The 72,089-nt window shown below is 42.0% G+C and overlaps 1 protein-coding gene and 1 non-coding gene across 2 annotated transcripts; both read left to right on the top strand.

Moving 5' to 3' along the window:
* Positions 1 to 41,424: 41,424 nt before the first annotated feature.
* Positions 41,425 to 47,633, top strand: LOC121273502 (probable G-protein coupled receptor 139). The gene is made up of 2 exons (XM_041180672.1): positions 41,425 to 41,494; positions 46,702 to 47,633. Exons 1-2 carry the CDS (start codon positions 41,425 to 41,427, stop codon positions 47,631 to 47,633), a joined length of 1,002 nt encoding a protein of 333 aa, XP_041036606.1.
* Positions 47,634 to 66,478: 18,845 nt separating this feature from the next.
* On the top strand, positions 66,479 to 66,550 carry trnag-ccc. The gene has a single exon. It is a non-coding gene; the product is annotated as a tRNA-Gly (tRNA).
* Positions 66,551 to 72,089: the final 5,539 nt, after the last annotated feature.

Raw genomic sequence — 72,089 nt, 5'->3', positions numbered from 1 at the left:
TGGGGTGGGCAGCGGGTGTGTGGGGTGGTGGTGTGTGTGGGGGGGGGTGGGGTCGTGCTGACACTCGGCGGTTCAGGAATCAGAAGCATTGATTCATCACACTGATAGTTGTTATCTCTAGACATGTGTTATTTTCAGATTGTTGCTTGGCGATAGGGATTGATGAGGGTGTGGGCGGCAGAATACATACCAAGGCGGCAGAATACATCTCCGAGAAGCCTCGCTTCCGTTATGAAACAGATCAGAAGACGGAGGGAATGGCCAACTGCTTCAGAATGGGGTTTTCGTGGCTATTGTTGGGATAGCGAACATTCACCAACATGTACTGTGCATGGGCACACAGGAATTGTACGTTAATGGGGTAAGGGATTTTGCTGTTCCTGTATGTCTCCACGTTGGCAAGGGGACTCTGCAGAGCAATATTCAGCATCGGGATCCCGCCAAGATGGGAAAACCATGGAAATTATAATCCTGCTTCTCCCTGCTGAGGGGAAAAAAAACAACGTATTCATCTCACCTGGCATGGATGGTCTCCGTCACCTGCTGGACAGAGCGATTGAGATCATCCTTTCAGGAAAGTTCCCAATCCATCGAAGTTCAATGAAGCTGTCACATTAACGATATTTGACAGCACCTTCCTCACCCTGGTGTGAGGTTCGCAGTTATATTTAAGTGGATGGAAAAGTTCCTTCACCACTTCCTTGTTGAGTCAGGTTTCCCTCACGCTCTTCTCCTGGGTTAGGTGGAGGTTGGTAAAGTCTTCTTGAAAAACTGGGGCTCGAAAGGCACAACCGCCCCCTCCTCCATTTTTTACAGAGCTTCCCCTCTCCATTTGTTGGTCATGTTGCAGACTCAGGTGCACTTTAACTAGTATCCCCTTAGCTCTTCCAAAGTTTGGTTAGCAAACACACTGTCCTTCCTGGAAGTAAGCAGCAGCTCACTACAGAGTGAGCTAGAGAAAACCATCAATAACACTTCCACGATCTTTTCAAAAAAGAATTCGGTCAAACTCCCCACAGCTGTAGGTTTTGTGCCTAGTCCTTTAAGATAGCACTAGTGATGGTTCGCTGTGTTGCGGGAAAAATGTTCAGCTGAGAGTGAGTAACGCAGACGTTCAATGGCCAGGAACAATCCGAGTTTCATGTATCAAAGCTGCTGAAACCATCTGTCTAACATGGAGTACCAGTTGGGAGACGCTGGGAAGTCAATGATAAGGCCTCCCACAACATTTAATTGTTTCAGCTTCAGAAATCCGGCACCAGTGACTGTGACAATCTACAAAGACCAGAATCATGGCCATGGGAAGATATAGCATGAATTATATTCATGTTGTAATTATATTGACTCAAATTTCAGCAGAGCAATTTGCAGGAATATGCGAAACTAACAGAGGGATTTGATTTAGTCACAGGAGTTTGGCATGGAGGGGTAATATCATAAGAATGAGAATATTATAAGTGAGGTGATACGAGACCAGGAAGCAAAGTAGGTCAGTGAGAACAGAGGTGCTGGGTGAAACGGATTTGGTGTGAGTTAGTATATGCAAAACGTAGTTTGGGATTTGTTGGGTCTTATGAAGGGTTGTAAGTGGGGGAACAACCAGGATAACACTGGCATAGTCGATTCTGGCTTCAGACACAGGTGGGGGTTTATTCAGTAGCTGGGCTGAGGCGGAGACGGTGATGGATGATATTATGGAGAAGGTAGTGGGAAGGATTGGGAGTGGTGAGAATATGGGGCCACTAATCACCTCAGGGTCAAAGGGATCACACATGTTCTGGACAAGCTGGTTCAGTCTCAGATTCAGTGTATAGGGAGCGAAATTTCTGACTGAAATTGAAGACAATCTTTCCAAAATTCACAAATCCAGTACAGCAATCAAGTTAAATGTGGTTTTTAGAATAAATAACTGGGCAGAAACACTTACTAGGTACACCAACAAGAGCCAGGATGGGATAATAACCTCCTTGTACAACCCGTAAAAAGTAATAGGTGCGATCAGCTAATGGCAAACTATCATAATATGTAGAAAACGAGTAAAGCGCCAAGGATAAACTTCTGTACATTCTTGTAACATTCCAATCTGTTGCTGTAAGATTCTGATCCATTGTTCGAACATTCAAACCTGTTCTTCTCAGATTCGGATCGCCCCTCTCCCTCTCACTGATGACGCTGATCACTGTTGGTGTCGGAGGTGATTCTCCCGCTGACGCTATGGGATAATGCATTGAAATATATCCCTTATTAATAGAAGGGGGAAATACCCCAGTGACACAATTAAGACCCATGAAGACTGATATTACTCACAATCACTGAACAAACAGGTTGCGTTAACTCGTTTCAATCCAGCACTTTTTTATACCACAATAAAGTAGAATAGTTACCCGGTGGGGTGTATGAGGGCGACTGAGGGAAGGAATGATGGAAGTAGCGGAGGCACCGACCATAAACTTTCAATCCTGGGATTGGTGCCAGAGGCCTTGATGTTTGAAAATGTCCCGTGCTATATATTAAAGGAAATAGGGATTAACCCTGGAACAACAGGGCAGTCATAATAATGGCGGCAGTGGGGTAATTTCAACAGACCATAATCCTGGCTGAAATATTTGTTTCTTTTTCAGATAAATAGGTTCATAAATGACCAGAAACATGAGCATGTTAATGATAAGTCGTATCTGATAAACATAATGGAATTATTTCCCTCAGTAACGAGCGGGTTGATCAGGAAGTTAACATAATGATATCTATATGAACAAAATGTGACCAAGTGCCATTTAAGGGAGTTGCTATGAAAACTGAATTTCTTGGGTTGAAAGGACAGTGACAGGTTGGATACACAATTGGCGAAGAGAGAATTATCAGCAGGAAAAGTTATTCATACTGGAGAGGAATGTACAGTAGTGTGTTAGGGGTCAGTAAGATGATAACTGCTCTTTATGGTAGACATAAATATCATCGGATTCTTTATGAAAGACGTCATTTCAAGAGCCAGGGGGCACTGTTCTAAAATTAGATGGCTACCTTTTCTGACATTAATAAGGAGGACTTGGTTTCTCTCAGTGTTCGGCGACTTTGGATTTTTACCTCAGAAGGCCGACAGCAATGGAGACGGGGATGTTGAATCACTTTCAGGCAGATTTGGTTAGGCAAGTGATTCGGATTTTATCGGAGTTGGATGAGAATGTAGAATTCGAAAAACAAACAGACGAGCCATGTTCTTATTGAATTGTGGAGCAGGCTCACGGAGCCAAATGGGCTAGTATTTTGTATGTCCATAATTGCAGATTACAGGGATCCAGAAATGTAAACAGTGAGGAGCATAGTCATAAACTTCAGGAGATATACAGAGATTGGCGAAATGGAGAGACAAAGGGAATGGAAATTTAATTCAGGAGCGTGTGAAGGATAAATTTGGGAGGAGGAATGAGGAGGGATATTTTAAACTAAAATGTACAATTTTAAACATTGTGCAGGAACAGAAAGGACACGTGTTTGCATTTCTTTATCACTGTGAGAACAAGTTGATAAGATTGTTATGAATGCACTGAGGGTGTATTAGTTTGTACATAATGGCAGAGAACACAAAAGCAAGAAGCTATGTTGAAGTTTCATACATCACTAGATATTCATAAGCTCAGGATTTGTGCCTAAATCTACTCACTACATATTAGAAAGGATTTCAGGGTATTTGAGAATTTCAGAGGAGATTCACTGGAATGGTGACAGAGCTAAAAATAATTCAGTTCCATGGGGAAACTGGAAAAGCTGGACTTGTCCTACTTAGACCAGTGGAATTGCATAGAGGTATGAAATTAATGTGCAGCTTAGAGAGAGTAAGGAGAATCTGTTTTCACTGCAACAGGGAGCAGTAACAATGTTTACAACAATTGGTAAAAGAATTCGAGGCGACAGAAAAAGATGATATTTTTATATAGTTATTAGAATCTGGAATACACTGCCTGAAGACATGGTGGAAGCTGATTCAATAGTACGTTTCAAAACAAAACTGGAGGATTACTGGCGGGTGTGGAGGTGGGATTTATGAGACCTACAGGTTAAGTGCAGACAAAGGGACGACATGTCTTTCAAAGACACCACAGGAAACATGGACCAAAGGGATTCCATTCATTCTGGATATTTCTCCGATTCTGTGATTTCAGAACGCATTAAGTCCGAATCTCATGTGAACTAAAAATGTCCAGCAGCTTTTGAGTCAGAGACTAAGCGTTAATTGTTCTCTGATAAAGGTGAAGCAGATCAACAAAACAAGGGGCTGGCGAGCCGAGTGGTTTTAGCAATGTGTTTCGTGGAGAATGATGTTCCCTAAGGTCAAAGACCTCAACTGGTGTCCACTGACAGGGAAGTATTTGGCTTTGAGGGTAAATGAGGTCTCAGCTGCCTGCTTGGGTTGTTCTAAAATACACCATGGCCCAATCCAAAAGACGAGCATGGGAGCTATCCTCAGAATTCTGGTCCTTATTTGTCCCCATCCCCCTTCAACTCCCCGCAATCAACAGTAGAGAAAAACCGATTATCTGTTCGTTGGATCTTGTGTGTAAAATAGCTGTCTCTCCTCCAACCTTACAACACTGACTACAACTCAAAACACTTTACTAGATCTCCAAGTCTCCGGGAAAATTTCCAACGTTCTCCCCACTTTATTGGTTCAAAGGCTTTTGACTGATCATAAAAGGCCGTGTGTTGCTCTGAACACTTCTCTTGGATTTGCTGAGAGACAAATATCATGTCTGTGTTTCCCACTGATGGCCAGAATCCAAATTTGATCTCCAGAAAGATGAATTCACTGATGGGCAGAAGTTGATTGAGAAGGATTCACGTGAGGATCTTCCTCAGAGTGGACTGAAGGGACATGTCCCGATCGTTCACAGTGATTGATTTATCACTCATCTTAACAGTGGAATAATGATGACATTGCTGAAGTTTGCCATTAGGATCTCTGCTTCCCAGATTTTTGTAGGAAGTTCTGAGATATTGAGCAAGACTAACAATGCTGTTGTTGCCAGCAACATTCAAGATGGCTGTGAGACTTGAGTCACCTGCCAAATATAACTTCTGATGCTGTGGAAATTCCACCAGCTGTGTCTCCACAGGATGTTTAATGCCAATTGGTGAGAAATGTGAAAATATGCGGCGTTCCCCACGACAACAATTGCTCCAATATCAAAACTCTGGCCATGTGATATCAGCTCTACTAGTCTGGAGAATGAATTCACATGTCAATTTAACAGCCTCTGAAGCAGAATCTCCTTTCAAAGCTTGACGAAGTCACCAAGACTCAAGGAGGGCACATAAAATACTTTAAGGGCACCATGTCGGCCACATTCAAAAGAGGGAAAAACAGACATCGAATTGTATGGGAGGAGGCTGCCGATAATCATGCCATATGGCAGTGCCTCATCCAATAATCTGCAGTTCAGTCAGAGACTAACCACATGAACTCTGCTGTGGAGAATCGACAAACATGGAAGGAGATAGAACAGAACAATATCCCCTTCCTCAGAGAAATTGTTAACCTCTCTATATTAAGAACTTTGGCCGGGGGGTTGGGCTGCTTAGACACCAGTGCACGCAGAAATCATGAAGCCTGTCCGACAGCATCCTCGTTTCGAGGAACTGAAGATGACAAAGAGGATGATGGTGACAATCATATGGTCATAATAATTAATTCCGTGAATAGGTTTAAGATTGAGCAAATGTTGACTTAAATGTCAAACTTCACAAACCAACTTAATGATTGAACAAATATTGACATCAGTGTCATCCTTCACAAACCAACTTTCTTCACTTCAACCTGAGGATACCACCCATGGTGCTGTGTGACACTAACATCTTGCTAAATGTGATAGATTTCTAACACATCTAACAGTTCAAATCAAGAGTATTTATACAGCACTGTGGGTGATCAACAACAGCAGATTTGCTTTCAACCACAATCTGTAAGTTCATGGCCCGGCATATCCCCTACTCCGCCATTATCATTATGTATTAGGTAGGACCACAGCTTCCCAGATTTTTGCAGGGAGGGCTGAGAGTTTGAGCAAGATCAACAACGCTGTTGTTGCAATCGTACTTCGAAATTGCTGTGGGACTTGTATCATCTGCCAAATGCATCTGTTTGTTCTGGAGAAAATGTACCAGCAGAATAGTGGAAATAGAAGGCAATAAGAATGTAAGAGCATAAGGACATAAGAACTAGGAGTAGAAGTAAGAAATTCAACCACTCGAGCGTGTCCCGCCATTCAATACGATCGTAGCAGATCAAATTTTGGCCTCAACTCCAGTTTCCCACCCACCCCAAAACCTTTGACCCCGTTACTAAATAAATGTCTATCTAAAACCTCCTTTAATGTATTAAGCGCAATGCACCCACTGCACTCTGAGGTAGTGACTTCCACAGCTTCACTATCCTTTCAGAAAAGTAATTCCTCCTCATATCTAATTTAAATCTACCATCCCTTATCCTGAAAATATGGCCTCACGATTTGGAATGCCCCACAAGGGGAAACATCTGCTCCACGTCTACTTTGTATATCCCTTTTTATATCTCAATTAGATCTTCTATCACCCTTCTAACCCCTAGCGGGTATCAGCCTAGACTTCTCAATCTATTCCCAGTAGAAAGGCAACTCTGAAATCCAGCTAGTGAATCTCCTCTGAACCGCCTCCAATGCAATTAAATAATTCCTCAAAAAAGGGGATCAAAACTGTGCACAGTACTCCAGGTGTGGTCTCACCAATGTCTTGTATAGTTGCAACCACACTTCCATATTTTTATTCTCTACTCCTTTAGCAATAAATGCCAAAATTCCCTTTGGCTCCCTTATGACCTGCTGTACCTGTGGAGTACCTTTCAGCGTTTCATGCATTTGGACACCCAGATCCCTCTGAACTCTTGATAATCTTTTAAATGAAAACCAAATCAACAAAATTGGGATAAAACAGGCACAGCCCCTATTTCAGGTCAGCTGTAAAACCAAGAAAAAAGTTTAAACGAAACTTACAAACTTTAAATCAAAATGTGATTAAAGGGGTCAACAAAACACCCCAGTCCCCGCGGTGCCCACTGAGCACGGAAGGCCTCGGGAGTGCCAGCAGACACCGCGTGCTCCTTCTCCAGGGACATCCGGCAGCGAACGTAGCCGCGGAAGAGGGACAAACAATCGGGCGGGACTCCCCCGTCAATCGCCCGCTGCCTGGACCTGTTACGAAATCTTTATCTGCATTCTCTCCAGCATATCCAATCTCGTGTGTTTTCTCTTGTGAAGTTAATGGAGATACACATACTCACCGTTGGGGAATTGAACCCCGGTTGCCCACGTGACAAGCAGGGATACTAACCACTATACTAACGAAGAATTAGGCAAAGATGAGGTTACATTGTTTTTTTATAGTTTGCCATTGTGAGATTTGAACTCTTGATACTCTTTTGAGTAAACCTGTTTCCATCTGTTTCAGATGAAGTTACATTGTTTCATAGTTTGCCATTGTGAGATTTGAACTCTTGATGAAGTTACATTGTTTCATAGTTTGCCATTGTGAGATTTGAACTCTTGATCTTAGGGTTACAAACCCAGTACCGTAACCACTTGGCTATTTAGGCCAAGCCAGATCCCTCTGAACTGGCACATTCTAAAGTTTCTCTACAATTAAATACTTAGTCACCTTGTCATTCTTCCGGCCAAAATGGACAGCCTCACAGTTATCAACGTTAAACTCCAACTGCCAAATTTTGGCCAGTTCACTTAACCTGTCCATATTTTTTTGTAAATTTCTTATTTATTCATTGCAACTTCCTTTCGCACCTATTTTGGCGTAATCTTCAAATTTGGCTATAGTACTTTCTATTTCTGTATCCGAGTCATTAACATATGCTCTGGTCATGACACTGGATTAGTAACCCAGGGAGGTGAAGCTCAACTCTAGCGTCTGATCGAATTTAAAATTGGTTGAGAAATTCTGTGATGTAAATATGATCTAAGTAAGGCTGACCCACATTAGGCTATCATCGATTGTTGTAAAAAAATATCAGGTTCGCAACTGCTCTTTCAGGATTGGAATCTGTTCTCCTTTCCCAGTCTGGCCTGCAGAAATGTGGTTGACTCTTAACCATTCTCAAGGGATGGGGATGCCGACCTCGTCAGGGATGACATATTTGAGATAAGGTAAAAAATACTTTGTTCCACCACTCTGTGAGGCATATAGTGGCCCGCTTAGCTCAACCTAGAAACTTTGATGTTCAGGGATGCCAATGAGTGATTCTTGTCACGAGATTAGAAATTTAAATGACAAATCTCAACGATCAAGCTTGGACTCGCTGTTTATGATGGTTTAATCCCCATCATTGAAACATTTTTTTTAAACTTTTGCAAAAAGGCCAGCAGTCATTCCCAGCATTATGGCAGACCTCAAGGGGCAACTGCCAATCAACCACTCACGCATGCCGAAATTGCATAGCTCCAGGGACCACAAGAAACCATTTTCACACAAAGGATACCTCCTGGAGGCAGGAGTCAACAACGGGAATGGGAGCGGAGATATGACACAAGGACTATTCACTCAGAAAATGAAAGCACGATGTCCAGTTTTGACATCCCATTAGTAGCAACACACATTTGCAGTCATCGGACTATCAGGGGCTCAAATTAATTGCCTAACTTTCAGAACCGTGGCCAAGAGAAGGTGGAACTGCAACATCGTCACTTGTTTTTGGTAGCATCTGAACAATTGAAGACCCTGAAAAATTTGGAACAGAGAAATCTGGTTGTAAGCCGCCTGGTACATACATTCTTCACTAGCGATGCGCTCCCGAACTCAAACTGCTGGGATCAAACTTCTACAGCAGCTGGGAGGAGGCCTTTACCTTTGAAGGCGATTGAGGCTGACAAGAGTGACTGCATATATCAACCAGTAGCCAGGCATTTATAAAGCAAGTAAATGTGTTACATGTAATTCTCAGGGGCGGCTGGCTGGTGAACTAAACACCCGGTCTGGGACCAAATGTTTCACTTAAACAGTCTTTGTCTTGTGATTTTAATAAGCGTTACCTTCTCGGAGTTCATGAGACAGCACAATCGACAGGATGGAGAGCCAGTGACGGGAGAGACATAGCTGAACCGAATAATAAACAGCTGCTGCACAAATGCAACACGGCGGCCCAACAGGATGCTGGACACAATAATGAGCTTGTGGGGATCTCCCCGCTACTGCAGGGTGAACATAAATATATTCACATTTCACTTTTTATTTGGGCTTTTTTTTTCCCGTCCTCGGGTTCCTGGTCGGGAAATGATTCAAGAGGAAAAATAAATCCCTATCATTATTAAAAGTCCCAAATTGGGGTCAGAAGAAGTGTTATTTTGACAGGATGTGCCACAAAACAGATAACCTGAATTGAAGACATTTTCATTGTCTCCGAATTCTGCTAGACTTTCACTGCAGGTGCAGGATTTACATTTTTTCGTCAGTCGTGCGCATGATTGTGAATAGGCCTTTGACGCGTATTCACTGACAATTCCCCATATTGGCAACTTCCTTGGAAGTTTGGTGTGAATATGACATCCGCAGATCTCACTGGCGGTCAGATTGTTCCATTGATAAACCGAGATACTACACAAAAGAGGAATGCTTCACGATATGAATGTGCTGATTGGAGGACAATTCAATTTCTTTCATTTAGCAAATCTATCAATTTGTGGGTTATTACACAACATAATTTCCTGCTTGCAATTGAGGAACAGCGAGTTCAATCAGATCAGGTACCCGGTCATCCTTCCAGTCTCTGAGAAAACTGATTGAAACCCTCAACCCTCCATTGTGCCACTTCAGCATTTTCACTTGTTACTGAGTGTCTCTACTGTGTGGCCACAATTCAGCAATTCCTCGATAGTATAGTGGTTAGTATCCCCGCCTGTTACCCGGGAGACCGGGGTTCAATTCCCCGACGAGGAGTAGGCGTAGTTCTATTCTCTACACAAGAGGTAACGCACGAAATTGGGTGTGTCTTTGACATGAGTTGGTACACCGGAGAAAGTGCAGATGAAGATTTAGGAACAGCCCCTGCTTTTAGAGATCCCGGAATATTAGTATTGCTTCAGGCGAAAGGCCCTTCACACCAACAGTCAGCCGACCGTTCCCTTACACCTGACGCTGGCTCTTTCAGTAAAACTGGGCTGAATCGGAATTTCATTGAAAGCAATGAATTGGCAACTTGCTGAAAGGAGGTATTTCAAAACCGAGAGGAACCGGCCTAATGACTAACGAAGCAGTATTCATTAGTAATCCGTCAGTAAACGCGCATCTTGTAAACAGTGACTGTATCATGCCAGAGTGCCTTACATTATAACCTCTGCCACCATTTTGTTAATTTATTAAACGTATTTTCCCTTTACTTCCATTGCTTTTTGAGGGCAGCATTTTAGGTTCCTGCCTTTCATCCCCGCCCCCTCGCAACTTTTATTTTCTAATCCCATTGCATCTTCCTCAGTGAACACGATGATTCTCCTAATTCCTGCTCTATTTTCTGCTCTCTGCACTATCAGCAGCTCCTTGGCACAGAGGTTATTTTCTATTTTGATCTTTCATTGAATAAAATTTGAAAGATGGTGAAGGCCATTCATATTCCTCTCTCTTCCTCCTCGCCAATCATTCAGTTTTCTTCCTCTATAAATCTGTTTGTCTCTTGAACTCCCTCGTAACCCTCTTCAATTCCCGAGACCAAACCACAACTCAGTCCCTACATTTAACGCAATGACTGTCCCTTTACCGAGGTCCTTCCTCGTGATTGCAGGGGGGATTCGATACAATTCTTTGTAACATTGAACAAGTTCAGATCAGCTCAAAACTATTTCCGCTCACTGGGAATCTAGGACCCAGTGCCACCGTCAAAGAGTTAAAGCGAGTTTTTACCGAGAGAATTAGAAGAAATATTCTACACACAAAGTGTGCGAGAACTTCTGAACACGGCAAATTATCTGTGTGAAATGATCATAGGGCAAATTGCAGGAATCCCACCGACAATCGTCTGATAACCTTTAACGACAGAGGGAAGTAAAATGCCTTACCTAGTAGGCCATACAACCATAACAGCAACAATGCAACAAATATCATTTCTTTTTCCGTAACGTTCAGGAACCAGAATAGCGCACATTGCCCACGTGTCCGGATCCACTTCTGAACCTGAGTTATGATATTTTCTATGAACCTTGTTTGTTATTGTGTTGTCTAAACACTGAACCACAATGAACTCACCAGGATCCCGATACTGGAGTTACTGACAGCTGTCAGTTCACTCAGTGTTAAAAGACGGGAATCGGCCGGAATTGGGGACAACACATTCCCTGGGAGACCGAGTCCTCACTAAACTACCGGGAGGGGGAGAGTCAGGAACACTCCGCTCCGTTCACCGACTCTTCATCGCTCTCAGTGAACCCAGTGCCAGGAATTATTGGTATTAATGGTTCATAGACAGCAAATATCCTGCAGGGAATGATCAAAATTGGGCGACTTAAAGGGGCAAATTTCAGCTTTAAAGTGTCTCAGTCCTTGGCCACAGTCTGGGACATGTTGTTCAGCTTCTGATTCCAGTGAAATGCGAAAAGTCCCGCAGTGACATAATGTTTCAGAGATCGATACAGTAACAATAATAGTATTGAACAATAATGGCTAACGCTGTATCAATTTCCCCCTAATGCCTCTGATAAAACTGCATGATATTAGACAGACTGACAGGCTGTTATCAGATTAACACTCAGTACTTCAACATCCTAAACATCGGCCAAATGCGACGCTGCCTCAGCTCATCTGCTGCTGAAACCCTCATCCTTGCCTTTGTTCACTCTCGGCATGACCACTCCAGTGTTCACCAGGCCGGCCTCCCATCCTCCACCCTATATATATCTATGTCATCCAAAATTCTGCTGCCTGGAACTACACCTAAACCAAGTCCAGTTCACCAATCACCCCCGCGTTTGTTGAATGAAACTGGCTCCTGCCCGGGAAATGCCTCAATTTTAAAAACCTCATCCTTACTTTAAAATCTCTCCATGACTTCGCCCCTTCATTTCTCCGTAAACTCCTCCAGCCCAACAAATCTTCCAGATTCCTGCTCTTCTGCCATCTTGGGCATTCCGGGTTTTAATCTCTGTAGCATTGACAACCGTGCATTCACCTGGTCTGGTCGAAAATTTTGGACTTCCTCCTTAAACCCGTCCACTTCTCCAGCTCCGTCTCATCTCTTGGACGCTCCTTAAAGTCTACCTCTCTGAGAAAACGTTTGTCACCAGACCTAATTTCTCCTTCCGCGGCTGAGCATCAGCTTTATTTTTAACGATAACGATCTTCTGAAGTGCCTTGGGAAACTTTGTAGCTGTGAAAGTACCGAGTTCAGCGATGGTGGTATAGTGGTGAGTGGCTTTGCTTTTCCAAGCAGTTGACTGTGGTTCAATTCCTTAACATCGCAGTTTGTTGGTTTTTTAAACCCTCTCAAATCAGAAACCCCACACTCGGAGCTGTATTTGATCCGTTTCTGTGAGATCTTGCACGGACATCACGCGCAGGTTTTAATCAGATAAAAAGGTTAAAAAGGTCCACTTATCTTCCTTCTAAAACATAACTCAGGGGTGTTCCTCATTGCAGATAATCAATGTTTTCCCTGAACTTTAGCGTGGAGCCGGGTTAGGATTAATCGGATTCAGTAAAATACACTAATTCTCTGAACGTTTTCCCTCTGCTGCTTCCTACTCCTTTATTTGAACGTCGATTCCCGCACAGAGATTGTTTTATTGTTCAGAAAGGGGCAGACTGCTCACTCTGGGAATCTGAAATAAGAACAGGTGCTGCAATCAGCTCCCACAGAGGAAGTTTAGTAAATATTTCAGGTCTATCGAAAGTTTCAATAATTGACCCGCGAACCGAAACTATCAAAGCAGCCGATTTTTCCCCGCGTTTTCCCATTTTTTGAGATGAGTTCTTTCAATATTTCACCTCTTTCACAACAACGTTTCCTGTGAAAACTTTAAAGCTGTGCTCAGTTCCTTGCGTATTTATGGTTTATCTGAAGTGATGTCGGGCATATCCTGAGAAATCAGGCTGAAATCCTGCTGATTCTAGGGTAAAATGTACATGGGTTTTGAAATCTGCCTTTGAGGGATAGCAGCATGAATTACTAGCAGTGAAGTGGGCCGTGCAATCCAGTCTTAGTTTCACTGTTGCCTGTGACAAGAAAAAGGCAAACCTGTGATGCCTTCAAACTTTCTACCTATGGAAAAATATTTATGTGTCCCTCATCTAAATATATGAAACCGTACCGTACAATCACTGCCGCGTTTGCTAATCTAGCAAACTAGCTTCTGACCCTCCAATGCCTCAGTTATAAAATCCTCATTCTCAATTTCAAATCCCTCCATGACTAGGTTCCTCCCTTATAAAAGTGCACCTTGGAAATCACTTCGCTTCAATTAGAGCCGCGTGTGTTTTCGGAACAAAATTTCAGCTCATCAGAATCAACTCCTGCTTGGGGCTCCTGAACTCAGAAATCTAAAATGAACAAACCGCGATTGTTGGGACTAGAACCCAGATCAACTGCTTGAAAAAGCAGCTATGCTCACCACCAGGCCACCATAGTTAACGATATGTACTAGACTGCGACAAAGTATCTCAAAGCATTTACCCTATATTTGAATGTTGGCTGGCGCCTCCATCATTATAACAACAGGAAATGGTGTTATGCGGTGGTCAGACAGCCTGGCATTAAGATTAACTACAGATACGATAGGTGAACAGTGTCAGGTTGTGCTACATGGCATGACGCGACTCTTGACGTTTTGACCTGACCTAGAGAGAGTCGAAGGTCGCAGATTATTGAGAAGGCAGCCCGCTGACTGTCTAGGAAAGCTGGTAATACAGAGTCAGATGGTGTTCAAATGAAGCGCTTCCTTATGGATAGATTGCAATGCATGGTCTGTCAGTTCACTGAGCGGGAGAGGGCATGAAGACAACCAGCACCACATTAGGTCAGTCAAGAAAGGCGACTGACCAGGGCGCGGACCGGATTGACATAGAACGAGGGAGAGTCAAAAAAGAAACAAAATAAAGAAAACTGCATAAAGATCAGGCCAGAGAAGGCGGCGATTAGATTGGCACAACTTGAGAAAAGACGCGGAAAGCAGCCACAGTGACAGTCATTCCAGGTACCACAGTAAAAGGAAGGTCAAAAGGGCCTTTGTCAAAACGTCCACAAAATTCCCCAGGTTGAATTCGGATGTAGCTGAACGACCACCCGAATTCAAAATGTTTAAACAGAGCTATGGTTTCTTGATTCGTTTGTGTCCGAGACAGACAAGCAAGACATTAAATTTCTCCTACATTTGTGAATGAAGGTCTACGCAGGCTGAACTTGTCAGGATTAACAGCAGAAGAGCTAAAGTATGCACAAAGATATGGGTTATATTGGAAGACCGGTTCAGAATCACGTTCAACTTCAGTAATAATCATCGACATATCGTGTCATTTCCACAACAGACCGAACCCATGGACAACTTCATCAGCCGATGCAGAGAAAGTGGTCCATCATATGGTTTTTCAAGTGCAGAAATATTCGGCAGAATTGTGCAGTTGTTAATCACATAGACAGATTCCATCAAAACCTGCTAGACATGCCCAAAATAAATAGCATCAAAGTGATACTCAATGATCTTCGCTGGTCAACGAAGCTTAAAGGTTCTAAGTGCAACACCGACTGTTGATGCACTCAAACCAATCAAGGCATATGCGAGTCAGGAGGACGCATTTAGAATGATGTGTGAACAGGCTAACATTTATCCACGCAGCTTCCCCTTCCAGTTAGATGTTAAATTGTCCACCACCATAAATGACTTGATGTGGATTTTATGGGGAGAGATATTGTGGGGAGGGGGAAGGTAATTTGTGGGGGAAGAAATTGCAGGTGATTTTGCAAGGGAGTAATTTGTGGGGGTAGAAATTGTAGGGGGCGAAATTTGCATGTGAAGATATTGTGGGTGGGAGAATTTGCAGGGAGGTTAATTTGGGGGGGGAAATTGCGGGGGGGGGAAATTTGCAGGGGGGAAAATGGCGGGAGGGGGAATTTGCGAGGGGGGAAATTGCGGACGGGGAGGGAAATTGCCGGGGGGGGGTGGAATTGCAGGGGGAAAAATTGTGGGGGGAAAATATTTGCAGGGGTAAAATAAGTCCAGGTGGAAAATTTGCGGGAGGGAAACTTTGCGAGGGGGGTAAAACTATTTGCAGGGGGGAAATAAGTGTGGGGGGGAAATTTGCGGGGTGGCAAAATTGCAGGGGGTGGGGAAAATGGAAGGGGGATATTTGCGGGGGGGGAATTGCGGGGGGGAAGGAAATTGTGGGGGGTGAAATTGCGAGGGGAAAATTTGCGAGGGTGGGAAATTGTGGGGGAGGAAATTCCAGGGGGGTAAATTGCGCGGGGTGGGGGATGATTGCGGGGGTAAAATTTGCTGCGGGGAACTAGCGAGGTGTGGTGAAATTGCAGGTGGGGGGAAATTGCGGGGGGGGGCAGGGTGTGGGGCAATTTGTGGGTGGAAAATTTGCAGGGGTAAAATTTGCGGGTGGAAAAATTTGCCAGGGTAAAATTTGCGGTTGGGAACAAAAGGTGCGAAAATTTGTGGGGTGGAATTTGCGGGGGGGAATTGTGGGGGGGAATCGCAGGGGATATATGCGAGGTAAGAGAGAGGGGGAAAGAGGGGTGAGAGAGAGGTGGTGGAAAGAGAGAAGGTGGAAGAGAGAAGGGGGAAGAGAAAAGGGGGAAAGATAGAGAGAGAGAGAGAGAGAGAAGGAGTGGAGAGGGAGCAGGAGCAGAGAGAGAGCAGGAGCAGAGAGAGAGAAGGAGCAGAGAGACAGGAGCAGAGAGAGAGAAGTAACAGAGAGAGAGAAGGAACAGAGAGAGAATGAGCAGAGAGAAAGCGAGAAGGAGCAGAGAGAGAGAGAGAAGGAGCAGAGAGAGAGAGAGAGAAGGAGCAGAGAGAAGGAACAAAGAGAGAAAGACGGAGCAGAGAGAGAGAGAAGGAGCAGAGAGAGAAGGAACAGAGAGAGAGAGAAGGAACAGAGAGAGAGAAAGAGCAGAGAGAGAGAGAAGGAGCAGAGAGAGAGTGAAGGAACAGAGAGAGAGAGAGAGAGAAGGAACAGAGAGAGAAGGAACAGAGAGAGAGTGAGAAGGAACAGGGAGAGAGAGAAGGAGCAGAGAGAGAAGGAACAGAGAGAGAAGGAACAGAGAGAGAGAGAGAGAAGGAACAGGGAGAGAGAGAAGGAGCAGAGAGAGAGAAGGAACAGCGAGAGAAGGAACAGAGAGAGAGAGAGAGAAGGAACAGAGAGGGAGAGAGTGATGGAGAAGAGAGAGTGAAGGAACAGAGAGAGAGAGAGAGAGAAGGAACAGAGAGAGATAGAGAGAAGGAACAGACAGAGAGAGAAGGAGCAGAGAGAGTGAAGGAACAGAGAGAGCGAAAAAAAATATATTATGCTATTTGGGAAGGGTGGGGGGAGTCCGTCCAGCACGGAGACGGGGGAGTGGGAGCTAGGACGTCATGGTGATAGAGGATTGGAGGGAGGAAGCAAGACCAGCATGGAGCAGTTTTTGGTGCGTGTTGGGGCGGCGGTGAGAGAGGGGAAGGACTGGCTTAAAACATCTACCCTGATTTTAGGCTAAATATGATCCACAAGATTTTGTATCAACTGTGGCAGTCCCTTCATCTGCTGTTCGTGTTTCGTTCAGGCATTATTTGTTTGCAGCCTTTCTCAGTCCTATACCCGGATATAGAGAGATATTTACTTCAACTTAGTTCAAAGTGTGTTTCCATCCGCTTGATGTTTAATAATTACACACAGTTGAAAATGGTCTATAAACATCTGCATTCCAATAGAGATCACACAAAATGGTATATTTACTCCAATCCTTGTCATAAAGGGTTCTCGGATATTTTAGCTTCCCGCCACTAATTTTCAATGTTTTCTGACCATTGCTGCCATTCTGGCCATTGTCCATCTCACTCCCTCAGCAGGTTCTTATCAGCCTTTGTCCATTATAATTACAATCCCTTGCGGCCATACCATGACCTCTCATATGGACATCAGGGACCTGATTGCTGCTGAGCACTCGGCGCCCCCGGCAGAGCCAGCGACCCGAAAGTTGTGTCTGGCTTTCTGCATCGTGGAGATGCAGTCTTGCTAAAATAGCTCAGGGCTTTGCTGACATCATGTCTTTAATATTGTTTGCAGTTTCAGCCTCCAAATTTAAGGAAGGATACAATTGCATTGGAGGCGGCACAGCGAGTGTATCGGATTGTTTCATAATTTGAACGCTGAAATCTGCCTTTTTGTTAACTGTAGCACTTGGTCCAAGATTCCAAGCGAGCGGAAAAAGTTTCTTCAGGTGACCGTATCCATACAAGGGGATCTGGGTATCGTAGTACATGAATGATTGAAAATGTTTGTATGCAGGCCCAGCAGGTGATTAGGAAAACAAATGATTTTTTTGAGGGAGAATGGAATATAAAAGGAATGAAGTTTTACTGCACCTGTGCAGGAGCTTGGTGAGGGTTCACCTGGAACACTGTGTGCAGTTTTGGACTATCTATTTGAAAAAAAATATGAATTCGCTATGAAACGATAATACTTATCATAATATTATTGTAGGCTAATATGTGTGTGTTGTTGATTCTGCCTGATTGTCTGAATTAATTGAATTAGATTCAGATTGCCTGTGAGGTTGAAATTATCAAAATAAGTGAGGTACAAAAATACATTTGAAATGCTAATGAGTAAACATGGATGAGGGCAGCATGAAGGGTTTGAAGGAAATTAGCATTTTAAAATAAGTGGAAATGTGCTTCGGTTTCAGAGGAGTAGTAGGGTGTTTACAACTAAAAAGATAAATAGGGCAAGGTTATTATGTTTATTTTTCCAAAAATGAAAGAGGCCATATTGTCATTATGAAAGATTTTTATACACTGGTCTCCACTGGCCTGTAAAACAATGTAATTTAGGGATTAAAGAGGGAGAAACATATATAAAGGTGGAGAGTTTGGCCTAAATAGCTAAGTGGTTATGGTACTGGGTTTACAACCCCAAGATCAAGAGTTCAAATCTCACAATAGCAAAACTATGAAACAATATAACTTCATCTGAAACAGATGGAAATGGGTTTGTACTTAAAAGAGTTACAAAGGTGGAGAAATTACTGATTTGGCCAGGTGAGTTGAACAGTACGCTGTGTGAAGCAATCTTTGGGGAAAATCTTCCAGCCACTTCAACAGAAGTCTGCTGTGCCCAGTAAAAAGAATAGTTGGGTACAAAACTTTGGGAGTCCACTGTCGAGTGGTTCGTGTGGTATCTATGTTCAGTTGATTTTGTAGTTTCAAATCTATTTTAGGCTGTTGCCTTATAGGGAGTTGGCAACCTGTTTAATTAAGAATTTTGGGAACTGCTAAGACTGGCCGGATAGGCTGGGTTTGTTTCCATTGGAGTTGTGAAGAGTGAGGAGTGTCTTGTTGATGTATATAAGACCTAGAATGGCCATGAGGACGTTGAAATAATGTTTCCTCTTGTGGATGAGTCCAGGACTAGGGGGCACTGTTTCAAAATTAGGTGTGTTCTTTGTAGGAGAGAGGTGAGGAGTTTATTTTAACTTTGAGACGGTTAGGCGACGTTGGAAGTCGCTGTCTCAGAAAATATTGGAGACGGTGTCATTTAATATTTTAATGATGCAGGTAGACAGATACGTGCAAGACAATGGATTCAAATGTTTTGGCGGCAGATGGGAATGTGGAACTAGAGAAAAAAAGAAAATCAACCATGATCTTGGTGAACGGAGGAGCAGCCTCGAGGGGCCAATTGATTTACTTCTGCTCCTATTTTGTGTGTTCGCAGCAACTGCAAATATTAGAAATGTGAAGGGAAAATAGAAAATCCATGTTATACGCTGCAAACACTCCAGCTTCCTTGGAGAGAAACAAATTTAATCTTTCAGGTCGGAATGCCAAAGGTGCTGCCTGACCTGCAGAATAAAGCCAGCATTTTCTAATGGTCGAACTGCAGGTGTTGATATTAGAGCTGGATCCCTTGATTCATTCCTGGTTTCAGAGGAGAGCTTGAGTAAAATGAGGCCATTCTCTGTGTAGTTTAGTATAATGTGTGATGAGTAGAATTTTTTTTCATTCTAATGTTTGTGAACATTTGAAGTTCCCAACCCCAGAGGATTGGGAGAGCCCAATATATTCAAAGCTGAATTCCGCAGATTATTGAATACTGAGGAGGTCACGGGATATGTGAGTAGTCCTGCGCCTATTTGTCAGTCTGATTGGAAGAATACTTTTCCCAAAGAGAGATCAAGAGACGGAAACAGAGAGGCAGACAGATATTCAAAAATTGTCAGGTAGAGAATGAAGGACCGGGATACGTGTCGCAATTCTATCGCTTCATTAGTTGAAAGTGGCAAAGTGAAAGGCTTCAAGAGAAACAATGATCCGCTCATAACGGAGTTCAGAAAGTAAGACATGCACAATAATAACACGTTAAAAATGTAGAAACATTTCAATACGTTAAAGTAAGCAATGAAGTTATGAACTTTGGGAGGACTGATATTGAAAGTCTCTACCCTGCAAATGCGAGATTTTTGTAAATGGGCAGGGAGAAATTTGTCTTCATATACACAAAGATTGAAATGTGGTTCGAAACGCAGATTGGTTATTTGAGTTTATAAATCAAGAAATAATATATTCAAGCACCGGTATCATGCTACAACGTCAGCACCTGCAGTTCAACATTATGAACTGTGAGGAGAATAGTGATAGACTTCAAAAGGATATAGACTGGCCGGTGGAATGGGAAGACAAGAGGTCGGTGAAATTGAATGAACACAAGAGTGAAGTGATACATTTTGGCCACATGAAGGAGGTGAAGTGACATAAAGTGAAGATTATAATTCTAAATGGCTGCAGGAGAAGAAGGACCTGGGTGTAAATTTGCGTAAATTATTGCAGGTGGCAAGGCAGTTTGAGGAAGCAGTCCTGGGTTCTGAAACGTGGCTTTTATAAATCAGGGCACAGAGAGCAAAAGGGACAAAGTTGTGAACATTCATAAAATGCTGGTTCAACTTAAACGGAGGGTTTAGAAAGGGTTCATAAACGATTTACCGGAAAGGTTTCAAGGATGAGAGATTTCAGTTATGTGGATAGATGGGCGAAGCTGGGGCTGTTCTTCTTGGCGAATAGAAGGTTGAGAGGAGATTTCTTAGACATACTGAAAATCATGAGGGGTCTGGATACTGCAAATGGTGAGAAACTGTTCTCTTCGGCAGGAGATCGAGAAACCTGAAGTGATTTACAAAATAACCAGAAGCGACATCAGGAAAACTTTGTATTATGCAACAAGTGCTTTGGATCAGTAAGCCAGTGCCTGAATGCATGATGGAGACAGATTCACTTGCAGTTTTCGAAAGGGAACTGGAACCTAGAAAAACAATATCTTCAGGACTACATGTAAAAGGCGGAGGTGTGGGACAGGATGAGTTGCTGTTGCAGAGAAACGACAGAGAGGCAATGCTGACTGGTTCCTTCCGAGCTGTGACCATTCTATGATTCTATGGGTGACCTTGCTTTAATACACTGCCACCGAAACTACACAGTACCTGGGGAAAAAAAAAACTTATTGTACCACAAATAATAATCATTACAATAGAAGACAGCCGCACCGGGAGGGATTAGCATACATTCTCTGTACAAAGTGCATCCACAATATTTGTTTCAGATTATTTATAACCAGCCAATAGGCTATAATATGCTTTATAGTTCCACACAATTTAAGACATGACTGGATGTTCCCAGCCCTAATACATTTCCCACGTACCCCTGTCCCCCACTCGCACCAATAACCGTTCCCTCCGCTGAGCCCCCAACAACATTGAAACCTGATCGCGACCAGTGATTAATTCGTCAGATTGATTTGCGGACAATCAGGTTTGCGGCACATTACCCACAAAATAAATATGTCAGTTCTGACCAAGTCATCGGACTGAAAACGTTAATCCTGCTGTCTCTGTTCACAGAAGCTGCCCGGCCCGCCGAGTATTTCCAGCATTCTCGGTTTCGGTATTAAATACAGCTGCGAATATTCTTTTTCTGTATGTTTCTGTGGGATGAAAGATTCTCCTGTCCCCTCCGCCACACCGCCCCGCCCCCCAACACCACCTCCCACTCCCCTATCCCCCTCTCATATTTTTGATCGGTTTACAGAACAAACGCTGCGAGGAATTAAATACCAGTTTCCTTTCGTTTCTGTGGCCTGTTTTGGGAACAATGATACTTGTGCAAGACGGGGTCTCTGTTTACGAGTTCGATGCGTCACCGCAGGGTTTACAATGAAAATTATACTTACGCAGGAACTGATACAGGCGTCGCCTCCGATGCTGTAAATGCAGTAACAAGTGCTGCAAAGGCAATTTAAATTCGGATGACACTCGCCACTCATGATTTATAGAAGGTGGAATGAAGAAACAGCATTTAAATTAAAGAATTAGTACCGCTTTCTTCTTAAACACAAAGAGTATTTCACCTAGTTGCCAGATAAAAAGGGCAGAGTCCTTGCATTAACCGCTGTCAAATGGCACAAATGGCTGCTTCACAACAACCTAAACAACGTTATAAGTGATTGGTGCATGATTGAGAAGCATGTGGGTGTTGTGCTCCCATCTGCTCTATCTATTGATTGCAATTGGCAGATTGCCTTGCATCTGCTTTAGTGTAACAGCTGCATTTTACGCCCCTCTTGAAAGCGACTATTGTCGCTTGTAAGCCAATTGGAAGCAGTAATATTCTCCATAGGTTGACGTACCGTTTCATTTTGTCACTCCGCTTTGTGTGTACGATAAAAACGTCATACCAGCTGTGCATATTCAAGGATAAAATGTTTCCTCCTGCATTAAATCTGAGCGATTAATAGATTTCTCTGATCGATCAGCATTTTTTCCAGTGCCATGTAATGCCACCATTTCATTCCCCAAGCCCAGTTTCAACCATAATGTATCTGAGAATTTTCCTTATTCCTCTTTGAGCTATACCAAAGACATCGGCAGAAGTGTGTCATGATACTGAGCCAAAGCATTAAACATGCTCCAAATGTGAAATAGAGGATTGCAAGCAGCATCACTTTCATTAAAGATGTGCTTTCCCATTTCACCCAGTTTGCTTATTAAAATATAACTGCATTACTCCGGCCATGTGGAACATTACCTTTTAATCAGGCGGCCTGATTTCGGAAGGAACTAAAACAAAACATGAACAAAAAACCTGGAGGCACTGAATCACCTCCAACAATATTTGAGTCATGTCATCACGAATGGCTTAGTGTTCAGGCCTCAACAGTAAGGTTAGAAAGGTAGGTTTACAGCTCGAAATATTAGAATGGTTCTCTGCACAGACACAATGATTAATGCTCGTGTGGGGACTTCCTCAGTGAAGCTAAAATCACCATACGTAAAGATACAGTGACGTCACCAACAGTCATGCTATTGAAAGGATATCACGAGTATTGATTTGATCAGGAGCCAGAACCAATGTGATCATATGCCAGTATCACCATCATCAGCACTAGAATAGAGTCACTGTGAAAATTCTGGAAAAGAATCAAAAGCAATAATCCAAAAAGAAGATATGACGATGCTGGAAATCTGAAATTATAAAAGTCAACGCTGAACATTACCTGAAACATTAACTCTGATTCACTCTCCGCTGATTCTACAAGATCTGCTGAGCATTCCCAGCATTTTATGTCTGTATTTCCCGACTAATAATGTTGGAGCAGTGCATCCCTATGGTTGAATGGTGTTTGCATTAATAATAATCGATTAAAATCAGCATGGATTATTTTCCAATATGTTTCCCTCTATTCATGTTAGATTAGATAATGACTGGCACTGTTGACTGACTGCAACAACATTAGTATACGGATATCGCCAGCAATCATAATGTCACAGCAATATCATCGCTAGTAATAATAACGCTGCGTCATCAGGAGGTTTCACCACAGAAGATAGGAAGTTTAAAAGAAGCTCGTTTATATTCTGCAATGCATGAGGCAATATTGCAAAAGAATAACATGAAGCCCCAGGAAATCAACACTGTGCAGGAGGGGTGTTCTTAACAACATTCCAGGGGGCACACGCAGCACACATTCACCCTGGGACTACTTTCCCCTCATTAATTTTAATTGACGAAGTTTCTGGAACTGAGCTGGTCAATTTCCCCATTGGCGGACCGGGGTCTCTGAAGAGGTAAATTATCCGGTTGTTTGTTAAGAAACTATAACTAACACGAATTATTGTGTAAGTTGATTCACTCACCGGGACACGAATTGGCCTATAAATGGAGAAACAGTTAGGGATCTTCAATGCAGTTCAGAAAGCGGAGTGATCTATCGCATTCTTCTACAAAAATGATCAGCTCAATTATTCTACAAGTAACGGAAATTTACTACCCAATTCTCGCAGCCTTTGGTATTCCCGGTAAGTCATTGTTGCCTGGTAGCTGTTGAGTATTTCACTGCTAGTGATTATGTGGCTGATTGCAGGAATGTCTCACTGCCGAGTCATATTTCTAGCGGGATGAATAGCTGAATATAAACGGGAATTACAGCTGTTCACAGGGCCCATGATCGGCAGTTCTGCTCAGTAGATTGTGGGCACCGGGAGCTTCATATTCTTCCTCATACTGAAGGAGAGGGAGTTTGAATTCCCGCCCGTTAACAGTTGATAGATAATTATATAATGTATTGCTTAGTGTCCATGGTAGCACTCTCATTTTTCATGTTGCCCATTGTCTACTTTACAGTGATAATTCCTAGCTCTGCAGTGTCCTCCGCCCAGCAGGGGCGGGAAGATATTTTGAAGAACAGGAAGCTGCTCCTTATTCCTCCCTCTTTGTGGATCCATCGGTTCCTGTTTAGTTCCTGAGCGGCTCTTTTAGAGCGAGAATAAATTGGCAAAGCGCAAAGTTTTGAATTAAATTGGATAGTTATTTTCTTCAACTGAAAGATTTATTTGAATTTATTGCTTCCTACAATGGATTGGAAATTTTCCTGAGCACCGCTGGCATCTGATGCGCTTCCCGAGATTCCCATCTCCAAATTATCAGGCGGAGCCGGCTGTAAAATTACATTTAATGTAACATGGATCTTCAGGGGCAATTTATCAAATTCACACGGTGTATCACACGGTATCGGTCTGTTGACAGGAAGTTTGTATGTCAGGAAACATTTATTATTTGACAATTTAAGTTCAACAAGATATAAAAATATCCCATTTTCCCTTTATGAAACTTTTTTCTGGAACTGGACCACCTCTGTGAGGTACTGACGGGTGACTTGCACTGTACAGTTTAAATGTAAATTGAGTCTCAATCCAATGCCAGGGGCGATGGACTTTGAAAGGGAATCGGGGGATATGTATGACAGACGGTTGATCTGACTGCCAGTTTTACACTATTATGAGAAGCCAACATTAGCCCCAGTTGAGGCATCAGTAAATCAGACTACGTAGCAGTTGGAGCAGCTTGGGGCGACTCTCCTGTACCAATTCTCTAGATTGAATACGAGTGAACCTTTACTCAGCTCCGTGAAAACAGCAGACTGAAATTTACCGGGAGGAAGGCAGAGTCTCAATAGCAATACATGGTGTTACTGACCACTTGAGGATCAATTGCCTGAAAAAACCGAACTTCCTAAAGGACACCAATGAAGGAAACAATGGAGAAGATTTCACTTTTTAAATCTTTTACTTTAAAATGCAAATCAAAGGAAAAAAATGTATAATTAACTGCTAATTGCATTCAGTAGAAAGTATTAATTATAGTTTAATTAGTTGATACAACAATGGTAAGTCTCACGGATTTCTCAGCTAGCACTCAGCATATATTTGGCTCTGTATTCAGTGCCAAAGTCTCTCAAAACTCCATCTTGCTTCAGCAGTGCTCAACTACTCTTCTTCACGCAGGGTCTGTTTCCCAAGTAGCCTCCAACAGCCAATTAACTCCATCCCAGGTCCATGGATATGACTATCATCAACAAGGCCTACTTCTGTGGAGCCTCTTTCACCCACGTCACCACAGTCCTGATGGAGGAGTTTTACCAGAGGCACTGTCACTCACCATTCAATAGCACTCTGGTACACAGCATGATCAGCTCTGGCTAAAATAACAGAAGAACATCTCCCAGCTCTTCAGCGTGCCTGGGTGGATCACAGATTTTCTCAGGTTTTAGTCTTTGAAGATTCCTCCCAGACACAGCTTCAGCAAGAGCCCCTGGGTGTGAGCCACTTCTGCTGAAAAAAAAAATGAATTTTTTTAGACACCTGCTTCGTCTGATCACAGACTGAAATCCTAGTTCCAATCTGTTTATGCATCCCAATCCATTTCCATTCTCTTAACAATTAATTTCTCAGAAGTCTGGTGACCAATTAGGAAATCTCTCCCCCAGAAATCTGGTTCCGGTCTCTGCTTCAGCTAGGGGTAATATCAAAAATACTGCCCTTGAAAATAATCACAGTACAGTGCATATTCGTTTATTTATTTTAACAATTTCATCAACATTGTCCAATATTGTAAATCGGATACCTGTATATAACGCGAGGCAGAAATGCACAGTGACATTTCGCATAATATTCTGTGGAAAGTATCTGAGTGCCCCTTTTACCTACTTTCTCCTTATTTTCCCACAGCGAACCTGATGACAATCGTGATTCTCTGCAGAGGAAATTGCGGCCTTTCAAAATGTATTTCATTCTATATGGTGTCCATGGCAACAGCCGATTTGCTGGTTATGCTGAACAATGTTCTCGTGTATAAAATCCTGAGTAAGCGTTTTCCACGTATAATCCTGGCCTATACAGCCATTTGCAAGTTCATAATGTACACAAATAATGTGAACCTGTATTTAACGGTGTGGTTTACAGTCTGCTTCACATTTGACCGATTTGTATCTATCTGTAGTCACAAGTTCAGAACAAGGTATTGCACAGTGAGAACTGCGGCTACAGTTCTAACAGCAATCTCTGTCCTCTCATGTTTACAGTGCATCCCCTTTTGGTTTGCATTTGAACCTAAGCCAATAATTAACAATGCTCACTGGGGTTTCCAGCCCAGCCTGGAATTTTATACATCTCCTTTTGGTGTAACATTTATTTGGCTACAAAGTATTTTATTGACTTGGATTCCTTTCACTTTGATATTACTGTTTAATTGTTTGACAGTCAGACGGATTTTAGTAGCCAGTCGAGCCCGGAAGGAGCTCCGGGGTCACAGCAGCGAGAATCACAGTGATCCGGAAATACAGAACCGAAGGAAATCGATTATATTACTGTTCACTGTATCGGGTACTTTTATACTGTTGTGGCTGACAACAGTCGTTTGTTCGTTAGTCAGTCGTATGGTCATCCATGTACGACCAGATTATGCAGCTCCTGCATACATCACTACTGAAACCGGATACATGCTCATGTATTTGAGTTCCAGCACAAACGCGTTTATTTATGCAGCAACACAAACTAAATTCCGGGAAGAGCTGAAGAAGATAATGAAATATCCTTGGACAATAATACTGATAGTGATAAAAAATGCAAAATGAAACCAAGTCTTCTTCTTCTCACTGTATTGAAATTGTAGCTAAATTTCCAGTTTTTAATGTTGGCATTTCTGCTGCCAGTTTTTTTTAAAGATATCAGAAAACATTGTTCCACTTTGTGTCATGTGTCTTATGCCTGCTGATTTTCCACTGGGGTTATAAATGTTTCTTGCAATAGCGGTGCATTTGTCACTCAGGGTACAGAGTGAACCGTCATTAACATGTTCCAGCAGTGGAGTAAAACCTCTCTGTGCTGGCCTTCACTCCCTTGAGCTGCAGCAACTGCAATGAAAAGAGCCAGTTTAATAAACAGCTAAGATCCAAAAAATTCCAATGTCCACAGCTGTTTTTTGCGAATCGCGAACACTGAGGACGTCCTGACACGTGCGCACGCGCTGAAATTGCCTCGGAAGTTTCAGTTCCTGATTGGTTGATTTGCGCTGTCCTGGGCGCTCTGTCAATGTCTCTTCCACTGAGCTCAGTGTCAGAGCTTTGGGTCGGATACGCTGGACTTGTTTGCATACTTCTGCTGCGAATGTTATGCTGGTTAAAACGCGGTCTAACTCAGAGAATAACAAACATAACTGAACTGAACCCTACATCCAACACTCCAGCTCAACACCCCCACTCCCTACCCCCAAAAATCCTGAATAGTTCCCCAACTCTCACAGCCTAAGCGATCCGACCGCCCACCGGACGCAATGGCTCAACAATTCAATTGCCCAGCTCGCCTGACTGATGTCTCTCCGCTCCGACTTCCAGTTCCAAATCGCCTATTTGCCTCCGAACTAGACTCCCAACCACCCCCTTCTCACCACCTGACTGCCCTTTCTCGAACTGACTGCCTGACAACACGGCTACATTCCCCGACTCAACTAGTCATCTAACCTGACTACCCAACTGACACAACGGCCCAAATGATCCACTTTGAATATTCTCGATCAGACTGCCTACCCCACCCGAATGCTCACTCTACCTGATTAACCACTTACGCGACCCAACTGCCTACCAAACCTCAATACCCAACGACAGATCCGAACGGCCATCCAGCCCGATTACCCACTTACACGACCCAACTACTCACCCAACCTGAGTACCTGACTACGCGATCTGACAGCCCACCCAATGTCATTACCCACCTCCATGACCTGACTGCTCACCTGACGTGACTGATGATCCTACCCAACTAACTACCCACCTCTGACCCGACTACCCACGCCCAGCCTAATTACCCATGTCCAGCCTGACGACCCCCTGAACCAACAGAGCGACCAACCTGAGTCCCCCCACGATCCGACCACCTGCCACCAACCCGACTGCCCACACAACCCAACGTCTGAGTTGCTGCTCCCCAAGTGTTGATTTAACAATTCAGCTGGGTGGACAGGATAATCTGAACCAAGGTTGTCATTACATTTCTGCACTTCTCTGTGATTTGGGTCAAAAGGCCTGTGATCTATGAAGGGTTTCTTCTTCTTTCAGAGGCGCAAGCACAGTTTAATTTAGTGGCTTTATAAGAACTGGTGGAATGTGTTCAAGATGGTGAGACTGAAGCTCCTGAATCAGGACTCAACTACAGCTGAAGCTATTGAGTTACCCACTTCGCATCTGGACTAGACTGCTTCCCCAGCCCGATCACACCACCAGCAGGATTGCCCAGCCGTCCTTACTATACCCCCGACCCGACTGCCCAACCTATCTGACTGCCCAGCCCATCCATGTATATGTTCGACCCTACTACATAATCATGCAGCCAGCCAGTCACCCATTGATCCACTCACCCATACACTCAATAACTCAGATGCATTCCTTTAAAAACTTGAGAGATTCAAAAATTTATCTGAATACGGCAGCTTGTGTTGTAAAAATGGGTTTATGTCCCCTCTTATGCCACCTTTTATTTTGCTCATAGGACTTGCCCTGGAGAATTATCACTCGCCCATTATAGCTTCAGCTCGTATCAGACGTCATGCCAGAAAATGGGTAGTATTATTGGGGATCAGAAAACGTCACAGGCAGTGGCAATGTGCCCATCATTACACCTGTCCGGAAGATCTGAGGTATTTGCTCCGCCTCCATAAGTTTAACAGCCTCAGAATTCACTGGGTAAAGGGATTGGTTATTCTATTAGTTTAATATTCCTCACATCGTCTCATTTGTGGCCATTCATTCCTGATCCTTCAAATCGTGGAAGGAATGTGCTTCTTCCCTCCCTTCTTATGTTAAATCACCTGTGTGCAACTCACCAAACTTTATCAATCATATACAAATTGAAAATCCAGTGAAGGCCAAGAAACTGCAGTTAAACCAGCTAATTAATACCTTTCAGCAAGAGATGGTTGTGTCCTTGCACCAGCTGACCAGAGAAAAATGTATTTTACATTTCGCAGCTGCTCAAATTACAGGGACTGTGCTGGAGAGATTCCAGTTAAAGATCTGCAAGCTCACCCCTCCGGAATACATAAGCGGAAATTACAAGAATGCTTTCCAACAGATGGTGTTCTCAATTAGAATTAATAAGACTGTCATGAAGTTTGTCCATATTGAATCGTGTTGTTTTCTCCTCATATTGTAGTAGCTGCCATCTTTAGCCACTACCTGCTGAGCAGCGAAGAATATGTCAATTTGAAACAACACGGGGCTAGCGGGCCAATACTGACCTTGCAGTCAGGGTCAGTTTCAGGGTGAAGTGAAATTAAACGGATTTCAAGGTGTGCTATTGCACTCTGATTCATAAAATTCAGGAAATTTACTAGTAGCAATGAAACAGGAATACAGCAATATATATGCATCAAGAATAGGTGGAATTTCAATTATATTGATCAATATTGAAACAATCTATTAGACAACAATTTAAGGGTGTAATATTTTTGGCCGATGGGGAAACCAGCTGGTTCAATAAGGAAAACTATCAACATTGTATAGGAAAAACAAATTAAATTCGCGTTATATGGTATTGAATTGTAACAATTGCAGAATTATATAATGCAGAATTAAATGGATTACTAAGCAGAGGGATCGACAGTACTGTGTAAAATTGTGGTCGTATTATTTCAGATGTTGGAAAATGCAAGATTTATATCCGCCCACGCCCCTCCCCCACGGGCAATCCCGCCTCCGCCGCAATAAAAAATCATTGTCTGCCTCTGCAATTTCTACCATTTAAATATATTTTAAACATAATTGCACGGATTGGGTTCTCAATAAGAGAAGCATTGATTTCATTGCTCAAGAACATGATTAAAACATTTACGCTTCAATAGCGATATAACTTATGCAGTTTTTGAATGGCCTGTCATTAGCTGCTTACTTTAAGCAACATTCTGCCATGCTCTCCTTCATGTTGAGATTCTCCAAAAGTCAAACTTCACAATGGAACCCAGTGCGACAACACTGAATAGGTGCTTGTCAAAGTCACAGAAGACATCATATGCTGGATATGAGCATAAAGTCAGCGTCTGACCATATATCGTCTCGATCGCATAGATTACATTATATCACGCAGCTCCGCCCTTTCTTCTGCTAACCTCACCCGCCATGCTTATGTCTGCTCCAGGCCTTGCTTATAAATTATTACCCTTTCGGCCTTCCACCATCCATTGTCCAGAGATGCTATATCAGGGAAAGTCCTAATTCCCAGAATGTAACTGGCACTGCGTCACATTCACAAAACATTAGTGATCGATGGAACCTTACTTTCGGTCTAACAGCGTTTCACTTTTAGACTTTTCATTCCCGTATTCAAATCCATCCAAGGCCTTGTCCCTGCCAACACCTGTGATCTCCTTCTCTGCAAGCTTCTGAAAATTCTTTATGCCTCATATTCTGGCGCCCTTGTCACTCCATAATTCCTTCCCTCCACCACTATTGGACGTGCTTTCAAATCTCTAGGATCTACGATCTGGAGTCCTCTCCCAAAAACTCAATCTCCTCCTTCATAATCGTCCTTAAAACTAATATCTTTTCACCTCGTCCTACTGCTTTAATTACCTGGCTCAGTATCCTTATTTGTCCAAATACACTCGTGTTAAGCACCACGACGATGTTTTATTAAGTTAACAGTGTGATATCAATGAACGTTGTTATTTGCTAAAATGAGCATCCATTCTTGTCAGACCGTCGCCAACACATGCCTGAATAATTATGTCCATTTAAAGTGGGTGGAGTATTAATCATTAAATAATATTGCGCATTGATTCCATTCGTGACACTAGAACTCCGATCATCAGATTTTACGATTTCAGTGCAGGAAATGAATCCAATCCGGATTCACAGTGCATTTGCTGAAAATTAACACTGCGACCGAGAATGTTACAGCACAGTGACTGTTCTCAACTACTCGGCCCTCAAATGTTCCTGCAAGGCTCAACGTGTCAGACAAGTTTCAGCTTATGCTGGAGAGATAACCAAAATTGGCGACTTCGAAAGGCTTTGTGACAACGATAGGAAATAAAAAACGTCGAAGCTGTCGTCATTCCCGGAGCGTGTCAAATCCCATTGGGATATACTGAAGAGGTCGCGACATATTAGCACTGCGGTCCACGTTCGCTTCATAGATGACTTTGATCCAATCGTGGTTCTTTATAAGCGCACGTGATTATTTTCTTCCGTTCTTGAAAATTACCACTTTTTGCCGGATTAATTTAAAGCCATACATTGCAGAAACAGACAGAGACAGTGCTGAGATTCAGATTTGGGATCTTCAGTTTAATAGCCCGGCGCTTTCAACAACTAAGCCACGGTGACAACATGCAAGCAAGCATTGTAATCCAATATTATGAATTGTATACCAGTATGTTGCTGCAATGTAATCATAAAAAAGTTAGGGGAAGTTGTATTACCTCATTTTAATATTCTATAATCCAGATAACATGAAGAGAATGCTGGAAATACTCAGCACTTCAGGCAACATCTGCGAAGAGAGAAGGAGATGTAACCTTTCAGATCGGTGGGCAATCGTTTAAACAGCACTGTTGCAAAGTAATTCAGACACCGAAACGGCAGAAGTGTTCATAATACCTCTTCCCTCACCTCTATGCAATCCAGACAGGTTGACCTTCATTCAGATCGACATGTCGGGAATCAGTGAAACATTCAGATGATGCTTCTTATTTGCTTCTTGCTTGGAGACGTTTTCTGGCACCTGGTTTTCGTTCCATGTCTTCACGCTCTACACTTCCCTCCTGACAGGGGAAACAACCCACTGCCAAATATATAGAGGTGCCACTTCAATCCCTCAGAAAACCTGATGAACAACTTCAGTCAAACCGGGCAGCACCACCTAATGATTTATCAGTGAACTGACAAAAAATAAGCATTTTCAATATTTTATCTGTTGCGCATTCAACTTCGGTGAAAAAAAAGACTCTCAAGATTTCTCAATTTCAGTGTCATCTTTATGAAACGGTCAAGCCCCAGTGCCTATATCACTCTCGTCAACGGCCAAATTAAATTGTTTGATGTAATGGGGTGCTGCAGAAACTCGCTTCGTAGTTAATACACTTTTCAAACTATCAAATGCCTTCTGACACTCCAGTGTCCATTGAGACTCCTTATTCCTTTTTAACAGTCCAGACAGTGGTACAAGCACACTGTTAAAATTTGGTGCAAAATTCCTGTAAAACCCACTCATGCCCTGAAATGTTACAACTTTCCCTTTTGTTGTAGGCACTGGGAAATCCACGTTAGCCTTGACTCTCACAGCTCTTGGAGCTACCTTACCATGTCCAATGATACGGCCAAGGTAGGTAACTTGCATTTTTGCAAATTCACTTTTAGGCAACTTCCTCACTAAATTTGCTTCTCGTAATCGAGTAAATAATTGTTCCAGATGCAGCAAATGCTCCTCCCAAGTCTCACTGAAAATGATTAAATCATCAATCAAAACAGCACAATTGCTTAGACTTGCAATCACTTTGTTTTTCAGCCTTTGAAATATCACAGGTGCATTTTTCTTACAAATGGCATGACTTTAAACTGATATTGTCCATTTGGTGACAATTGCTCTCTCTGATAATGGTACATGTCAATACCCTTTTAGCAAGTCAAACCTAGAAATAATTTTTGATTGTCCCACTTTCTGAAATCCATCCTGCATTTGTTCCATTAGCCATGAATCCACTTTTGTCTCCGCATTCGACTTTCATAGTCCACACACAGCCTGAGTTTCCCACGTAGTTTTGGTACCAGAAAAATAAGTGAAGTCCAGTTGCTGCAACTAGACTTAATGATATACTTTTGAAACACCACATCACTTTATTTTTGTACTGATGGTAACTTCGCTGGACTTAATCTGGGGGGATGTTGCCTTATCGATTATGAAACCTCCACAGAGAAGTCATGTATGGTTAAATCTGTCCTCCCCAATGCATTCACACAAATAGGTTTGTTCGCCTGCAATAGCCCATCCAAGTGACTTTGACACTTATCTAGAGGGTAACTCAGCAATGTCAAGTACGCCCTCATTATCCAATTTGATTAGCAGAGAATCAATTTCAGAGTCATGCACTTATACCTGTTTATCATCATCCGCCATCACTCATGTCTCATTTTGTTCCTCTTCCATGGCAAATAACTTTTAAATCATATTTGCATGACACAGCATTTGCTTCTTTATTCTATCTGGAGTATTGTTAAATCATTTACTTCACTCAATCTCTTTTCAGTCCTGTAAGGCCCACTAAACCGTTCATTTAAGGAATCACTAAGTTCTCGTAACAGAACTAGCACTTTCTGTCCAACAATATAATTCTGAACTGTAGCCTTCTGGTCGGCTTTCACTTTCCTCATTTTCTGTGATCTCTTTATATGCTCCCCAGCCAACTCACATGCTCTAGCTAAACTCTCTCTGATGCTCGTTGTGTAATTCAGGGGAGTAGTTTCTGGTCTTTGGCCCACCAATTTCTCAGAAATAATTGTCAGTGGTCCCCTTAGTTCATGACCATTAACTAGTTCGAAAGGACTAAAACGAGTCAATGCATTAGGAACATCCCTAATAGCAAAGGACAAGAACAAAATTCCCCTACCTTATCCTTTGGATAATTCTGAAAGTACACTCTCATCGTAGCTAGTAAAGTTCAATTCCATCCTTCCAAAGCTCATTGTGACACCAATTGATAAGCTGTTGACCTAAACTGCTTTATCCCCAAAAGATCATTATTTCCATAAACATCAGTGACAGTACACTTGAACACTTATCTGATTGTATTTTCTTAGGAAAACCATATCTCGTAAAAAAAAGGTTAAACCTTCCACAATCTTCCACAATCTACTTTGTTGTAATATTTTTTAATACATCGCTTCAGAAAATCTGGTAGACACATCTATTAATCTCAGTAAGTCCTGATTCCCAATTGTAGTCTTACATAAGGGCCCAACACAATCAACCATGACCCTCATAACAGGTCCTTCAAATGCTGGTATTGGGACACAAGGTTCCGACTTAATCACAGCCTATAGTTTCCCTATCACCTGACATTGTGACCAGTTCCACAGAATTTTACTACATCCCAGTGCTATCCTGGCCAATAAAAATATTTCTGCACATTTTTTGCCAGTGTCTTTCTAATTCCAAAATATCCCCCCAATGGCATTTCCTGAGCCATCCTCAGAAACTCATTCCTAAACCCTAATGGGATGACAATGTGATTTACCACCTTCCAGCTTTCATTTGATGAGACATGATCGGCCTCCATTCTCTCATTTAAATTATCACCCTTAAGGTAGTAACACTTTGAAATACATGTTCCTTCTATTTCCGTGCAAACTGTCTAATATAACTATTTAAATAGTAGATCCTTTTGCTGCAACTCAATTAACTGTTTTCAGTTAAGCATCTCATTCGAATTTTCCTCTGTTGTGTCTTTCTGAAAACTTTTATCAAACACAGTACCTGCTGAATGAATTTCATTACCTTCTTCCTGCCTTTAAACTGCCTGTCCAACCTATTTCTTTTGCTTCAAGCTGTGTGCCTGTCATTTCCTTTCAAGACAATCTGGAAACAATCAAGGATGCTCCTCTTGTAACACCTCTGTTTAAAATAATTATACAGGCCGTTCAAATGCCATAGGCAATATCCACTTACCGATCCAACTGCTTCATAACACAGAATAAAACGTATTCAATGAGCATTTTATCCAGCATTTCAACGGTCACTGCTCCAGCTTACCACAATTTTTTTTTAATTTGCCTTCCACTATATGATAAATTTAGCATTTCCATGGACTCACCTATTCCTGTAATTCCGTTCTGAAAACCAAGTATCACTACCCTACAACATTGATGGTTAACTTGCCCCTATGTCTCTTAAAACTTTAACATCTTTACATACTCCACCCCGTACACATGGAAAGACTTTCCTTTCACACACAAAGTCTTTATTTATTTCTACAACCTGCTCATCAGAATTAGCTTGGGTAAATTGTGAACACATTCCCACTCCTTTACATGTCACTGATTGTCCTTGATTTATTTGTGCACACACGCCTGTTTTTTTTTACCTGTGTCTGAACCTCAAAACCTACAGTACTGTTACTTCCATAACATTTCTGCCCCTCAACAATTTCAATCGATTTAGTCTACAATTGTCAACATGCCGACTTCCTGTGTCCCACTTAATTACAATGAAAACACTTCAACTTTCGAATGTCACTTCTATCCTCAACACCTTCGTTTTTATTTGGAGAAATAAACTTCCTGAGAATTTACACCTAGACCTTCTCTTCCCCGAGTGCCCAGCTTCCTTTCACCTTCCCACTTTCTCTCCCTTTCGTAGAAAAAAAAAGTTGAAAATAATTGTTTTTAGCTCTATGCACGGACATATAATCATCTGCTGCTTCTCTTACAAAAACAACCCTCTGTTCCTCCACATGAGTTCGCACTGCGTAAAAAATTGAATCTTTAAATTCTTCCAAAAGAATTACTTCTCTCAGGTCTGCAAAGGTTGTCTCTATTTTTAATGCCTATATCCACCGGTCAAAGTTACTTTGTTTTAATCTCTCAAGCTCAATGTAATTTGCCCAGACTATTTTCTCATAGCCCTAAAGTTCTGCCTAAATGCTTCAGGAACCAACTCACATGCGCTCAAAATAGCCTTTATTTTCCACACCATAATACACAGTCTATTCTTCTGATAGCCAAGATTATAGCTCATATACTCTAAGCATAACCTGGATTGCAACAACAGTTTCCTGTGGCTATTTCATCTGGTTTGCTAACTGTTCAAATGAAAGAAAAAATGTTTCAACATCTTTTGCTCAAACTTTGGAAGAGCTTGTACAAATTTAAACATTTCTCCCACTGGGTTCTACTCTGTAGATGAGTTCTTCTTCACCTCCCGGCATCCCTTTTGTTTTATCTCCTAACATTGTCAGTTGTTATTTTATCACTCTCTCTCTCTCTCTCTCCCTCTCGCTTCCCACTCTCTCTCTCTCTCTTTCCTACTTCTTTATCTTCACAATTTCTAACTCCCTGCTTTCGTTCTCTCCCATGCCTTTATGCCTCTTCCCTGGGAATTATCTTTCTATTTCCTTTCCTTCCATTTCACTCGTTTCATTTGCACCTGAAGTTGAGCCCATCCCAATTACCCACCACTTGGAGAACTCTGTGGCTCAGGCATTCCTTCCAATTTCAAATGCCGTGCTATTATTTCAATTTCACCTGCTTTCTGTGCTGCTACAGGTAACCCAAATTGTAATATAACAGCTAACTCTCTTAACTTATTCTTGGATACTGTCTTAAACCCAACCAGACTTATATCCTCTACTTCCAAAAAAAATTTAGCCACGGATACAGCCATTTTTGCAATCTCACCAATTCGAATTTACTTCACACACTCTCCTGAATTCTAAGTGCTTATTGTACTCGACGTTAGATTCACCAATTCCAAAACAGCAAGGATAACAAATGTATACTGCAAGGAGCTCCCAATCATTATGACACTGCCGATGGTAAAGGCTGAGTTAATCAAGTCACTGAGGGAAACTTCAAACAACTGTCATAACCCATTTTTGCAATTTGCATGTTTTAAGATGCAGGATTTGAATTCATTCGTAATAAAGCCACTGATTCTCTAGAGGATTTTTAAAACTAAGTTAAACCTTTATTAATGCAAGAACGATTGTAAGTCTACATATGTATGTCTACAAAATTACTTCTATTAAATAAGTCCCCATAGAGCTCTATTTTAAAATATAAATTCCACTAACATTGTAGGCATCATCCTTCTTCAGGAAAAGGCACAGCAAGCAATTCGGAAAGCAAACGGCACATTGGCCTTTATTGCAAGTGGATATTGCAAGCGCAATAAAAAGAAACAACCACACTTTTCCAGGTGCACGGGGTTTCTGTGAGACCGCACCTGGGATATTGTGTGCAGTTTTGGTCATCATATTTTAGGAAGGACATTGGAGACAGTATAGCGTAAATTAACTAGATTGCTCATATTGTGCGAGGCTTAATGATATTCTCTAATATTCTGTGGGTTTTGGAAGGATGAGAGGCGATCTGACTGAAATACGTAAGAAGGGGTTTGACATAATAGATGCAGTTAGTTTTTCCTTTTGGGCAATCTCTATGTGGTCATAATCTCAGGATAATGGCCAATCATTTGAAAAAAAGTGATAACATTTCTTCACTCAAAATTTATGAATTTTGAAATGTTTTGTTCCAGAAGCCTATAGATGATCCAACATTGAAAACATTGAAGTCTGAGATAGACCGAATTTGGTCTGTCATGAAATCTAGGAAAATGGGGAGCGTGTGGGAAAGTGGAGTTGAAGCCAAAGATCAGCCATTTTCCTGTTGGCTTTCAGAGCAGTCTCAATGGGCTGTTTGGTTTTCTCCTGCTCCTGTTCCACAAGTTCTTGTGTTCTCACATTGAAGTACATTTGCCAATTCCATTCACATTCTCTCAGTTATGAATGCCGCCCTATATTTCATCACAGTTCTCTACCCCTTAAATCGTGCCATTCACAAACTTTGAAATTATTCTTCTGACTCCCCATTGCGTTTCCATATCTATAAGGTGAACGGCAGTGGGCCAAGCATCGGTCTGTGTGAAAAGCTACCTTCTGCCAGTCACTGAAGACTCTCTTTTTTGCTTTTGGAGCCAACTTACTGAACTGTGTCCTGAAAGTGCATTTTCTGATTTTAGCCAGATTTATATTTAGAATGTGCTTTGAAAATCCAAATGGAGAGAACATGTATGTGAGTTTGTGTGTTTGTGTTTCTATGTGTATGTTTGTTTGTGTGAGAGAGAGAGAGAAAAAAGAGAAGAGAAAGTGATCGATACATGCTGTGTGGGGTGTGGGTGGCAGGCGTGAGTGTTGTGAGTGTTATAGAAAGAAAGTGCGTTTCTGAGGTATTATTTTAATTCAGGTTGTGTTTTTGTGTAAGTTTCTGTGAAAGACAATGAGTCAGGTAGGATGTTGGTGAGAAGATGCGTGTGAAAAATAAGTTTCAGATGGTTAGAAAAAAATATCCGCCGAAATTGCAGCAGCATAAAGTTTGTGACAGAGAGATGAGGGAGAGGGATACAATGCCATTGAGTTACTTAGGGCAGAAATAATCTTCAGATAAAAAGGCAGGTTAAGTGAATCAGCAACAAGATGGTGTTATGTGGAGAGGTGAGAGTTTATTCACTTTGTTAATAAGTGTAGAAAATCCGTTTTCTTAAAGTGCTGAAATAATAAATGTTGATGTTCAGGGAGACTTGGGTGTACTTGTTGAATGAACACACGAAGTTAGCAGGCAGGAATAGGAAGCAATTAAGAAAGCAACATGCATGTTGACCATCATTGCCAGGGGTGCACAGCAATAAAGAACTATTTCTATAATTGCACAGAGTTTGGCTGAGACTACATCTGTAATAATGTGCGCAGTTTTCGAGCCCACGTTTCTGGAAGGATATGTTTGCAGTGGAGACGCTAGAGGGAATGGTCACTAAATTGGTCCCTGGCAGGAAGGCTTGTCCTATTATGAGAGCCTGAGTTAATTGGGCCTATATTTTCTGGAGTTTGGAAGAACGAGAGGTAGTTTGAGCGAAACATACACAATTCTGAAGCGGCTTGACAGGGGAGAGGCTGAGAGATTTTTTCTGCTAACAGGGGATCCAAAATATGGGGATGGGGATCGGGGTGGGGTGGGTGGGGACTGCCGGCGGGGGTGGGGATTGGGGGTTCGTTGTGGCCACAGTGTCTGGATAAGAGGCCGAACATTAGGACTGAGGTGAAGAGAAATTCCTTCACTGGAAGAGAAGCTATTCCTTAGAATTCTGAACCCCGGAGGGATAACGCAGAGTTTTGTTTTATGCATCACGATAGTGCTGCAAACATCATTGGGTCTTCTTCCTGTTGAAGGAGCTGTACGGCCAATTGAAAGCATGTACTTAACAGAGCGTCCGAACGCCGACATGAATTATGGAAAAAAAAGCAGCGCTAACGGTGCAAGGCAGTTGCATTCCTACAAATTGGAACGGTTATTTTAAAAATGGTCGAATGTATGCTTAGTTCAATTAGCTCCATCTGTGTTGAATGAATCGATGGATAACTCACAACCTGCTACGTTAATCCACCTCCTGGTGCATCCTATCATCTGCGGAATTATACTCAACCGCAAGTTTCGACTGTTATTGAGACAATTGGAGTGTACGTTAACTGTGCATTAAACTATGAGTTTACTTTGAAATGCGTTGGTGGTGAAATGTTGAAGGAACAAAAAACGGGCTTCCAACGCTGAGTTGCCATAATTGAGGGCGAACATTTTTACGGCGCACATTTCCCATTAGCGAAATTTTGCCTGTGTTGTAAATTTTAAATGTGAGTTGTTTTTGCTCGAATTTTGCTGTAGCCCTGTTTATGACTGCAGCTGCCGGAAGCCATTTCATTTCCGATTGCTCTCTCAGCAAAGCCTATTCATAAGCGTATTTCTTAATAGTCAGTCAGCTGCTGGCTAGGCCAAAATACATTTGTTGCTTCGTGATGTATTTTTTTAAAAAGCTGCACAACGAACTCTTAATGTGCTGTTAAATACTTTGAAACATGCCAGGAACGAAACAAAATATCCAACCGGGCAAAGTCTTCCTCATTGCACGTGTAGTTGAGACATAAACTAGGTCGCTGAGTAGCCAATGCTTCCCGGTGCAACTTGCTGTCGTTCCAAATCTCTCAAAAAATCTTGTTACGAAGACATCCAGGGGAGGGAAAATAACAATGAGCTCTTCCCACCATGAAGCAGCTTCGCTGTATGTTTGTTACTGAGATAATTACATAAATCACAACGGCAGTTGGCCTGATATTTGTTATTTACTGGTTTTCTAACTGGCTCAAAACGCCTAAAGTCGTTCATTGCGATCTAGGCGGAAACATATTTCAGTTATTTGCACTTGCAACTCCCCCGAATTAACAACCAAATTTAAGGCAAGCCAGACCCACCAGGCGTGTCAGCACACTGGGATACCGTCGGATTAAACAAGGTAGCTTGTTCTTTGGCCCGCGCAGGCACGATTGTCCGTTTCTGTGCTGCAAACTTGATGTGATATCCATGAGAGCAGTATGAAGAACTCATCGGGAAATGTCAATCTGATTTGGCCTCGAGGCCGATCATTCAATGGGTGAGATGTGGTGTAAGACGATATCTGTATCGGCTATAACCAGCTAGTGACTCGATGACCAACTGATTGCGTGGGAGTGGATGGGAAATGGGGCGGATTGAGGGGATCAGGGTCAGGGGCTGGGTATCTTGAGCCAGTTAATGCCATTAGCGTCAGTATTAACCCCATAACCATTAACAACACAGGAAACCCAGAGGCCTTATTCCAGCAAACGATTGCTGAAGGAATCATGTCGAGTGAGAAATTTAGATGGGTTGAATGGAATACTGTACGTAGATGGGCTATATGAGTTGAAGGAAACACTATGAATTAATGGGCTGGAACGTTTGAAGGGAATATCTGGTTGACTGGACTTTAGCTTTTAGTTATATGTGCTGAACCCACTTTGAAATTTTGTTCGCAATTGCGATATATGCGTTCTGCAGACTCTGGCCAAAATTGTTGTGTTGAACATTTACTGCTGTCTTCCTCAGGCTCGAGCTTTTAAATCTAACATCAAGTTAAATGAACTATTAGAATTAAAACAAGCAGGAATCATTTCGGCATTGCTCTTGTCAAGGTTTTTGCTTTAACCTGGTGTTTAGGGTGTGGGTGATATTGGCAAGGCCACTTTTCTTAAACATCACTCGTTGCCGGCCAGTACTTGTTTCTTCTTGAGCTTTTGCAGACGTTAAAGTTGTGGTTAGTCGTGTTGGAAATTATTTCCAAGGAGTATGGATGGAAATGATGAAGAACCATATATACCAATGTCTGGATGGCGCGTGGCTTGAGGCGAAATGCTCAAATTAATTTGCAAAGCAAAGACCCACTCGATTAACCGTTCCTACATTTGCTTCCAAAGTATTTGTATGCGAGCAGTGGCTGAGGTGTGTATACGCCTTTAATAATACGTGCATAAGAATGGCTATATTTCCACTAGCAGTTCCTGTTTTTTTTTTCTGAAGAAATGTCAAAACAGTATTATCATCATTATCTTTGGTCTAGAGTTTTACCTTATTGTTTCTTAAATAACTGTAACTAATGTTGTTTATGATGTAACCAGCCCTATAGTCTCGCCGGAGAATTCTCTCTAATATAAATAGCGGCTTCTTCGAAGGCGCAATGATGTTTAAGCAGTTGTCCTCACACGTATACTTACCTCATAGACAATGGGATATCTACTAATCTTGCAAATAGAAAGCATATTCTACCATGTTCTTACAGCTATTGGCGTTACTGGTAAGGCTTTGGATCCTGAACTAATCGTATTAAGAAATGTTGAAGTGTTACTATTCGTGCTACCTGCCTTGTACAGGAACATACTCAGATTGCTCCGTGTGTTATGAAGTCACAAATTGATTATTACTAGCTCAACCAAGTGTCGTTTTCCTGTTTGCTGTGGGAGGGTTGCTTAGATACACTCTTGGCTTTCTTCAGTGCTCGATGCAGTTAATGTTGCTGGAATCTTCCCCTGTATTGACTTTTGTACAGTCTAATTTCCAGTACAAATACTACAATCAGAATTTTAATGTAGATTCATGGTTAAGTGCCGTTTTTAATTCTCATATTCTTGTAAGTGGTTTATTCAATCTAGGCCAATGAACTTTCTATGTTTGGATTTTTTAAATTTATTTTTTGAATGCGATAAATAAACATTTAATTTGGTTTGCCGGCAGGTGTGTTGGAGTGACCTTTCATTTGATTGATTGATTTCGTTGGCCAATGAGAAGGAAAATAACACAATACAATATGGTGTCATTCTACAGTGTAACAATAATTGTAATTAAATTTCAATATTAACTTAAATCTGAGAACCATCATGTTAACCTTTCTAACTTTACTCATACGTCACGAGATGTTTCATTATTTCCGATGAAATTGTACACTCCATATCTTCTGTAACTATGTACTGTCGTTTTAAACTCTGAGAGATAGAAATTCATTTCAGATAGTAATGCACAGGTGTTGGTGTTGGATCAACCGACTTTCACACTCAGCGTCTGATGTTTAGAGCCATTACTGTCAACCTAATCATATACCCAGCATAGCTTGCAATGGGCGACAAACACGATTCACTCATTATGCGCTATTGTCGACTTTCTACCGGTCACTGTTTAACGCAGCATTAAATATATATATTTTCCTTGTTGAAATACAGATAAAGCAAGCCAATAGCAAATTAATTAAATAAAGTTAATCAACTTTACATATTATGCACTCTTTATACGAGCAATAGGATAAAAAATACGTTCAGCACCGAGCAAGATACTGAACATAATCACTCAGCATGTGTTTTAATGGCCACAAGTTAAGGTAAGATCCGCAATAAGTTGTTTATAACCCAATGCTCGAGAATTGTAGCTAACTTCTGAGATAGAAATCTCCCGCTTATTTCATCCCTCCATCGTTTAGCTCTCATGTGAAATTAGTAGTTCGCTCGAGGACAAAGCCATTCTGAATGATGGCTGCAACAAGTATTTCTTACTTCAGCGCCTTAGTCGCATCTGGAGAAATATGCAGTTTGAAAGTTTTCTCATCACTTCAATACCAGACCTGACACTTGACACCACATCTTAACTCCTATGCTGAGCGCCATAGACATTTTGAATTATTATCCGAATTTAATTCATTACAAAAACTCTTTAATGTTGCAAATATTGTGATCGAATACATCTAAATTGGTAGCCTTCTCGCCTTTGTGTCAGAAGGTTATGTGTTCAAGGCGGACCCCATGTTTTGGGTACAAAAATAACGGCCGACATTTCAGTGCGGTATTGAGGGAGCTTTACATTGTCTTTCGGATGAGTCGGTAAATGGAGTTCCCTGTGTACTCTGAATTGGGTTTTCAGAATTTCATAGCAATACCCAATAAACAGGGCGAATGATCCCACATAACCTGGCCAATACTGACCCCGCAATAAATGCTACAGACCGCAGATTATCTAAGCTTGTAACACTGGTGTTTTTGCGAGTTTGTTCAGCGCAAATTGACCGTCGCTGCGCTTCTTAAACTATGACAGTGGCAGCAGTTCAGAAGAATTTAATTAGCTCTGAGGAACTTTGTGCCGTCCTATGGTCGTGAAAGCGATTAAGTAAGTGTGTCCTGCGCTTTCTTTTCAAATACAGGTCTAAATGAATGCTTAATATAGTAAGTAGGATGCGTGGCTATTTAAAATATACACCTTCCCAAACACAACTTTCTTAACTTGTATCTTGTTTGAAGAACGAGAAACGATTGGTAATTTGAAAAAAATATCCTGATTTTATTCGATTTTGGGATATGCGCGTCACTGGCAGAACTGATATTTATTTCCTAGACCTTGTGACCCTCCATCTTTAAAGGTTACAGTCCGTGAGGTCAATTGCTGCTTCTTCTCTTTTGTTACAGTTGAATGGATTGCTGGACAACTTCAGATGGTAGCTTAGAGAGTAAAGTTTTATTTCCTTACCTGAAGGGCATTAACGCATCATTTAGGTATTTACGATATTCAAAAGTCTAGGTGGTCAATTTCACTGCTCGAAGATATTTACTTAATTAAATCATACAACATGGAAATAAGCCATTTTCTTCATCATTCGAATATATTTGTCAAAGATGTTAAATAGTCTCGCGCTTCTGCTCTTTCGCAGTATCCTAAAAATTCTTTGTTTTTTAAGTTGAGTCAGTTCACTTCTGAAAATTACGAAATAATTTGCTTTCTCCATTAATTTAAATAAGTATTTCAGACCAAATCAACATGTTGTGTAAATGGGAAAAAAAAGTCTGCGTGTCCTCGCTGGTTATTTATTTTGTCAATTATCATAAATCCGTGTCTTCTGGTTACCGACACTCATGCCAATGGGCAGCGTTTCTAACTAACTTAAATAACAAAGCACTTAAGGTATTTGAACACCTCTATTATGTAATTATTTTTACATTTCCCGCTCAAAGAGGAATAATTCGTGCATCTCCATACTCTCCAGATAACTGAAGTCCATCAGTCCTGTTGAAGTTCTTCATTAATGTTTCACGTGGCTTACACGTTCTTCTCTGTGCCTCTATTTATCATTATTATTTCTTGTTAACGGCTTTCTCATCTTTCTCACCTGCCATCATCACTGATTTGTTAGTTCACTACAGGGATCCACCCACCTGTTTTTCTATTTCACCATGAAGTTAGTAGAGCCTATCAGATTTTTTTTTCTCTTTCAGGCTGAAGCACCACATTTATCCAATTTAACTTTGACCTGTCATGTTTTTGCACCTTTCACCTCTCAGTTTGTGCCCTCATGAAGAGCTGCTCTTCGCGATTTTATATAATTCCACGGCTTGTCTCATTCGTAAATATTGAAAGTATTATCCTCATATCGAAATTCAGCTCATTAGTTTATATCAACAAGATGAGTGGTTTTGATACTCAGTGAGACGTGTGTGTAACCCAGTTGAGTGGAATGAAACAAATTAGTAATATTTTCATTTTTCTGACTCACAGCCACATTCCGACTCACATTGATGCGGCCCATTTGATGACATGAGCTTCGATACTGAAAATATTAGTCATTTGTAAATGAAATTCTTGTCGGGAAACAATGATTCGAGCATAGACTAGTCCTATAATATGAACTCCACACTACTGTATCTGTAATAGAGCATCATCACCCTGCCATCTAACACTAACGCTGCTCATTAATACCTCTCCTTCCCATACCCCGTATCCTTTCCTACTTCCAATTTTCTTCTGGCATTCCACGAGCAATGGACGAAAAAGGAAAATTGTGGAGGTAGGATAGATCAGTGGGGCATGTTTGTGATAGAGTGAAAGGAATGAGTGGATGAATGATGATAGGGATGATGATAAAGGTAAAGGAGCAGTTGCTAGTGATACTGTCTTTTCCACTTACACAAACTGTAGGCTCACCTTTTATTTATTTCCTTGTACCATTATGCTTTGCTTTTCATTTGCAACTTCATTCCGTCCGGCAACTAATCTACCCTACACTTCCTCCTGTTGTTCGCCAGCACTCACTTTCGTGTGCCTGTATTTGCTTAAACTGGTTGTGACTGTAACTTGAGGAAGAATAAATTCTGCCAGGGGGTCGCTAGTCCTTGGAAATATCTTTCTCCGGAGAGCAGTGGATACTTGGTGATTGAATATACTCAAGGCTGAGTTACATGCATTATCGTTTGTAAAGCAGTTTGCGTATTATGAGAGTCAATGAGGAAAGCGGAGTTAAAGCCATAATTAGATCAACCATGGTCATACTGCATTGTGAAGCAGCCTCAATGGGCCATATGGATTACTCCTTCTCTGTATAAAAGGCTGGTTAGGCCACAGCTAGTGTGCTGCATGCAGTTCTGGAATCCACATTATAGTAAGGAAGCTATTTCACTAGAGAGAGTGCAGAGGAGATTCAACAAGATTTTGCCTGTGCTGGAGAGTTTTAGAAATGATGAGAGATTGAATAGACTGGGGTTATTATCCCTGGAACAGAGCAGATAGAGGGGCTACATTTTTTAGGTGTATAAAATTATGAGGGCATAGATAGTGTAGGCAGGAAGGAAAGTTTCCCCTTGCTGGAGGGATCAGTAACCAGGGGGCATAGATTTAAGGTAAGGAGCATGTGCGGAAATATTTGTTCACCCAGAGGGTGAATCTGGAACTCACTGCCTGAAATGGTGATAGAGGCAGCAACCCTCCTCACATTTGAGGAGTATTTGGATGTGGACTTGCGATGCCATGGCATACAAGGCTATGGGCCTAGTGCTGGGAAATGGGGTTAGAATATTCAGGAACTTATTTGATCAGAGCAGGCTTGATGTGTCGAAGTGCCTTTTTTCTGTGCTGTGGACCTCTATGACTCCATGACTCTATTCCTTATGTTATGTGTGTTTTGTTTTCTCCCAGTTCTGATAGCAGTCCATTGAATTTCGATTAGCCATAATTTACCCTGATAATATGTTCGAGGGTGCCGGTCCATAAGGGCATTGGTTCCTTGACCTCAGGGCACACTGAAACAGAATTTTTGTTTTAGGTCTCGGTATCAGATTCCAATATTATGTCTAGTGCCACTCCAGACAATAGCAGCTTCATTTAACTTAGTTTTACAACTTGAGATTTGAAAGCACAATATTGGGCTTGTGGATCCTAAATATAATTATAACAGGACCAACCAAAATCTTCAATTTCATTACAGACCCTTGTTGTTCTTTATTTATTTTCTATAATCTCTCTATTCATTATTAACATTTGTTACTCATGGAAATTTTGTTCCATTTATTTCATTGAATTTTTATACCTGTTATATAATGACACCCTAAAGCAGCATTATAATGTTCTGTGGAATGACAATAGATTTGTTGCAATTGATGCAAAATCGTAACTTTTACAGTATATCCTTTTAACTGATACCATGTTTCTCTGAAATCTGCCTACTAAGAAATTGTTGTTTAATCCTATTTCCTGCAGTCAACTTTGTGGTGATTGTGATCCTGAAACGAGGGAATTGTGGCCTTTCCAAATGTATCACTCGGTACCTAATGGCAATGATAACAGCAGATCTGCTACTCGTCACCATTGATGTTATACTGAATCGGATTAATAACATCTATTTCCTAATTATTTTTTTATTCATCACTCCAGTGTGTAAACTGAAAATAGTTTTGGCTCTTGCGGCGCTACACTGTTCTGTGTGGTTCACAGTCGCTTTTAGCTTTGATCGATTTGTAGCCAGTTCCTGTCAGAAACTAAAAGCAAAATATTGCAACAAGAGAACGGCAACTGTGGTTATAGGGACTGTGAGCGTTGTCAGCTGTGTGAGATCCATTCCCTGGTGCTTCGCCTTTGTTCCTTTCATAACTATCGACAATATGCCATGGTTTTGCATTGAAACACAAGAGTTTTATACCTCATCCTTTTGGATAGCGTGTGAGATGATTGACAGCATATTAATACCGTTGCTTCCATTTACCCTGATGTTGGTGTTCAACTCTATGACTATCAGGAACATTATAATTGTCAATCGGCTCCGGAAGGGCCTCCGACGCCAAGGCAGATCAGATAATGAGAGTGACCCAGAAATGGAGAACCGAAGGAAATCCATCATTTTACTCTTTGCTTTGTCTGCCAATTTTATCTTGCTGTGGATTACATCTGGTGCACATTCGTTAAATTGGCAAGTTGTAAACTACAATTTTACGAACAAATATTTTCGTAATCCAGCCTATTGTTTCCAACAATTTGGATTCATGCTACGGCTTCTGAGCTCGTGTACCAACACCTGCATTTATGCACTAACCCTGAGTAAATTTAGAGAGGAGTTAAAGAATGGGCTTAAATATCCATTTATTCTAATTGCTAAATTATTTGAACGGCAATATGAGAGCGAATCTCAACAATAGCTGAATTCCTAGCATTGCAAATCAGTCCCTTTTCAAATTTCATTCCATGCTGTCACTTTATAATTATTGCAATCCGGAATATTCGATAATAAATGTGACCATTGTGAGGAACACGCTAATTGGAAAGTTGGAAAAATTTTGGTTACTCATCCTCCTGATTTTTTTTAACAACTCTACAAGTTTAACTCCGACCTTTGCTTATGCCGTTATATTTGCGGAAACCACAGATCAACAGCTAGATGTCGAGCGGGGACACATGGTGAGAGGAGTTTCTTTGTTTAGCAGAGTTAAAGAAGAGCGACTCTTGCTGGGCGAGAGGCTCTTGCTGATTGATTGAAAACACCCGGCCTGGAAGAAGTACGAACAATTTATTATTTTTGAACTCAGAGTCAGTGTGTTTGTGATGGCCTTGAGAGCAGGCTGCAAAGGGAGTCTGTCGCCCTCTCCCCCCTCCCCTCTCTCTCTCTCTCCGCAGAATTGCCTACAGTGCAAGTGAGTTAACCTTCAACCTGAAAATTCTCCTCAGAATAACTCATCTAGATTTTTTAAATACCCTACCAAGTTGTGACAAACGAGTATTATCAAAGACAGTGTTTCACCATAGATCCGTCTGAAAACATTTCCAGATCTATTGTGACCAGAGTTCTGTTAGGTCAACAGTGTCGAGAACATTTCTAACTTCATCCTTTAAAAGAAAACTCTCCCATACTCCAGCCCCTGCAGAGATCGTATTTGTTTTGTGTTTGTGTTTGTGTGTGAGTGTACGGGTGTGGGGTACCTGTTTCTTTTAAAGGGGTTGAAATCATTACACTTGCAAATTGCAAAGTGTTTTTGAACCGGTTTTGCAACTTGTTTTTTTTTTAAACATATGTTTGTTTTCTAATAAATCGATTATTTTGTTTTACTTGAAAGAAGCCTGGTTAAATATTTTTTATACTTGGGCATAACCGTATGAAATGTAAATAGATGACTATTTGGTGAGTTATTTAAACATTTAAAGGATTGTAGCCACCCGTGGAGAAGTGTTGCTAGATTTAAATCCACACACCTCTCATCATGGTCCGCAACACCACGGTAAATTTTCAATTCTCATCCTGCACAACCTTATAGCCTTGCAAACCATTAACACAAAATCTATCTGAAATATCTTTCCTCCATTGACCAGCTCAGTGAGACTGCACTCGCTAGCCTCATTGTTACATATCAATTTATAGACAAAGCATGTACACGAATATCATTGTGATGGATTTTATACTGCTTTGAAGGGAGAGATGCAGGTAGAACAAGATATAAGGTCAGGGGTAGGTGACAGCTTAGGAGAGATTGATTTAAAAAAAAGGCATAGGGGAAGGGATTGTCTTTTCAGCAACTCAGATTATGTGTCGCTTACAAGTAGCTCAACAGTGAAGCACACGTTGTGCAGCTTTTTTAAGAAGACATCTCGAAGCATCAAATGTTTTATTTTGGCCTAGCCAGCAGCTGGCGGCATTTAAGGAAATTTACTTACGAATCAGCAGCATTGCTGAAAGAGGCATCATTCGCGTGGAGTTGTTGGGAAAAGAGTTACTAATTTGTGTATAGGGCTGTTGATAACTTAATTGCTAACCCTTTAAGGTACGGTTGTAGGATTAGTTGCACTGGCGGTTGCAAGTCAGCTCGAGTGAATTTGCCTGCAGCATTGCAGCGAACTGCAGGCATGGACACATTTCAGAGGGATATCACTGCTCGTTTGCAACTGTTCCTCTGTTAAGTTGAAATAGTTTGATTGCATGTTACCCACAGATTTGTGGCACAGAGGTGTTAAAAGAACGGATCTGTCACATCAAAAGGCAGAAATTTCCAAGAATGGAGAAAAGCTTCGCTGCTCCAAGAGCAACTGCCGCTTTCCATTTTGTTTTGCAGGATGACGGCAAACATGCATGGGTTCTGACGGAAAACAAAAGCTTGATTCAAGACAACATTGCCCAACAGGGTATGGAACACGCGATTTTGACGTTATTAATACCAAGCTCTACACATTTGAGCAAAACAGCGGCTACTTCCATATATCCCTCGTGTGATCAAGTGAGTTCAAATTCTGACCAGCAGTAGAGGGGGGATCACAGCATTTTGTCTTGCTGACTGATCGTGCACCAACTGGAACGTAGGAAATATCGTGTTGGGTAGTTAATATCGTGACGAGAGAGTGATTGCCCTTGACATCAAGGCAGCGTTTGACCGAGTATGGCATCAAGGAACCCTGGCAAAACTGAAGTCAATGTGAATATAGAGAGAGCTCTCCGCTGGCTGGAGTGGTACCTAGCATAGAGGAAGATGGCTGTGGTTGTTGGTGATCAATCACCTCAGCACCCAGACAGAACTGCAGAAGTTCCTCAGGTTAGTGTCTTCGACACAACTATCTTCAGATGCTTCATTAATGACCTTCTTCCCATCATATGGCCAGGACTTGGAATGTTCACTGATGATTGTACAATGTCCAGCACCATTCATGACTCCTCAAATACTCCCGCAGTCCATGTCCAAATGCAAAAATCCTGGACAATGTCTAGGATTGGCGTAAAAAGTGGCTAGTAGCACTTGTGCCACACACTTGCCAAACAATGACCATATGGAATAAGATAGAACCAACCCATCACTGCTTGATATTCAGCATCATTACCCTCACTGAGTCCCCCATTATCAACATTCTAGCTGTTTCCATTGTCCAGAAACCGAGCTGGATTAGCCATATAAGTACTGTGGCTACGAGAGCAGGTCAGAGGCTAGGAATCCTGTGACGAGTAACTCACCTCCTGATTCCCCAAAGCCTGTCCACCATCTACAAGGCACAAGCAAGGAGTGTGATGGGAACCTACCCAATTACCTGAATGAGTGCATTTCCCAAACAGTAAAGAAGCTTGTCACTTTCCAGGACAAAGCAGCCCGCTTGATCAACACCACATCCAAAAACATTCACTCCCTCCACCATCAACTCACAGTAGCGGCAATGTGTATTATTTATCAGATGTAATGCAGGAATTCACTAATCCTCCTTTGGTAGCAGCTTCCGCAAGTGCACGGCCACTACTACCTACAAAGGTGAGGGCAGCCGAGAGATGGGAAGGTCACCACCAAGAAGTTCCCCTCCAAGCCACTCATCGCTCTGACTTGGAAATATACTGCCGTCCCTTCACTGTCACTGGGTCAGCATCCAGGAGCTCCCTTCTTGAAGCACTGTGGATGTACCCACACCACATTAACTGCAGCGGTTAAAGAAGGCAGCTCACAACCACCGTTTCAAGGGAAACTAGGGAGGGGCAATACATGCTGGACAAACCAACGAAACCTACATACCGTGAATGAATAAAAAATATTGCAAACTCAAAGCTTCAGTTTAGTGGCGAGCTGGAAGGAAATATTTTCTCCCCAGAGCAGTCTGATTGTTTCGATCTTCACAAAACTGCTCAGCAGCGTCAGTGACCTTCGTTTTCTCAATGTTGAATATATTCTGCCGAGTTTAAAATGTTTTGCCATCATTAGGCTGATATCCCAAGCAAATCTCAAACTGAAAAAATTATCGCCATCAATTCTTATGCAATCTCTCTTTTTCTATTTCTAACATGGGATTTGACATGTCTCCCATGCAAAGTATAAGTTGCTCATGGAGAATTGCCTTGAGAAGGATTGCTGAACATAAAGAGAGAAAGCAATTGAAACATTGAAGTAACAATAGCTTTGAAATGTTGCCGTATAGCAAGTTTGTTGCAGTTCAACCTTTTGAACTGAAATGCGAATGAGGAGTAAGGTGGTTACTAAATGCAAACTCATGACTTGGGTTTCAGCGGAAAATGGCCCAGTGCCTGTATAATTTCATTTTGTTAGCATAATTCGGCGGAGGTGCAAGGGCACGGAACTTAAATATATTTCCTACTAGCTCTGATTCAACGGCTTTGGGTGCTTAGGGCAAGTTTAGAATCCAGTAAATGGCAGAACAGGACAGGCCAACTGCCCTTATGTTTGATGTATTTACTTTGGTAACAGTCATAGAGCAGCGACAATTCACGGTAGGGGGAGCTCACTAATTTTTAGTCTTGCGTGTATCCTCTACTGGGTGCCCTCATAAAGAGTAGTTGTGAGATAGATTGGAACTGGAAAAACTTATACGGAAAGCATTGGCTTCTCAGCCACATAAAACAATGTGTCCCATAAATTTACCTCAGCAATGACGTACACATTATGCGGTGAAGTATTTTGTTTCGTTCCGGTCTTCACTGAAAGTAATTAGCAAAACATTGGGAGTCCGTTGTGCAGCTTTTCAGAAAGATATATAGAAGCAACAATTATATCAATGGGAAGAGGATGAACCAGGGAAAGATTAGGGTCCATAAGCGAACAAGGGGGTAATCTATGGGCGGAGCCAGAGTACATCCCTAGAGTGTTGAATGAATACTTTACGTCTGTCTTCACCCAAGAGAATGAGGATGAAGGTATGGAACTCGGGGAGAGAGACTGCGAGGTTCTTAAGCAAATTGATATAGGTGTGACAAGATATTGGAGGTATTGGCAGGCTTAAAAGTGGACAAATCTCCAGGACCGGATGATTTGTGTCCCAGACTGCAGGGGGAGGCAAGGGAGAAGATCGCAGGGGCTCTGACCAAATTTTTAATTCCTCTCTGGCCACGTGGGAGGTGCAAGAGGACTGGAGAATAGCTAATGTGGCTCCGCTATTTAAAAAGGGCTGTAGAGATAAGCCAGGGAAACACAGGCCAGGGAGCCTCACGTCACTGGTAGGGAAACTATTGGAGAATGTTCTGAAGGAGAGTATATAACTCCACATAGAGAGGCAAGGTTTGATCAGGAATAGTCAGAATGGCTTTGTTCGAGGGAGGTCATGCCTAACAAATTTGATTCAATTTTTACAGGAGGTAACCAGGCGCGTAGATGAGACCAGTGCATTTGATGTAGTTTGTAGGGATTTGAGCAAAGCCTTTGACAAGGTCCTACATGGGAGATTTATAACGATGGCAAAGGCACATGGGAATGCAGGGTAATTTGGTAAGGTGGATTCAAAAATTGCTTAGTTGTATGAGGCAGAGTGTGATGACAGAATAATGTTTTAGTAACTGGAAGCCAGTGTCCAGAGGCGTACCACAGGGATCTGTGCTTGGTTCCCTATTATTTGTCATTTATATAAATGACATAGATGACTATGTGTGGGGGTAGGATTAGTAAGTTTGCGGATGACACAAAGATTGGCCAGGTGGTTGACAGTGAGGTTGAGTGTCTTTGGCTACTGGAAGATATGACGGGATTGTCAAAAGGGCAGATAAGTAGCAGGTGGAATTTAACCCTGAAAAGTGTGAGGTGATACACTTTGGAAGGAGTAATTTGACAAGGAAGTATTCAATGAACGACAAGGCACTAGGAAGTTCTGAGGAACAAAGGGAACTTGGCGTGTGTGTCCATAGATCTCTGAAGGAAGAGAGACATGTTACTGGGGTGGTGAAAATGGCGTATGGGACACTTGACATTATCAATCGACGCATAGATTACAAAAGTAGGGAGGTCATGTTGGAGTTGTATAGAACCTTGGTGAGGCCACAGCTGTAGTACTGTGTGCTGTTCTGGTTGCCACATTATAGGAAGGATGTGATTGCACTGGAGGGGGTGCAGAGGAGATTCACCAGGATGTTGCCTGGGATGAAACATTAAAGTTATGAAGAGAGGTTGGATAGACTTGGGTTGTTTTCGTTGGAGCAGAGAAGACTGAGGGGCGACCTGATCGAGGTTTACAAGATGAGGAGGGGCATGGACATTCTGGGTAGGGAGCAGCTGTCCCCCTTAGTTGAAGGATCAGTCACAAGGGGTCATAGGTTCAAATGTTCGTGCAGGAGGTTTAGAGGGGATGTGAAGAAAACCTTTTTTACCCAGAGGGTGGTGACTGTCTGGAAGCACTGCCTGGGAGGGTGGTGGAGGCGGGTTGCCTCACATCCTTTAAAAAGTACCTGGATGAGCACTTGGCACGGCATAACATTCAAGGTTATGGGCGAAGTGCTGGTAATTGGTATTATGTAGGTAGGTCAGATGCTTCTCACGTGTCGGTGCAGACTCGGTGGGCCGAAGAGCCACTTCTGCACGGTGATTCTTTGATTCTGTGATTCTTTGATTCTGTAAAGTATGTGTTTGGCCCAGCCAGCAGCTGAGTTTTGAAAAATGTGCTTATCAACAGCATTGCTGAAAGTGGGCGCATTTGCGTGCAGTTGTTTGGAATTGAGTTTTCATCCGGGTAGAGGGCCATTAATGGCTTCAATGCGGTCCGTTTAAGGTAAACTAGTATGATTTGTTGCACTGGCGATTGCAAGTTGGCTCGAGAAAATTTGCCTGCAACATTGCAGCGAACAACAGTCAGGGGCGCAGTTGACAGCGTTGTCACTGCTCTTTTGCAAGTATTCTACTGTACAGTAGAAAATGATTCATCACATGATACCGACAGACTGGTGGCACATAAGTGTTTAAATAAGCCAGGATTTGTCAGAACAAAAGGCCTAAATTTTCCAAGAAGCAAGAAGAAATGAAAACTGCAATCCAACAGGGTAAATGCCCCCAGTTGAAACCCCCTTGCAGCGTGTCAGAAACTACTTCAGTACTGTAACTGAACATCACAATCACCATTAGATATAAGACAGAAAAGCTTCACTGGTCAGGATAGGGGTTAGATCTGCGAGTTGTGAGTTATACGCGCCACGTACTAAACACATGAGCGAACAATTCAAGCGTCAGATTTTCCGAGTAAGAGCAAGTGATTTTCAAATTCAGTCTATCAGTGAGTGGATAATCCAGCATTCTTCCTCATTGTCTGATCGTGCACCAGCTGGAACATTAGAACTCTCATATTTGCAAACTCAAAGCTTCAGGTCACCAGAAGCTGGAAGGACAAATTTATTCCAAGAGCTGTCTCAAAGTTCCAAACTTCACAAAGTTGCTCAGCAAAGTGTACGCTCCCCTTTTTTCTCAATGTTGAAACCATTCTGCTGAAAGCAAATCTGAATGTGCAAAATTCCATGCCATCGATCAGCTGATATTTTGTTTAATCTGTTGCATTCAAACTATCAACGACCCGCTATATGAAACATAAGTCGCTACCTAACAACCATATGCTGCCTCTTTCAGCAAAGCCGATTCATAAGGAAACAGGCAGTCAGCTGCTGGCTCGGCAAATAATCATTTGCTGCTTCTATATGTCTTCTAAACATATTGCACAACGGACTCTCATAGACCCATACATGTTTACAACACAGAAGGCGGCCACTCGGCCAATCGTGTAACAAAGATTTGACTACACTAATAAGACCATAAGACATAGGAGCAGAAAATAGGCCATTCAGCCCATCGAATCAGCTCCGCCATTCAGTTAAGGCCGATACATTTCTCAACCCCATTCCCCTGCATTCTCTCCGTAACCTCTGATCCCCTTACTAATCAAGAACCTATCTATCTCGGTCGTAAGTGCACCCAATGACCAGGTCTCCACAGCCTTCTCTGGCAATGAATTCCATAAATTCGCCACTCTCTGGCTAATGAAGTTTCTCTTCATCTCTGTTCTAAATTACCATCCCTTTAGTCTTAGGCTGTGCCCTCGGATCCTAGTCTCTCCTACTAATGGAAACATCTTCCCCAAGTCCACAGGCCTTTCAGTATTCTGTAAGTTTCAATCAGACCACCCCCCCCCCCCCCCATCCATCTAAACTCCGTCGAGTATAGACGCAGAGTCCTCAAATATTCCTCATATGTTAAGCCTTTCATTCCTGGGATCGTTCTTGTGAACATCCTATGGACCATCTCCTTCCTGAGATACGGGGCCCAACATTGCTCACAATCTTCTAAATGTGGTCTGACCAGAGCCTTATGAAGCCTCCGCAGCACATCCCTGCATTTATATTCCAGTCCTCTCGAAATAAATGACAACATTGCATTTACCTTCCTAAGTACCGACTCAACCTGCAAGTTAACCTTAAGAGAATCCTGACTAGGAATCCAAGTCACTTTGCACTCCAGATTTCTGAATTCTCTTCCCATTTAGAAAATAGTTTATGCCTCTATTCTTCCTATCAAAGTGCATGACCTCACACTTCCCGACTTTTTATTCCATCTGCCACTTCTTTGCCATTCTCCTAATCTGTCTAAATCCTTCAGCAGCCTGCACCCCTCCTCAATACTACCTGTCCCTCCATCTATCTTTGTATCATCTGCAAACATAGCCAGAATGCACTGAGTTCCTTCATCTAGATCATTAATTTATACGTTGAAAATGTGTGGTCCTAACACTAACCACTGCGGAACTCTACTAGTCACCGGCAGCCATGCTGAGATGGACCCCATTATCACCACTCTCTACCTCCTGCCAGACATCCAATCTTCTACCTATGCAAGTAGCTTGCCTCTAACACCATGGTCTCTCATCTTACTGAGTAGCCTCCTCTGCGGCACCTTGTCAAAAGCCTTCTGGAAGTCCAATTAGATAACATCCATTGGCCCTCCTTTGTCTAACCTGCTCGTTACCTTCTCAAATAATTCTAACAGACTTTTCAGGCATGGCCTCCCCTTGATGAGACCATGCTGACTTTGCCCTATTTTACCATGCACTTCCAATTTTTCTGAAGTCACATCCTTAATAATGGACTCTAAAATCTTACCAACGACCGAGGTCAGGATAATCCCATTTTCCAGCGCTTGTCCATAGTCCCCGATGCCATGGAAATGTTGCAAGAGTCTCTGACACAAACATCCTATCAGGCAGTGCGTTCCAGACTTCCACCAATCTCTGGGTGAAATATTTTCTCCTCAACTCACTCTTAGCCTTACACTTTTTACCTTAATTCTATGTACCCTGGTTATTGGCGTCTGTAGTAATGGGGAAAGTTGTTTCCTAGCCACCTTTTCTACGCCCCTCATAATCTTATGCACCTCTATCAGGTCCCCTCTCAACCTTCGCTGTTCCGATTAAAACAAGCGCAGCCTAACCAATCTTTCCTCATCACTCAGACCCTCCAGCCCAGGCACCATCATGGTAAAACTCCATTGCACCCCATCCAGTGCAAAGACATCCTTCCCATAATTTCGTGACCAGAACTGCACACAGTACTCCAGTTGTGACCTAACCAGTTTTTAAGCAGTTCCAGCACAGGCTCCCTGTTCTTCTATTCTATGCATTGGTTAATAAAGGTAAGAATCCCATATGACTTCTTAAGCACCTTATCTACCTGTCCTGCTGCTTTCATGGATCTTGGTACAGGCACACCAAGGTCCCACTCATCTTCATTAATTCCCATGACCTACTATTCCTAGTGTCCTTCCTTGCTCTTTTATCCCTCCCCAAGGGCATTGCCACACATTTTTTCCGGGTTGAGTTCCATTTGCTACTGCTCTTCCTACTTGACCAGTCCATTGATATCGTCCTGCAGTTTTTGGCTATTCTCCTCACTATTTACCACCCTACCATCCTACCCTCCTAATGTTTTACAAATTAGCCTGAAGCACCTGGGGAAACAAGCAAAATACCAAAACGCACTATGTGGTCAGCGCTGAGCTACTCAGAAGTGTCACATAATCTGCATGAGTGTGAATCCAATGATCACTCTAATAAATTATTCTCCTTCCACTCCCTCTCAGGCAATCTCGTTATCAATATTCCCAGCAGAGGTTAAGCGCAAATTTAAAATTCAACAGATGCTCCGTAATGTGGCTTCTCTTTGGCTGTCAACAGATGCAGCCTGAACTGCCCAGTATTTCCAGAATCTCTTCTTAAATTTTATTTTAGTTGACGTTCACTCTTACCACTTTAACTTTCCATGGAGGCTTTCCTGGGAAGTAGCACATTATCCCGCAGGGCTATAATTGACACCGTATCAAACAGGTTTTTCAACATCTCCCATTGATTCCAAGAGTATTTGACATCCTTAACAGCGTATTATGCCAATATTTTGCTTTTGTGTCTCAGTATTTTTATTCACCTTCACGTAATTAGGAAATTGTTTTGATATTGATATCCTTGCAAGTTTCCTTTGATACTAACTGTTGTAGCTCTTGTTATGTGTTTTCTCATTTTTTGCTCTTCCTTGTTTCTTTCCTATTCACCGGAATGTCTGATCTTCTCTACAGTTACATTTAACTTCATGTTAGATTATATGTGTCTTAGGTCTATAACTGCCTCCTTATCAAAGCACTTTTGCAACATCTTCCATTGATCCCAAGACAATCTGACATTCTTTAAGTGTCCCCAGTGAAGTAACATCCCGCCTTTCACACACCATCTGAATCACGAACGACCAACTTGGCGCTGTTTAAATGTGTGAAGTGGGAGCAGCTGGCAGCAATCTCGAGCCTGTCATTGTTGCATTCCCCACCCCCACTATTAGCCCCTGCTGCACTCGCCCATATGTTGTGATCACAATTCTAGAATCAAACGGATTTCAGTAAATCTCCCAATCCATCTTTTATACATATTCATATTTCAAAGGTGAAAGTGAACATTTGTGAGGACTGAAAAGAAAGGCACTGCTCTGAAGTGCCCATTATGTACTTCTGCCAATATTCTGCACCATTGATTGTATATGACACATGGATTGACTGGCAGCAATTGGGAACATATGTTATCGACATGGCTCCTCTTCAATTTAACCTCACGATCCATTTTGTTAAACTTGGTAAAGATTCTCATTGGCCATCTCACTCACGATTTCAGCTCAATGTACTGACTGGCCTTCAGTTACATTGCTCATGGTGCTGGTGATCCGGAGTGCACTTGTGTTGTACAATACAGTGCGCCTGAGAGTGGAGCAGAGTGATGGACAAGACATGGACGGTACAGAGTGGGGATTGGCCTGAGAATAATGCAGTGAGTTTGGTTGGGGGTGTGTGAGAGGAGCAGAATTCACATTGGGAGAATATAGAAGTCAATAAGCAGGATCAAGAGAAATGAAAAAAAAGGGGAGGAGAGGTCAGGCAGCGGCAAAAGCAGGAAATCACGAACTGGAAAACGATTATATTAATCATTGATATCAAAATTATCATCAGTTAAACCTACATTAACATAATGTTTCTGAAATCACACATCTGATTAAAGAATGCATCACTTTTCAACAACGTTGCGCCACAGAATTATGCTCCCAAATGGGGTAATTCCGTTATGACACATACTTCAGTGAAGTAGGCAAAAATAAACATTCTTTTTACCAAAAGTTGTTCCCTTTCAGTTGCATGTTAATCTCTAGTTTCTTAGAGGAATATTGTGTGTCTCCTGTCCCGTCTTAATCAAACCAAAATTTAACGGCCCAGTTGCTCCCATTTATTGTGCTCCAAGGAGAGTCATCAGCAGCTACTGAACTTTTTCAACAGCTATACAAAGTTCTCCAGTCTGTTCATCGTGTTCCAAATTTAGGCTGACATTAGAGGATCTCGCGTGAATGATACCCAGCCTTTTCGAATCTAAATCGTGATTTATATTTAAAAAGTTTGAAGCTGACGGAATACATTTAAATACACAATTGAAGCGACAATTTTTTTTAAAAAGAGCTTCGGAGGAAAACAAGTGCAGCCGCAATTTGCAAATATTATCACTGCCCAACTGACTGCTCTTCAGCGTTAACAGCGCAGCATCAGTGGAGGTAAACAAAGCGAGCACTTCAGGTCGATGGATTTTCATCAGAACTGAAAGAAAATATAAATATAACAGTTTTAAAACCAGTGGATAGCTGGAAGCGGGAGAATGTACAAAAGCGAATATCTGTCAGTGTAGAGTGCTAGAGAGAAAAGGTTTCATGATGGAAAAGCTGGAGAGCGTTGTAATGGTAATGGTAAAGAAACAAACGCTGTATCCAGATAAAGTTGTGGATAGCTGCATAGCAACTGACCGAATGCAACCTGAAGGAATAAAGAAAGGTGATAAAAACGGCAAAAAAAATCTGGAAACTGCGGTAATGAAATTTAAATCAACGCAACAAAGTCCGATAAAATCATTTGGATTTACGTGCCAATATAAAGAAACCCAATTGAATAAATAATACCTTTGGAGGTTACTGCTTAAGGGGCACTTTGACTTGTTACCGGCGGTAGGAGAGGGCAAGGGAAAAGATTCATTGATTTATGTTAGTGCACAGTATGCAGAAAAGATGGATAAATGCTGGAGATTTTTAATGAAGAATTTGCCGACTGACCTACTTACAACCCTACAATTTGTGATTCTCAGAATTTAGAACGTTACAAGAAATGCAGCTTCTTTCTTTCAAAGGGATGGTTTCACACTTCCCACAACAGACAGCAAATAAAATCGTTTACCCACTCGCAGAATCCATCTCTATCCCTTTGTTTATTCCCATTGGATATCTCCCGAAATAAATGCAATCTCCAAAGCTTTGAAGACCCAGTTCCGATTGCTTCTTAATTCTCTCAGTGAACATTGATTGTTTGCAGCAACAGTGGGGAACAATTCAAATATTTCCATTGCAAAGCTATGCCGCATGATGGCGCCATGTCTCAGGATGGGAGTTCCTGAGTTCAGTTCTCAGTGGTGCCTCTACTCGTTTGATTCAATGTATGGCTTTAAACTAAACAAAAAAGGCCAGAAGTAGCTTTGAGAGTTAAGTGGTATTATAAAGGAGCCGGATAGGATCAAAGTTACCTTTGGATGTTTCGAAGGCCTGGTATAGATACCTGAGTAAGAACTGTTATCACATCACACGCCACTGGAATGGAAAGAGCCATTTGTACAAGTTAGAAGATTTGTCAAATGAAGCCAAAGGAAGGCTGCCGGTTCGTCTGCCCGTGAGGGAAATGCACTGTGGAGGGTAGGTTAAGAAGGAAATGGACAAAAAGAAGGGTGTGATGCCACTTGTCAGGCAGCGGATGGAGGTATGGAGCTCGAAACAGCCCGCTTAGCTTATTTGGTAAAGCATCGAGCAGTTAATTTAAGGGTCCAGCGTTCCAGTCCACGTCTGATCGCCGCATTTAGGTCAAGGTATTCACTTCCCATGAAACGGCAAAAAAAAAACGAGCAATGTCCGCTGAATGCTTCATGGAGGCAGGCAGATACCGAGACGACTCTTGCATTGGCATAAAATTTCATCGTCAGGAAGTTGTGGCTGGCTCGGAATTTATTTTAAAGAAGCTTTCTAGATTTCAAGCTACCCTAAGTGTGAAAAAGTGTGAAACGTGCTACCTGACTTTTCTCTTCGTTGGCCGAGAGGCCATCCTTGGGGATCAGTGTCAAAAACATGCTAAGATGCAACCCTATTCTTACCGCCAGGAAACAGTTCTCCTTATTTAACTTGGCAATTCATTTTCACTGGATAGGAACCTCGATCAGATCATCTTCATTCTGCTATACTCAAGGGAAGAGAAAATGGTAGGACCCCTGAAAAGAATAATGTGCAGGTAACCTGGGAGAAGGCTGGGCAGTGACGGCGATGAATTATTCATTCCAGTACCGGCAGAGATCCTTTGCGCCAAATGACATCATTAGATGCTGTAACCATTTTATGATTCTGTGAGAATAGAACTTGTACTCCGAACGTAACACACTAAACCCTGGAATCTGACTGGTTAATCTGCACTGCTTCCACACCAAGTGAGTATAATCGTGTTTGTTCCTCTAAGTCGTGCCTTTAATAACATAGGAATTAGGAACAAGTGTATCATGTACAGGTCTTGACGGCTTCTCAACCTTCCTGGCTGATGTTCCTCAACTGCACTTAATTGAACTATCACATTGTACCAATAAATCCCAGAGAACACCGGGAGATATCGATCTCTGCCTTGAACTTCCACAACTCTCCCGTGTCTGGAATTCAGAAGATTCCAAACCGTTTGAATGAAGACAGTTTTCCTCATCTGGCGGATAATGGCTGATGCATTTTTCTGAGACTCTGACCAATAGTGCTATAATCCCTAGCCTTAGTAAAATATTTCTAACATCTACCCTGTCAAGGCCCATAAAATGCTAAATCCTTCAATCAAATCTCCTCCGATTCTTTGATATTTGAGACGAATCCATCTGCTCTATCCCCTTCTCACTGATTGCTTCAGGAGTCATGCCGCTGCTTGGGCGCTCCTTCAAAGGAAAGTTCTCAATTTGCACTGTCACGCCGCCCCAAAACAGACCCACAATGGTATTTGCAGCAATATAGTGCGATACAATTCAAAGTTTCGCATCAGAAGCCAAGTTTGCAAGCTGGGTCTATGTGTTGTTTTGTTAAAACGCCTGTTTAGTAAATAACAATTGCTGAAATCCAATCCCTCCAATGCTTCTATTCATGCATGAATTTAAATCAGATCAACTAAGTCCAGAAGGAGCCCTGATTATTACGCGGGGATATGCATAAGCAGCATTTTGTTTTTTTTGCCGACAATAGCTGCGAGGGTGGAAGGGATTGACTGATTTATGTTACTGCGCGTTATGCAAGAAAGGGTGGGGAGGGATAAGTGTTGTAGCTTGTTAATGAAGACCTTGGGCTGACAGATCTATTTACACCCCCACACCTTGTGATTCATCTAATTTAGAACGTTATTCTGCATGAGCTTTCTTGCTTTCAATGGGATGGTATCACACTTTACCACATAATGCAACATATGATCCCGTTTACCTACTCGCGAAATCTATCTCTGTTCCTTTGTTGTTTCCCTCCCCAAGTTCTGCAAATTCAAATCTCGTTGAATGAATGCAATATGTTGATGGTTGTGACACCTCTTCCCATTAGCTGCTTTGGGAAACCTTGCGACCAGACCCTCGATAGCCAGGTTTGCTGTACATCAGACTCTTGTCCTGAGGTGCAGGGCTGCATTTTGGTTCAAGGTGTTCACTCCCAAATAAATTACAAGAGCAAAACGAGCAACGTCCGCAGAATACTTCAAGGAGAAAAGAAGAAAATGAGACGTTTCATTGGTACACAAAGAAAGATAAACCAATCTTATCGCAATTGAGGTAACCTCGATCATTTTTAACAACCTTTTTCTAGATTTACAGCTATCCTAGGTGTGAAAAGTGCTTCCTGACTTTCCGCCTGCTTGGACTGTACTCTATCGCCAAGGAACAGTGGCATAAAAATGTTAAAATTCAACACCATTTTCCGCCGGGAGAAAGTTGCTCTGTATTGAACCTAATAAATAATTTTACCGGGGTAGATACCTCGATCAGATCACCCCTCACTCTCTTATACTCAAGAAAACATAAAAGGGAGAAGCCCTGAAAAGAGAGAAAAAAAAACATGTGCAGAGACCATGGAGAAGGCTGGGTATTGACACGGGGAAAACATTCCCTTCAGAGAGTCAGCAGGGACTGGAAGGGCCAATTAGCCTATGAGGACACCACTCTCCGATTATCAAACCTGAATTCCTAAGCTAACCTACCAAACTCCGAACCCCACTTGTGTATCAGCACTGATTCCACTCCATGGTCAATATAACGCTAATGTTTCCCCTGAGCGGTGCCTGTAAGGACATGAGAAATAGGAGAACGTGTGCCATGCATTTCACGGCTTCTCAAAGATTCAAGAGTTTTCTGACTGGTCGCTCGCATCAATTGCTTTTCCTGAAAGTTCTCAGTTCGAACATCGATTGTCTGTGAGGACAGGAGTCGGAAGCTTTCTTGGCACAAAAACCAAAGAGCTTCGTACTGGAAATAGAACAAAAAAAAAGACTTGTAGAAGGCATTCCTTAGCCCTAGCTGGCGCATCCCGTCTAGTTCTGTGTCTTGCACTTTAGGAAGTTTGTGAAGATGTGAAGGATGTTGGAAAAAGTGAAGAAAAGATTCAGGAGAATCTGAAAATTCGTGGCATCCACCCGTCAAAATTAGTTTGTTTTACTCTTTCAAACTCAATATAAATTTGCCCAGGCTGTTTTTTTATATTCCTAAATTTCTGTCCGTATTCCTCAGGCCCGAGCTCATATGCATTCAAAATAGCCTTTTTTAAATAAATCATAATTCGCCGACATTTCTTCTGACAGCAAAGCATTACCTCATGTGCTCTACACACCAACCTGGATGGTAACAATCATGTCCAGCTTTCCTGTGACCATTTCATCTGTTTAGCTATATTCTGAAATGAAATAAATAATGCTTCAACCTATTTTCCTCAAACTTTAGAGGAGCTTTTACAAATGTAATCATCTTTCCATTGGGCTTTCGGTTAAAAGATTTTTCATCATCAATACATTCCACAAAATCTGAGGTCTCTTTTAACTACCAGCCACTCAAGCCAATATTCTCTGGGGTCTTCCTTAATCCTCTTTCCTATTGTCAACTTTTCCCTCTCGAGAGTGCAGTCTTCAGATTTCCGTTTCTTTTTGAAATGATCTCTCTTTTACCCTTTATTTTCCTGCTCCGTCTAGTAACAGTTTATTCATTTCCAATTCTTTTCATTTTCGTTTGCCTCCAATTCAAGCTTTCTCAGTCCCTTTGCTTGTTCAAATTCAAGCCTCTTCATTTCTAACTGAAATCTCACGACCTCCAGCTGTGACTCACTAGTGACAGGTATAACTTCGATTTTTTAATGCTGTGCTAGGCCTTCAATCATATCTGCTTTCTCACCCACTGCAGGTAACCCCAATTGTAATCTGTCTGCCAATTCCAGTGACTTACTTTAGTTTCTTTTTGTAAACCAGCCAAAGTCATAACTTCAACTCCCACACAAGTCTCAACAACTGCCAAAGCCATATTGCAGTCTCACCACTACAAAATACCTCACCCCAACTCCTGAATTCAAAAGCTTCTGGTACTCGTAACCTTAAGATTCAACAACTACAAAAAAATCAAGGAACTTCAAATATATCCCACAAAGATCTCCCAGCTATGTTATCGCACAGCCGATGGTGAATGCTGAGTTGTTTAATCCCAAATGAGAAATTTGAAACAACTGCCACAAATTGTTCTGCAAATTGTATAAATTTCGAATGAGTGCCCTGAATTCAGTGGTAACAAGACCTTACATTTTTATAGAATTTTACGAAGCTTGATTAAACATTTATTAATGCAAGAATGTATAAACACATGCATAGATCTACAAATTATTCTATGATGACTTCCAAATTCCTACTCAACCTAACTCCAGGTTACACATTCATAAAGGCAAGAATAAGACAGAGATTATAAAAGAGCCAGGCAAAGGAACCTTTGCAGGATATGTTTGAAGTTCCTTGATTTTTTTGTAGTTGTCGAATCTTAAGGTTATGAGTACCAGAAGCTTTTGAATTCAGGAGTTGGGGTGAGGCATTTTTTAGTGGTGAGACTGCAATATGGCTTTGATAGCTGTTGAGACTTGTTCGGGAGTTGAAGTTATGACTTTGGTTGGTTTACAAAAAGTAACTAAAGTCAAGTCACTGGAATTGGCAGATAGATTACAATTGGTGTTACCTGCAGTGGGTGAGAAAGCAGATTGAAGGCCTAGCACAGCATTAAAAATTCGAAGTTATACCTGACACTAGTGAATCACAGCTGGAGATCGTGAGACCTCAGTTAGAAATGAAGAGGCTTGAATTTGAATAAGCAAAGGGACTGAGAAAGCTTGAATTGGAGGCAAACGAAAATGAAAAGAATTGGAAATGAATAAACTGTTATTAGATTGAGCAGGAAAATAAAGGGTAAAAGAGAGATCATTTCAAAAAGAAACGGAAATCCGAAGACGACACTCTCGAGAGGGAATAGTTGACAATAGGAAAGAGGATTAAGGAAGGCCCCAGAGAATATTGTATCTTGTACACTGAGCACGTCGTCTTCTGAGTGATTTTCTTAATTTCAGCCCTTTGAAGAGAGTAGCTTGAGGCATAAATGCTGATGGCATTTTCACACACTTGTAAGATCTTGAAAATGCCTTCCCTTATACACAGCCCTTTTTCATTCTTTATGCATATCTTCATCTTTAAATGCAAATATCCATTGCATCACTATGTTCTGTTCCTTATCCTCCAGATAAGAAAACATTTCTCATAGCACTAAGATTTATCAATAATTTTTGGCGAAAGATAAACACTGTTTCTAAACTTCACCTAGATAGGTGACACATTTTACCAGCGCCATCACCCCGCCCCCTCCCCACGCCCCCCCCCCAAACCCCCCACCCCCACCCCCCCCCCCCCCAACCCACTTTGAAAACAATCTGAAATGGTTTGTTACAAAATGCAAGTGCCTCCTTGAGACATATATTTCTAAACACCCCCATGTTTATCTAATTTACGTTTCAAACCTAACCTCTCTTCTTAGATCAAACCACCCAGGCTAGCTGCCTCTAATTTAATTAAATCACACACAGAGACATATGTAGTTACATATACACATCTCACGGTTACTCTGTCTTACAACAAATTCTAGTGAGATTATGAGAATTATTATGTCTTCTTGACACCGAGCGCCATGCCACTGCTGAGGTCCAAACAGTGTTTCACACAGGTTCATCATAATTTCCTTACTTTTGAACTTTTTGCCCCTGGAATGTAAGCCATGGGAAAAGTTGCTATATGATGGAACATGTCTTATTATTCATTTAACCTAGAGGTCCAAACAGAATGTATGTCTTCTGCTCCCTAATATGCCTGTGAATCTTGGTCTGTCTGCATAAAAGTTACAGAACGGGACATGGGGAAGTAAAAGAATTAGTGCTGAATCTTGTGAAATATAATTCCAATTATGGTTTAAGTCTACCTAATGGCTGATGTGAACTTCAGGAAAGTTCCATCAAATATTATCGGTTTCAGCTAACTCTCTTATCAGGTGCTGGGTGCATTACAAATTTGTTGCCAATGCTTGAAGAAAAAACAGGAAACAATAGGGACTGGTTCAGTACCAAAATTCAGAGTGATACTCTGCAATCTTATCATAGTTAGCGATGGTGGTGTAATGGTAAGCATGGCTGCTTCCCAAGCAGTTGACCTGGGTTCGATCCCCAGCCATCGCAATCTTTCACCTTCAAGCCAGTCAATTGGACGATGCAGGCTTTGGGCATTTTAGAGTTAAACAGTGCCAAAGTACCCTTTCATACCCTTGGCCGCCATTAAGTACCTATCTATTCTAATCCTATTTTCCAGCAATTAGCCCGGCGAAATGCCCACTTAAAATTCCCCTGTAAGCTGTGGCGTTTCAAGTACTCATCTAAATATATTTTTACTTTCAAATGTATGCGGGTGCAATTCAAATAAAAATATGTTCCAGCTTTATTTAAAATTTTACTCACGTTTGATCCTTATCCATAATAACTATGATTTTCCGTGAACTGCAGTGTGAAATCGGAATGGAATTATTGGGATTAAAAAATAAGAAAGTGCTGGAATAGTTTCTCAGCTTTGGCAGCTTCTGTGGAGAGGAAAAAAATAAGTGTTAACTTTTCGAGGCCAATATGACTCTTCTTCGGAACCAGAGAGAGGTAGAAATGTGATGGGTTTCATGCTGTTGATTAAAGTGGGGAGGGAGAGGTGGAGCAGAATAGATCTGCTTTCAATTGAATTCAGAAAGCTGCGAATGAAGGCGATTTGTCACCTTCTTGTTAAATCTTTCTCGTGATGGTTATGTTAAATACAAAATAAAAGCAAATTGCATTTTATTGAAACAGTTGGTTCCTGCAGCTTTAGAAATTGTCTAATTAAAGATCAGCCAATGGCGGCCTCTAGTTTCCCGTGTTTCACTTCATGGTCAGAGTTTGGTTTAAACATACCTGGTTCCAACCAATTCCTGCTTGGGATGGGCCCTGACGGAGTATTAAACGGCGGGCGTGCAGCAGATTCGGTATTAACAGTTCCTGTGTTACAGATTATGCTGAAAACTCTTCAGAAAATGTATGTTGCTAACTCCAATATCATTGCACAGCCTGACTGACTGTTATGACCATACTGAAAAGAGTGTAATATTCTTTGGTTGTATTGAAACACCTCGTGATCCATGTGTAAAATTTAAACCGACTGCACTCTCTGTAATGTCGATTTAGGAGTATTTTTTTTAAATTTCTTCCTGATATTTTAATAATAAAGTATATTTATTTTTTTTAAAAAAACTGTTCTCACTGCGGGATTTGGAAAGATATAGACCGCTCGGGCTCTAGGGCTCACAATGAATGCAAGCATTGAATAGTAATTGTATTCTAATTGTATTGAAGCACCTCAGATTAAAAATGATGTATGTTGATAACTCCAGGAGCATTGCACTGCCTGATTGTCTATAATGACCATGTTGAAATGAGGGTAATATTCATTAATTGTATTGAAGCACTTGGTGACCCGTGTGCAAATGTAGAATCTGATTGCACTTTTTGTGATGGCGATTTAGAATTTTTTTGTTATGTTCTTTCAGATATTTTATGAATAAAGTATATTTTTCAATTTCAAAACTACTATTCAGAAAACGGCCAGGACAAAGCAGGCAAATCTGAAAGGCTGATACTCCTGGGTGTCTGTTATTCAATATATAAACCACCCCGAACCCCTCGATTAGATTTCAGTCTGTAACTCACTCCTGGGTATCTGTTATTCTTAATAAAAACCACCCCGAACCCCTCGATTAGCTTCCAGTCTGTAACTCACTCCCGGGTATCTGTTATTCTATATATAAACCACCCCGAACCCCTCGATTAGATTCCAGACTGTAACTCACTCCCAGGTATCTGTTATTCTATATGTAAACCCCACTGAACCCCTCGATTAGATTCCAGTCAGTAACTCACTCCCGGGTATCTGTTATTCTATATATAAACCACATGAACCCCTCGATTAGTTTCCAGTCTGTAACTCACTCCCAGGTATCTGTTATTCTATACATAATCCACCCGAACCCCTCGATTAGATTCCATTCTGCAACTCACTCCCAGGTATCTGTTATTCTATATATAAACCCCACTGAACCCCTCGATTAGATTCGGTCTGTAACTCACTCCCGGGTATCTGTTATTCTATATATAAACCACCCTGAACCCCTCGATTAGATTCTAGTCTGTAACTCACTCCTGGGTATCTGTTATTCTTTATAAAAACCACCCTGAACCCCTCGATTAGATTCCATTCTGCAACTCACTCCCAGGTATCTGTTATTCTATATATAAACCCCACTGAACCCCTCGATTAGATTCGGTCTGTAACTCACTCCCGGGTATCTGTTATTCTATATATAAACCACCCCGAACCCCTCGATTAGGTTCCAGTCTGTAACTCACTCCCGGGTATCTGTTATTCTTTATACAAACCATCCCGAACCCCTCGATTAGATTCCAGTCTGTAACTCACTCCCGGGTATCTGTTATTCTATACATAAACCACCCCGAATGCCTCGATTAGATTCCAGTCTGTAACTCACTCCTGGGTATCTGTTATTCTATATATAAACCCTCTGAACCCCTCGATCAGATTCCAGCCTGTAACTCACACCTGAGTATCTGTTATTCTATGTAGACTGCGCTGAATGAAATGGGGGACAGAGATTAGGGGAAAACGTCTTTGGGGAAAGATTGAGGGTGGGAGACAGGAGGAGTGCGAGAGGCGGGGGAGAGATAGAGAGGCCGAGATAGAGTGAGACATTCGAACATAGGGATTAGGAGTAGGCCACTCGGCCCCTCGGAATTCAATGAGGACATGGTTGATCTATTTGTAGCCTCAGCTCCACATTCCCACTTACCCCCATAAACGTTTCAATACGTTGCTTGTCAAGAGCCTACCTACCTCTGTATGAAAAATAAACAATATTCTAATACACTGCATCCACTGCCTTTTGAGGAAGAGTTCCAAGACTCACGGCCCTCTGAGTGAAAAAATAAACCTCCAGCAGAGGGTGCGTAATAGTAAAGATGAGTGTGTGTAATTCAGAGAGCATCCAGCAGAGGGTAGATCAGTAAAGGTGAGTGAGTGTAACTCAGAGAACATCCAGCAGAGGGTATGAGACAGTAAAGGTGAGTGTGTGTAATTCAGAGCGCATCCAGCAGAGGGTATGAGACAGTAAAGGTGAGCGTGTGTCAGTCAGAGCGCATCCAGCAGGGGGCAGATCAGTGAATGTGAGTGTGTGTAATTCAGAGAGCATCCAGCAAAGGGGATGTAACAGTGAAGGTGAGTGTGTGTAATTCAGAGAACATCCAGCAGAGGGTATGAGACAGTAAAGGTTAGTGTGTGTAATTCAGAGAACATCCAGCAGAGGGTATGAGATAGTAAAGGTTAGTGTGTGTAATTCAGAGAACATCCAGCAGAGGGTATGAGATAGTAAAGGTTAGTGTGTGTAATTCAGAGAACATCCAGCAGAGGGTATGAGACAGTAAAGGTGAGTGTGTGTAATTCAGAGCGCATCCAGCAGAGGGTATGAGACAGTAAAGGTGAGTGTGTGTAATTCAGAGAGCATCCAGCAGGGGATAGATCAGTAACGTTGAGTGCGTGAAATTCAGATAACATCCAGCAGAGGGTATGAGACAGTAAAGGTGAGTGTGTGTCAGTCAGAGCGCATCCAGCGGAGGGTAGATCAGTGAATGTGAGTGTGTGTAATTCAGAGATCATCCAGCAGAGGGTATGTAACAGTAAAGGTGAACGTGTGTAATTCAGAGAAGATCCAGCAGGGGGTAGATCAGAGAATGTGAGTGTGTGTAATTCAGAGAGCATCCAGCAAAGGGTATGTAACAGTGAAGTGAGTGTGTTTAATTCAGAGCGCATCCAGCAGAGGGTATGAGACAGTAAAGATGAGTGTGTGTAATTCAGAGAGCATCCAGCAGGGGATAGATGAGTAAAGGTGAGTGCGTGAAATTCAGATAACATCCAGCAGAGGGTATGTAACAGTAAAGGTGAATGTGTGTAATTCAGAGAAGATCCAGCAGGGGGGAGATCAGTGAATGTGAGTGTGTGTAATTCAGAGAGCATCCAGCAGAGGGTAGGTAACAGTGAAGGTGAGTGTGTGTAATTCAGAGAGCATCCAGCAGAGGGTAGGTAACAGTGAAGGTGAGTGTGTGTAATTCAGAGAACACCCAGCAGACATTATGAGACAGTAAAGGTGAGTGTGTGTAATTCAGAGAGCTTCTAGCAGGGGGAAGATCAGTGAAGGTGAGTGTGTGTAGTTCAGAGAACATCCAGCAGAGGGTATGTAACAGTGAAGGTGAGTAGGTAAACCAGAGCTGCATTGCAGATTGATATATCTGTGTTTTAACCCAATGTCAGGATGGTGAGTGACTTGGATAGGAACTTCCAGGTGGTGGTGTTCCCATCTATCTGCTACCCTTCTTTTTCTTTACAAGGAGAGGGGTGAAATATATTGCTTGTTTGTCCCCACAACCACACCAACCCCCTCCATTTCTCTCCCCCAACCCAAACCACCCCCTCCCCCTCCCCCCACACACCTTAATCCAGCTTATATTTCACCCCTTTCATGGATTCACTCAAGTTCTGCCGAAGGGTAATGAGGACTCAGAACATCAACTCTTTTCTTCTCCGCCGATGCTGCCAGACCTGCTGAGTTTTTCCAGGTAATTCTGTTTTTGTTGAGGGGTGAAATATAAGCTGGTTTAAGGTTGATGGGGGGGGGTGCGCGAAGAGAAGTGGAGGGGATTGGTGTGGTTGTAGGGACAAGCAAGCAGTGATAGGAGCAGATAATCAAAAGATGTCAGAGACAAAGGAACAAAAGAACACAGAGGTGGTGAAGTTGGTGATATTATCTAAACGAATGTGCTAATTAAGAATGGATGGTAGGACACCCACGGTATAGCTCTAGTGGGGGTGGGGGGCATAAAAGATTTTAAAATAATGGAAATAGGTGGGAAAAGAAAAATCTATATAAATTATTGGAAAAAAACAAAAGGAAGGGGGAAGAAACAGAAAGGGGGTGAGGATGGAGGAGGGAGTTCAAGACCTAAAGTTGTTGAATTCAATATTGAGTCCGGAAGGCTGTAAAGTGCCTAGTCGGAAGATGAAGTGTTGTTCCTCCAGTTTGCGTTGGGCTTCACTGGAACAATGCAGCAAGCCAAGGACAGACATGTGGGCAAGAGAGCAGGGTGGAGTGTTAAAATGGCAAGCGACAGAGATGTTTGGATCATTCTTGCGGACAGACGTTTGGTCTCTCCAATGTAGAGGAGACCGCATTGGGAGCAACGAATACAGTAGACTAAGTTGGGGGAAATGCAAGTGAAATGCTGCTTCACTTGAAAGGTGTGTTTGGGCCCTTGGACGGTGAGGAGAGAGGAAGTGAAGGGGCTGGTGTTACATCTTTTGCGTGGGCATGGGGTGGTGCCATAGGTGGGGGTTGAGGAGTAGGGGGTGATGGAGGAGTGGACCCGGGTGTCCCGGAGGGAATGATCCCTACGGAATGCTGACGGGGGGGGGTGAAGGGAAGATGTGTTTGGTGGTGGCATCATGCTGGAGTTGGTGGAAATGGTGGAGGATGATCCTTTGAATGCGGAGGCTGGTGGGGTGATAAGTGAGGACAAGGGGGACCCTATCATGTTTCTGGGAGGGAGGAGAAGGCGTGAGGGTGGATGCGCGGGAGATGGG

This window comes from Carcharodon carcharias (genome assembly GCF_017639515.1).
Source record: "Carcharodon carcharias isolate sCarCar2 chromosome 24 unlocalized genomic scaffold, sCarCar2.pri SUPER_24_unloc_17, whole genome shotgun sequence".
Taxonomy (NCBI): domain Eukaryota; kingdom Metazoa; phylum Chordata; class Chondrichthyes; order Lamniformes; family Lamnidae; genus Carcharodon; species Carcharodon carcharias.
Note: the sequence above shows the minus strand (reverse complement) of the source record. Positions and strands in the feature narration are given on the sequence as shown.

Excerpts from the sequence above, each read along its gene's own strand:
- LOC121273502 (XM_041180672.1), top strand. The coding sequence starts at position 41,425 with ATGGGATATCTACTAATCTTGCAAATAGAAAGCATATTCTACCATGTT. Across the intron at positions 41,495-46,701 it reads TACAGCTATTGGCGTTACTG|TCAACTTTGTGGTGATTGTG; the intron begins GTAAGGCTTTGG and ends TATTTCCTGCAG.